The 72089-nt window shown below is 39.4% G+C and overlaps 1 protein-coding gene and 1 pseudogene across 2 annotated transcripts; both read right to left on the bottom strand.

Annotated features, from left to right (window-relative positions):
• Nucleotides 1–14633: 14633 nt before the first annotated feature.
• HYH (HY5-homolog) lies at nt 14634–58205 on the bottom strand. Of its 2 annotated transcripts, none has more exons than XM_077363118.1 (4): nt 57975–58205; nt 56582–56744; nt 15171–15327; nt 14634–15012 (listed from the first exon to the last, which is right to left on the bottom strand). In XM_077363118.1, exons 1-4 carry the CDS (start codon nt 58039–58041, stop codon nt 14914–14916), a joined length of 486 nt encoding a protein of 161 aa, XP_077219233.1. In that variant the 5' UTR covers nt 58042–58205; the 3' UTR covers nt 14634–14913. The 2 variants fall into 2 exon arrangements, with proteins under 2 accessions (XP_077219233.1, XP_077219234.1); XM_077363119.1 differs by having other exon boundaries at nt 57979–58134.
• Nucleotides 58206–69716: 11511 nt separating this feature from the next.
• The window catches only part of LOC143853251 (cytochrome P450 709B1-like), a 7316-nt pseudogene continuing 4943 nt past the window's right edge, over nt 69717–72089 (bottom strand).

The raw sequence follows: 72089 nt of genomic DNA, 5'->3' as shown, positions 1-72089 counted from the left end.
TGGCTCCACTTACAGCTGAAAACCAGAAACCCTTGGAGTCCAACCGGCCAAGTGATACTAGATCCTTCCGTAGCTTTGGGACATAAGCCACACCACCCAAGATACGGATTACTCCATCAAACATTTTGATCTTCACAGTTCCAACTCCCATGATGTCACAAGTAGACACGTCACCCAAGGACACTACACCCGCCCTTGTCTCCCGGAACGTATCAAAGTATTCTCTACTGGAGAATACATGAACAAAGCAACCTGAATTTAGAATCCACTCATGAGAAGTGTGATTACCTGAGGAGACTGTGAGAACGTCTCCAAACTTTTCGCTCTGTTCATCTGTTATTGCCACCACAGCATTAGTAGGACCGTTGTCCGCCTGGTCAGCTCGCTTTGGACAATCCCACTTGATGTGGCCATATTCCTTGCAATGGTAACATTGCACGCCCTTTTCGCCTACCCTGGGTCTTGACCTGCCTTTTTTCCTGATCCCTTATCAGACGACCTTCCTCTTTGATTCCCACCTTGAACAACCAACCCATGCTTTTCACTTATACCAAGAACGGGTTTCTTTCGCATCTCATTCGATAAGAGTGATGCCGTGACTTTCTCCAACTTTATTGTATCCTTACCGTACAATAAAGTCGTCACCAGGTTGTCATACGAATCAGGAAGCGAAGTAAGAAGCAAAAGGACCTTGTCTTCTTCCTTTAACTTTTCGTCAACCTTGTGGAGCTGATCCACACATCCGTTGAACACCGTAATGTGTTCCAGAAGATCCCCGCCTTCCTGCATCTTCAACCCGTACAATTGCCGTTTCATATAAAATCGGTTGACCAAGCTTTTTAACATGTAAAGTTTTTCCAACTTCTCCTATAATTTAGGCGCATCTTCTTCTTACATAATGTTAAACATAACGCTATCTGCCAGACATAGCCGAATCGTGCTGACCGCCTTCGACTCGATGTCTTTCCACTCGGCACCCATCATCTTCTCCGGCTTCCCATCCTTTTCCCTTCAACGCCTTAGCCAAGCCCTGTTGAACTAGGATGTCCTTCACCCTCATCTGCCATAGGGTGAAACTGCCCTTTCCGTCAAATCTGTCGATGTTGAACTGAGTAGAATTTGATTTTACCGCCATTTCAGATTATTCAGCACTTCACGGTGTAACGCTCCACCTCGAACGAGAATCTTTCTTGGACAATCTTTTTACTCCTTACGATCGCTCTAATCACTTCACCCGGCCTCGAAGATCGCTCCACCTGAGCTCTGATACCACTTGTTGAGAAAATCCGCCGGGCAATCTGATCCGATCATGCACAAATTAACGAAAAAGTAAAATAAACCAAGCCACAAGATGAACACCAAGATATTACGCGGTTCGGCCAAGCCTACTCCACGGGCGAGAAACACGATCTTCAACTATGAGAAAAAATAATATACAAGGATTACAATGGATTTAACCCAAAACCCAAAACGCGCAACCCTTTCCTTGCTTCCCAAACCAAGACCGTAAAAGAGAGTAATTCAAGAAAAACCCACAAGAGAAACCCCAAGAAGAAACCCAAAAGAGGAGCCTAAGAAAAATCCACTTTCTCTCTCCCTCTTGCTCTCTCTCTTTCCTCAAACCCAAACTTGCCGCTCACCACCCGAGATGCTTATTTCTTGTGCGTATGTATTTCCTTTTGGAAGGAAATCCAAATCAACAACTTTCTTTGATAGGTTTACCGCACCAAGCAAGTGGCGTGGGAAACAAGGCAACTTTCCACAACAGTTAATATAAAATAATATAAACTCTCTCTCTCTCATATATAGAAATGATAAATTCACCCCCTTGTTTCCTGGGATCGAGGGGGGCTGGCCGGGGGAAGGAAAAGGGGTGAATATACCACTTCTGTGTGTAGTGATCTATAAGTGATGATACGTGAGCCTATAAAATTACCTTTTAATTTATTGGATTAGAGTCATTTCCCTATATATATATATATATATATATATATATATATATATATATATTGACGACCTTGTGACTAATGCTAAAGGGGAGGGATATTGTGGTGCTAGCTTTCCGAGAGGACCCTTGAGTGTCCAGGTTCACTGCTTTTTTTTCCTCTTGAAAGATATTTCGGATGGCTTTGTCTGGGGTGTCCCTTCAATCACCTACGGGAAGTCTGGGGTGTCCCTTCAATCACCTACGGTTCCCTGTATGACATAGGAATGGTTATAATCAAATTAAGTCACACATTTAAATCTAATGCACGCGTAAGGTAGTTTATACAATTAATATGTCCCCTGGCTAGTTAAATATTTCTCTGGGGAAATGAAAAATGTAAAAGGGAAAATAAATTAAAAGAATACATAAGGACTTGGGGTAGGTATCATGTGTTTCATACTTTCATAGACCAAGTTAATTCATATGTACCCCTCAACCGACCCCTTTGTCTGATCATTTTCCCTATTAAAGCTTCAAAGGATAATGCCAAAAAGAAGCTTCATGGAAGGTATAAAGAATATTAAAAATGGCCTCACATTATCCAAATAAGAAGATAAAAGAAAGAAAGAAAATAGCCTCAATCCATGGAAACAGTAATAAGCTGGTGAAAATTGGAGAGAGAAATAACACTTTAAAGCTTGAATGATACAAAGGCATTGTCTATTTCTCTGAATCAGCCTCACTAGAAATTAGAAAGGCCTTTTTTCTGACCATGAGGAGTATTGGCTCAGATGAAAGAAGACCCATCTCAGCATTCTAAGGTAATGTCATCCTCCACATCAAAGTACATTTGCCAGCACCAAGAAGTGGGTGTAAGATGGGTCAGAGGGTGAAAAGGACTTCAATAATTCCTTGCATGTCAGGCCTAGGGACATCTTGACCATCCATTTGCCATTTTTAAGGCATGACCACTTAGCTTTTCACCCGAAACCTTTGAATATAGTCATAAAGCCTCACAAAAGAAAAAAGTACGGAATGGGGTGCAAGTTTTGAGAAATTAGGCTCTGTTCACTTGATTTGACATTTTCCGCGGTTCATTTGTTTTCTCGGAAAAGCGGAATTACACAGGTGGAACATATAAATAATGACATGGAAAACCAACTTTTTTGCACTTTCCCTCTAAATTTTCTCACCAAAAGGATGGGAAAATCACTTTCCTGAGAAAACCACTTTGCCTGCATACTTTCTTTTCCTTTCTCGGCCAAGTGAACAACATAATTTTCTCACAAAAGGAATTTTCTCACAGTTTCTTTTCCAGTTTTTCGCGTCAGATTCTTTTCCTTTTTTTTCTTTTCCTGCAGCTAGAAAACAAGTGAACAGAGCCTTAAGGATTTCGGGTACTTCTTAAAACAAGCATCAAACACGGGTGATTCTTCAAAAATGGGTGGTAAAAAGACCCCAATACCCTTCTGACATCAGCAGAAATGTCCTTCAGCTTCCTTTTTCATTACTGCCTATTAAATTGGCGCGTTTCACAACGCTTCTTTTGGTTCGTCTGAATGTGTTTTTGAACCGACATAATCTTAGGTTCGTTTCTATCTTGGCCGTCGGAAATAACCAAAGACAGATGGATGCTTTACACGTGTTAAATTTTTTTTTTTTGGGAAAGCTGGTACCTCTGTACATAGCTGGTTTGGTTTGGATTTAAAATTTTCCTTTGAACCCAGAGACCCTTGGGTTCGTTTAAATCTTGGCCGTCGCCAAAATGCATAGACAGTCGGATCCACGACACGTGGACATCAATATGAAACGGTGGCGTACCTCTGTACCGTCATCTCTCTGCATGAGATTCCGTCGGCGTACCCCTAAATTCCGCCGGCGTACGCGATACATTTGGAACACATGTTTGAACCCAGAAAATTCGGCGGGGTACTCTAGAATCCGACAGCTTTCTTAGCCAAAAGAGATTGAGAAATAATAAAATATTAATAACGTCACCGTTCTAAGCCAAAAGAGACGCGCCGTTCTCAACCAAAAGAGATGTGTAAAACAAGATCCTGGAGGATGTGGGTGGGCCATGTGGCACCCCTCCTCAAAAAACGTAAAATGCTATCTATAAGGTGATATATTTGGATTGTAGAAAAAATCTCACCATATCCCACGTTTTTTGCAAAATTGTTTCTATTACTCAATATCCCATGTATAATAGCAAAATTGTTTCCATTTATTGGAGAACAAATCTCCACTATGTCCCATGACTTTAGCAAAATTGTTTCTATCTCTCAATATCCTGAGTATATTAGCAAAATTTTAGCGAATTAGTTATATGTTGCCCCATGCATCGCACAGGTTGTCCACTAGTATTCAATAGCGTAGCCGTTTTAATCCAAAAGATAAGTGAGAAATAATAAAATATTACTTTAAAGATAATGATTGACATTGAGTTGTGAATTTGTCAGGAAGGGCAACAAACGAGGACTCTGTTGATGTCAGAAGGGTACTGGGGTCTTTTTCCCACCCGATTTTGAAGAATCACCCATGTTTGATGCTTGTTTTAAAAAGTATCGAAATTCGCAATTTCTCAAAACTTAGAACTCACATTCCGTACTTTTCTCCTCACAAAAATCTGCACTATGGGGGGGGGGGGAGACTTTCTCATGGGTTAGAGACACACTTACATGACGTAGATTGCTGTATTAATATTAATTTCAAAGAAAAACCCACCATCAATTCCTGTTCCAAATGCCAATTATCATCTTCAAGGGGGTATTTGGAAAAAAATATTCCCTTAACTAAAATTCATGGGACTAGTAGGTTTGCAGTTTCCCTTGAAAAGAAGGAAAATTTTCGACAATGAAAAGAAAAAAACTCATGGAACGTGAGTTTATCAGACAGTGAGAAATTCATTTTCCATTGAAAAAAATTCAAAAAATACTCTTCCCCACACCCGAACACCCCCGAATTCTCTAACCAAACATGTGATTTCTAATATGCATTGCCACTGAGTGCTTTGCCCAGAAATTAGCCTTTCACTTTCTTGTGAAGGGATAAGATTTATCTCACTAACACATGTGTTTTTCAATCTTTGCCGTTCATAATAAATTGAAAGGCTGATTTGTGGGCGATGCACTTAGTCGCCATGGAGGTAAAAAAGCCACCCTATTTGGATTGGAAGAACAACATTTCTGATGGGAAACCTTTTCTTAGGAATTTTTTTTTCTTTCAGTAATATGATTATGGTTAATTTAGTGTGATATCATGGTCTCTAAATAAAAATGGGAAGTGATATATCCGCCCCTTTTGATCACCAGGAACACCCCCTGTCAGTGTATCAATGACTAAAGAGGGGCTATTGTACTTATGTCAGAAAAATTCAATGCCCCTGATTGCCACAAACATTGACTGGGGGTGTTCCCGGTGATCAAAAGGGGCGGATATATCACTTCCGATAAAAATTGTATATTGGCGGCTCATGTTTTCTTAGGTAAGAAAAGTATGATGTTGCGACCAAAATCGGTGATCAGTTGAGGTGGCTTTAGATGAGGTGAGCACACGAACAAACGGTCAGAAGGCTTACCCGGAGTTTGCTATCCGGGAAGGCCCTCTGATGCTTAAGTCAGTGACTAACGGATTGTGCTGTAAATCTTAAAAATCGGTCCTTTACCTTTGAACCTTCATAAATTTATAGTTGGGGGCCTAGGTTGAATTAACGTTTTACATGAATGGAATTACCCTAATGCGTGCATGTGGCAGCTTGTGATTGGGCTGTAATCTTCCCTAGAGTTTTACATACAGGATGAAATTACTCTATTACCCTTGAACACGTGGCAGCCTGTAATTGGGCCACTGTTTTTGCCCTCATCATAGGAAATTTCAGAAATAATTTTCCTTTCAAAACTCTTCGGAAAAATTCCTGCAATCCAAACTGGGTTAGTCATCAAGATTCACAGTTGGGAATGATATCAGCACAACCATGTTTAGCAATTGCACAAAGCCAGCTTGTCTTTTACTTTTTTTTTTTTTTTTTTTTTTTTTTTTGGTAAGTAAGTTGGGGTTAGGCAGACCCCGACCAGCTAAAATTAATGAGAAAGAGAATTACAATCTAAGGGGGCTCAAAGGCCAACAGGCGGGGAACATGCTCCAAGGCAACAAAAAGAACAAGAAAGACAAGAAGAAACATAAGAGATACAGAGCTATGTCCTAGAGTAGGGGACTCCAGCAGAATCAGTTGCAATAATATCTTTGAGAGGGTGTGGGATGGACGACGGAGGGATGTCATCACCCTTGCAAGGGCAGTCCTCTTTTGAAAGGAAATCAGCAGCTGAGTTTGCTTCTCTCCAAACATGAGTGACTTTCCAGTCAATAAAGGTAGCCAGACCAAGGTAGATTTTGTCCAACAAGGTGAGGGCCTTCCATGGGCAGGGGGTTTGAGAGTTGATAATATTGACTGCATTGAGGGAGTCAGATTCAACCCAGATTCTGTTGAGGGCTTTTTCCTGAGCCAAAAAGATTCCATAGTCAATAGCTTTCAGTTCCAAGATTGTAATGTCGTCACCAGAAGCAGGAATAGAGAAGAGGGCAAGAACAGAGTTGGGGTCCCTAATTAGACCTCCCAAGGAGGCACCATTAACAAAAAGGGATGCATCAGTGTTAATTTTGGCAACACCGACAGGGGGCTTGATCCAGGAGCAGGTTCGAGTTAGATTAGGTTTCAGATGGATAGGAATATTGAAGTGGAGAGCAAAGTGGAGACTTCTGGGGGAATGATTATCATGGGGGTGGAGGAATCTAATTCTGGCTTGAATCTTGTCGATGATCAGATGCAAAATATCTCTTTTGTGGGTTGGGGTACCTCCGTGAAGTCTTGAATTTCTTTCCTGCCATATACAATATATGGCTGCCCCAAAAGAAATTTTCATGGCAATGGTATATTGGTTTGAGCCCTTGAATTGATTTCTCACCCATGCTTCTTCATCACAAAGAGTTTTGCCAATTTTCCTTCTGTGATTAAATTTCCAGAGCAGAAAGATCCAAATCCATTTGGAGAAGGCGCATTGAAAGAAAAGGTGGTTTACTGATTCAAGCCCAGAGTGACATAGAAGGCAAGCTTGATCAGTGATAATACCCATGGAACACAGACGGTCTCTTGTTGGGAGTCTATTGCTGATGGCTTGCCATGCTGTGAGAGCATGCCGGGGAATGTTTCCTGAAAACCAAATGGTTGAGCACCAGGGGACTATCTGCGCTTTGATTCTGACTTCATTCCAGGCTGATTTTGAGGTGAAAATACCATTTGAGCAAGGTTTCCAAATAGCTTTATCAGGATAGCCAGGGCGGATGATTGCAGAAGAAATGGTCTTTTTTAAGACGGCGAGGTGGGGGAGATCAAACATCTGATCCCAGATGCCATTAAGGAGAAGGCTACTTAGGTTGGTTTTCTTATTGATGTTGGTTTGAAGCGAGGTAGAAGAGGTTTGGTTGGATATAGTCCCTTCAGGGTGCCAAGGGTGGTCCCAGAAGTTGATGTTTTCCCCTGTTCCAACAGAATAGCAAATGTGATTTTTCATGATGTCCCTGGATTGGAGGATTCCCCTAAATCCCCATGAAGGATGACTGGGCATCTTCATTTGCCAAATGCTTCGTTTTTTTATGTATTTGAATTGGACCCAGTCATTCCATAGGGATTTCCTATTCGAAATCAGCCCCCAGAATTGCTTCATTTGGCCAATACGGTTGGTGTCTCTGATTCTTCTCAGACCAGCTCCCCCTTCTCTTTTGGGGGTGCAAATGACCTCCCAAGAGATGGCATGAAATTTTTTGTGCCGATCTTCTCCGCTCCAAAAGAAATTTCTCAGGATTTTTTCAATTTCATCTAACACCCCAGCTGGAATGTTGAAAGAAGAAGACCAATAAATCTGAAATGAGTTAAGGACAGATTTGATCAGCTCAAGTCTCCCAGCTCGGGATAGGTTTTTGTTGCACCACGTGGAGATCTTTTTCCTAACTTTAGAAACAAGGGGGATGCAATCAGTAGAGTTCATTCTGGAGGAGGTTAGGGGAAGACCAAGATATTTGATTGGGAGGGTGCCTTCAGGAACTTTTAGAATATCAAGGATGGTCTCTTTACCATGGGTGCAGGCTTTACTGAAGAAGATTTTACTTTTTCTTCGGTTGATGTCGAGTCCAGAGCACATTTTGAATCTATCAAGGCAACTAAGGATTGCTTTAGCTGTGGAAGGGTTTGCATCTGCAAAAATCATCACGTCATCTGCAAAAAGGAGGTGAGAAATTTTCGTTTTGCCCCTTGTAAATGGAGTTCCAAGGGAGCCAATAGACAGAGCTTCATTTAGGAAACATGACATCATTTCCATGACAATGGTGAATAGGAGAGGGGATAGAGGATCTCCCTGCCTCAAACCATTTGAGGATCTGAAGAAGCCTTTAGGGGATCCATTTAGGAGTATAGAAAAGGAGGGGGTGGAGATACATTGAGATACCCAGTTGCACCAAGTATCATTGAATCCCTGTTTGGACATGAAACTCAAAAGGCTTTGGAGGTTTACATTGTCAAAAGCTTTTTGGAGGTCGAGTTTAAGACAGATGGCTTGTTTGGAGTCTTTTGAATGGAAGTTATGCATGACATCATGGGTAAGGAGGATGTTATCTTGAATGAGCCTACCTTTGATGAATGCTGACTGGTTGGGGCTGATGATGTCGCTAATGACTCCACTAAGCCTGGAAGCTAGAATTTTGGTGATAATTTTGTATAAGAAATTGCAGAGGGAGATAGGCCGGAATTTGTCTGGGGAGGTTGCATCAGCTGATTTAGGGATCAAAGTGATGAATGTGGTGTTTAGCTCCGAGAGCATTTTACCACAATGGAAGAAATTGTGAATAGCTGCTGTCACTTCTTCCCCAATGAGATACCAAAAAGCCTTGAAAAAATCTGCGTTGAACCCATCAGGCCCAGGACTTTTGTTTCCATCCGCTTGGTGAACGACTCTTTCAATTTCTTCTTTGGAGATAGGATCGGTAAGGGAAGAAGCTTGAAGGGGGGAGATGACCCTTAAAGGGTCAGGGACCTGCAGAAGTGAGGGTCAGAAGAGTTAAGGGTGTTTTTGAAGTAGTTGACGAAAGATTCTTCTATCTCTGATTTAGAGGTAGAAATATCTCCATTGGGCTTTGTCATTCCATGGTTGTGGTTCATGTTCCTTCTTGAGTTGATGGGTGAGTGGAAGAAATTGGAGTTGGAGTCCCCCAGATTTAGCCAATCGATTCTTGCTTTTTGACGGACAATGGCTTCCTCTTTCCTTGCTACAATGAGGAGGTTTTCTCTGATGAGTCTTTTACTTTTTAATGGGTTTGTAAGAACTTTTTGGGAACTGCAATAACACTGCCAAATATTTTATTAAGATAGGTGAGTGCAATTATCAAAGCTTGGTTGTGCTGATATCACTTCCCGTACAAAGTTAGCAAAAAAGACAAATAAAATAAAATAATCCCAAAATGGGTCCCATGTGTCAAATCCAATCTTCCGTACTACTAGCAAAGCCAGGTGGATCAACCGTAAAGACGCTGTCAATTTCCAATCGGGCTGTCCTGAAGTGGGGCCCATCTAAAAACTTTTTCAGATGCCTAGACCACATTTTTCGCATCTGACACGTGTTCAAACGTAGTTCATTGAAAATACAAGGATCGATCCACACCGTTGGCATCTGAAAATGCGTGGATGTTAATAGAGAGTGTAAAGAATAATAGGTGGGACCCACTGTATCTTGTGGGTCCCATTCCGAGGATCCCTTGATCAATGCTGATGGGGAGGATCCTAAGGTGCCATTTGAATCTACAGGAAAAATAGATGCATGGGTTTTTATCCTAGGATAAAATTTATTCACTTTGGAGCAACCAAACATAGGAAATTTTATTTTCTATGAAAAAAATTCCATGCATTTCAAAGAGGCCCTTGACCTTTTTGGAAATGATATATTCATCTCTATTTTTTTTTTACATGGAAGCCGCCTCTAGTGTAAAAGAGTAGTCACACTCACACTAGACTGGGCGTCCCAAGTTTAAAAAGGGGTGAATATATCACTTCCCAAATTTTCTGATCAACCTTGTTTTTAGCCATCATAATGATGTTTAATTGTGAGCGGTGATAAATCGACTCCCAAATATCTTAAATCGACTCCTGTGTGTCTTTCTCGCTCCTCTGGATTAGAAAGAGAAAGAGAAAGAGGAGAGATAGACACATGAGGGGTCGATTTATCACTCCTCTTAATTGTAGAACAAAAGTAAAATGATGTCGTTTGCTAAGTAAAGATATTAAAATAAATTAAGAGTGAAAATCCGGTTTACTTTTACTTTTCCTTCTTCTTTTTCCTCCTAATTTGGGAGGAAATCATTCAAATAATTCCTTCCTTGCCTACTAGGACTGTTAGTGGAGCACTATATGGTGGCAACTAGTAGACCTTGGAATTTTCCCTGTTTTCCAGCAAAACTGAACAACTAGTAGACCTTGGAATTTTCCCTGTTTTCCAGCAAAACTGAACAACTAGTAGACCTTGGAATTTTATTCTCCATGAAAAATATTATATTCCATATTTTTCCTTTCCCTAGATCCAAGCAAAGTGCTTTTACTCACTGGATTTGCTTTTTTTTTTTTTTCATTTAGCAATTGTTTTGTCATTTCAAAGGAGAACCCTAATCTTGTGAAGCTAAGAAATCATCAAAATTAGAAGCATAAAGGAGGATGATGGGATTTGTGTTAATGAAATACATGAAGATAAGGATTTTGAAGATTGCAATCAAATGGGTCTTTGAAAGATGGGAGCACTATAATAAAACTGTCTTTGAACAAAAGCTGCATTACTTCATTACCATTCTCCCTAACCATCTTTTCCAGACCTCCACCACAACTAATTGTCATCCCTGAAGACAACTAATTGACATGAAAGATCAACTAATTAGCCAATAATGACATTTAACTTTATGGGTAAAAAGTCCTCATTAGGGCAGTTAATGACTTTCAAATGCCTTTTACCCCCAACAGGATTTCTGATGTGTTAGAAATTCACCTTCAACTGTTCTCACATATTTTTCTTTATTAAGAATTTATGTTGCCCATGATCTACCATGTACAAATTAATTTACCAGCTTTATAACGGTAATTTATCGATATATATTATTACTTAGAGAATTGCTAGCGCCTCTGTTGTCTCCATTCACGAGGTGGCTGATCTGACGTGCGACATACCAGCCGCGAAAAGCCTTTTGCGATGGACCTTAGCAAATCCCTATTACTTAATATGAGAAGTAATTTATAGATAACTTATTTATAAATAACTTACCATTCAAAAAAAAAAAAAAACATTAGAAGTAATTTATAGAAAACTTATCGGCCATTCCCACAAAAACATATTTCATTTTTTAAAAAAGCAAATATATTTATGCAATTTTATTAATATTTTAATAAGAATAGTTGTAAAATGATATTTTTCTACAAATTGGAAATATATCATTATAAAAGAGCTTTAAATCACAACATGTAGGTCATATGATAAATAATCCTACAATTAGACATTTTATCGTATTAGAGTCGTAATGCTATATATCGTATTAGAACCTGAATGTTGCCATCTTCGCTTCTCTGGTGGATTGATTGTGAAACAGTAGAAGTAATAACCATTTTAAATGGTGATTAAAGAGTATCATACATCAATACATATAACATATTTTGAACTTTGATGGCTTTAGATGATGTGAGTGATATTGTGGCTCTTGAGGTTTAGTCTTGATGGACTCTCCTCATGTAAGCATGTTAGCAAGGGATTTAGCTTTTGATTGATGTAAAGTGAAAGGAGAGGAGGTCAAAAAGTATAATGGCAATTGACTTTAATAAGAAGAAACAGAACACTAGAAGAAGTTTTTAAGCCCTTTAGCCCATCAATTATCAAGCCTTGTCTGTTTGAAATGCTGCTTTTGTCCCCCCCTCCTTACATAATTACATTCCCCCCTTTGGTTTATAGTGGGGAATGATAAGTCATCTTTCATCAACATTACATCATTGATTTCAATATGTGGGGAACTTGGGTCCTAAAAACCCATTTTACTTTAACATCTAAGAGATTCTATAAAGATATTTGGTCCTCAAGCACAAACTATTCTGACAAAGAAGGTGTCAAGTTCCCATTAGAACTTGCTAATAAATTTTCAAAAAAAAAGAAAGTAAAGTGGCCTAATTAAAAATTACAAGAAAAGAATCCACAGAATTAGATTATTTTATTGAAGAAAACTCCTTTCTGTTCCCTTTACTTCTTTATGTGGTAAGATAACCATACTCCCATTCCCCCCACTATCTCACCTCTCTAAACAATTTGAGATTACTCAAAATGACCTTGCTTTGTATGATTTGAGGCTGATGTCTCTCATTTGAATGGGTAATTTCTAATGACAAAAAAATAGAGATTGACACCCTTTATAAAGATGTTTCAAACTTGGGACATCTAAGTTTATATACAAAATAAAATATTATGTGATCTTAGGTATTAAATGGGAAAATTGCATCCCAAACTGCCCTGGTCGAATGCCGACACCCGACACCGAAAGACAACGCCACCAAAAGATCCGACGAAGGCATCACAATGATCTGTTTCAGATTGTACGCCCAGCAACCTTTCTCTTACTTTAAAAAAAAAAAATATCCGTACCTTATATTATAAAAATTATTACAGAAGGGGCAAAGATTGCGCCACAGCTAATAACACCCGCCTTAGCAAGAGAATCTGCAATATCATTTGCTTCTCTAATAGCATAAACCAAAAAAAAAAAAAAAAGTTTTATATACACGCCTGTGGTTTTCCTGATAATGTTGAGCTAAATGCCGTATAACCGCACTACATTGTTCAATGGCTGAAAATTACTTACAAGGGTTTGGCGGAAACAATAATGGAAGCTGAAACAGGTCAACGATAGGATGGAATGTATGATATTTAGACAAAATTTAATCAACATTCGTGAAAATATCTTATTTTAATTTTGTCACATTACACCATCGAAGACCAATGAAAGAAGAAATATGTGAGGTAATCAAACTCTAAAATGTCTCATGTGTGACATTTAGACAAATTAATCAGCATTCACAATGTTGTTGAGGAGATGTCTTGTATTATGGCAGTGATCGGTTACCCGGGCGAACTAATGTGCACGATGTGACAGTGCAAAGGGAGAGTATTTTGGGTGAAAGAGAGTTTTCTTAAGTGAGACAAAAGGTAGAAAAGAGTGTTTCATCCTAATATCTGGAAAACGTAGGCACACCTTGTGTTTCTTTTATCTCGTTAAACATCGAGGAGCAGATCCTAACTTTTAGGAGATTCAAGATCTCTAGGTTTTTTTTTTTTTCACTTATAAAATTTCCTAACACAATTGAAGTCCAATGAAAGAAGAAATATGTGAGGTAAGCGGAGGTAATCCAATCGCAAACAAAAGAAAGAAGGGTGCTCAAACACGCTTAGAATAGAATTCTACAAACATTTTTTAAGGAGACGAGATATGGGAACAATCACTGGTTAGGACAATAGGTATATAGGTGATGGAAACCATCATGAAACTCACTTCCTACTGAGTCGTCTAGTTTTATAAGAAGGTAAAATGATGGGATACGAGTATTTGAGTGGCTAGTAGATAGCTTTCATGATGAGAGAATTGGAGATTCATATGTAAATTTGGGAAGAAGATATATGCAATGGATTGACATCTTGCTTTTCATCTTCATTAATGCATTCCTCATATAAATTACAACTAACTTTGGTGGTCCGAGGAACAGTAAAAATGGGGCATCTGCAGAAAATTATTCTCGTGTACTATAAGGGGGGCGTGCTTGTGAAATCAAGACCGTTGATCTTGTAGAACATCCATCGTGAGTGGACCCCATGGTCTTGGTCCCATCCCGAACGGACATCTCATGCCATAGTCATAAAGGACTACAAAAAATCAATGGCTTAGATTTTCTTGGTGGATCCCTAAGTGAGGATCGATGGATCAAAGGCCTAGGATCAACAGCATTGGTTGCTGTTCGGATCAAGAGATCTGATCACGTAAATGAGGGGGGGGGGGGGGGGGGGGGAGGACGGCAATAAGTATCTTTCATGAATAGTATTTTCCCATGGAGAAATACAGATACCAAATCCCTCATCCTCTTGATTTCGGAACTACGCCTCCTCCATTGCAGTCAAAACTCTTACCAGAAAAGAAGCTAATCACCAGTATACATAAACAGATGACTCTCATTTTGATGACCAAACCCTCAGTTAGCGTGTAATATAATGCTAATCAGAATAATCAGCAAGAGATGTTGGGAGACAGGTGAAATTGTCATGTAGTGCAGAAAATATACAGCTAATTTAGAACTAATTAAAAAAAAGAAAAAGGAAAACTAATTCTGACTGGATACCCTGTTTTCCTGAATAACAAGCCATCCAATGGCCGTTTGACACAACCAAAATAGCACTACAACAGGGCTCCAAATCAACTAGGCCCAGAAATTTCAGTTAAAATTTTATTCAATGATTAGTGAGCACTTGAAAATAATACCAGGCTAGAGGAAATAATCAAGATGATTTGTGTGACTGGGTTGCCCCTCACAAGCGTTGCCGCAAGCAAAATACTCACTGGATAGTCTTGAATGCAATATGATCAATAACACCTAAAGAACAAGCTAAAAAATCTGGGTTCTCACAATCAACTATTAGGAATTCTATACATATTTATCATCATACAGACTGAATAAAGATGTGAACAGAACTGAACTAAGACCACATAACAAACAAATGAAACCTTAAAACATAGCCATGTTTGCAGCTGGAAAGGTAGACTTACTTTCAAATTGATCTAGACCACCACCATGTCAAGGTAGAGATGAGTAAGTACGAAATTGAAATATGGGAATCCATCTTTACTTACAATTAGTTACGGATAAGATTGCATAAATACTAGTTTGTACTTTTTTTTCTTACATGGGAGCTGTTGCCTGACTGATCATTTAGAGGCTCTGTACTATCGTCAACTTTAGGCCTTGTGTTCATAAGGACCTGTCCATCATGAGAAACTATTCCTTAGAAAAGCAAGGGTAGAAACTATAACCAGTTGAGGGTATGGGAAATCAGCAATAGAGATTCAATCACAGAGCAAATGGAAAATTAGCATTAGAGATTCAATCACTGGACAAACAATGTCCATAAAAGTTCACCTTTCTAAGCATGGTATTCTCATTGATAAGAGTTGAAATCTTCTCCTCTAATTTGGAATTCTTGTCTTGCAACTCTCTGGCTTTTGACTCCAAAACATTTACATAAACCTTCTTTCTCTCTCGGGCTTGTTGAGCAGAGACCCTATTTCTCAGCAACCTGTTAATAAATGTAACTTTTGATCAGGAAATCACACACATCAATCATGAATCATAAGAATGAGCATAAGGTGCACAAAATTGACCCACTGGTCACTTTTGTGCAGCTGAATTCAACATAGCCATTACAACAGCTTGCCATCAGAGCAACAGAACTCATCATTCATGGAGAAGGAAGAGAGCTTAGGCAGCTCCTCAGTGGACGTTTTATATGCCCAAAATTTACTTTCATTTGTAATTTGTCTCCCAGGAAGAGACCACGGATCAAATAAAGGGTCTACGGGCTCAAGCCAAAATGAATGGACACGGAAATCAATGAGCTGGTTTTTCTAAGAAACATGTAAAAAGAACTTTTTCCTAGGAGAGCATTTTCTTGAATTAAAATCACTTGTAGAGAAATGCCTTCATTCTGAAAATATGTCTCCCCTATTTTTTCATTAATAGAACACGTCCCAGATAAAATCCCCTTAAAATCTCTCTATAATCTGTTTTTATTTCAAGTCAAATATCTTAAAGACAAATACCTTTCAGAGTTTTTTCCTTTCAAGTCCGGGTGCTGATCTGTGCGAGAGATTGCTAGTAACCGCCCTACTTACATAAACCCCTTTTTTTTTTAATGGCTCACGTAAAGCCCCTTACACAACTTACTTTAAAGCTTTTTATATTAATTTGACTGCAGGCATGAGTGGTTAGGTATGCCTTTTCCTAGCAGTCTTTTCAAGGCAGGACAACCGACAAAAGAATAAATACAAAGGCATTGAAGAACAAAAGGTAAGGGTCAAGATGTCCCAGCACGAGAGATACAACATCAACAAAAAAGTTTCCGAAAAAAAAAAGACAGAGACAACAAAGCGCACAATCACATATAAAACTAGAATCTCCTCCGCTTCAATAGCATTCCTAAGTCCTAACTCCAACAAGGCCTGAAAATACCCGACACATCACTCCATAGTTGCTCTCTAATAATGCCTCCTGGACAGATTCTCCATACTTAGATCTGTTGTGCCAACACTAGGGGGGCAGCCCAACACTCATGTTTACCACAATATACCCCATGACAGGTACGGACAATGTGTGGGATTATGCCATCAAAAGCACATATGTCCATGATTATTGAACTGTTCCAGCTTGTATCCTTGGAATGTTCTTTGTTTTACTATTTTTTATTTTTCTATTGGCATGTCTTGATTCAACCCTGTTAAAAAGGAAATTAACATAGGTAGATTCATATTAATGTTTTGGTGTAACTCTTTAGTTATTTCTTATGTTTATTTTCATTTGTAGGAAGGGGTCCACCTTAGGATGGCCCTAGTGCCTTTATATGTAACTCTTGACTCTTCTCTTCCGCTTATATAAACGTAAATTGGATGTGGAGTTAGAAAAACAACATCCACGGTTTCTATCTCCTTCATATTTCTTCTTCTTTCCTTTTTTTGCTCTTTCTCGTTCTCCTTCTCCTTTCTTTCATACAAATTGAGGGTGTGGATGATCTATCATGAAGTTTAAGATTGTATCAGAGCCATTCTAGAGCTTGTCCAAGATCTAGAAGATGTAGGCTCACCATCCCAAAACCCTAAGCTTGCATCTTCAATCTTGTGACCATCTCCAAAGCCCTAGTTTTAACATATTCAACTCATAACCCTAGCCTTAGCCTAACCACATCTTTCTAAAAGGGCAGCCCAGTGAACGAGGCTCCGCCATTGCGGGGTCTGGGGAGGGCTAGATGTATGCAGCCTTACCCCTGCTTTGCAGAGAGGCTGTTTCCGTGACTCGAACCTGTGACCACCAAGTCACAATGGAGCAACCTTACCGTTGCGCCAAGGCTCGCCCGCAACCTTACTCGAACCTGTAACCACGTCTTTCTCAACTCAACTCAACTCAACAAAGCCTTTGTCCCAAACTAGTTGGGGTCAGCTAAATGAATCCTTTAGAAAAATTTCATGAAGGAATCTACCCGGCTCTAATCCTGACTCTAGTTGGGTTCTGATACGTGGATCATTTTCTTCCATTCTATCCTATCCAAGGTCATGTTCTCTGTTATGTTCCTAGCTATCAAGTCTTTCCTTGCTGTTTCTACCCAAGTTGTTTTCGGTCTGCCCCTACCTCTTTTTACTCCATCAATTTGGCACAAGTCGCCTCTTCTCACCGGAGCATCCAAAGGCCTACGTTGGATATGTCCAAACCATCTTAAGCAGAGCTCTCTCATCTTCTCCTCAATTGGTGCCACCCCCACCTTTTTACGAATGTCTTCATTTTTAATTCTATCTAACCTTGTGTGGCCACACATCCATCTACGCATTTGCATCTCCGCTACACTCATCTTATGCACATGTTGTTTCTTAGTGGCCTAACATTTTGAGCCGTACAGCATGGCTGGCCTCACAGTTGTCTTATAAAACTTTCCCTTCAACTTGGTAGGGATTTTACGGTCGGACAGATCTCCTGAGGCAAGCTTCCACTTTAACCAACTTAAAGTGCTTTTATTCTATGGTTAACACCTCTTCAGTCCCTCCCTCCTTGTGTAGAATTGAACCAAGATAGCTAAAGATATCCCTCTAATGTACCTCATGTCCAGTCATATTTACTACATTCCTCGTCCCGCCTCCTTACAATACTAAAGTTGCATTCCATATATTCTGTCTTAGACCTACTCAGTCTAAAACCTTTGGATTCCAAAGTAGTTCTCCATAACTCTAACTTAGCATTTACTCCTGCTTTGGTTCTGTTGATTAATACTATGTCATCTGCAAATAACATACACCACGGCACCTCATTCTGGATACCCTCCGTAAGCTCATCCATAACTAGCGTAAAAAGATAAGGGCTCAGAGCTGATCCTTGGTGCAGTCCTATTGTAATTGGAAACTCACTAGACGTGCCATCCGTGGTTCTGACACTAGTTATTGCTCCATCGTACATGTCCATAATCACATCAACATATTTAGTAGGCACTTTTTTACTTTCAAGGACCCATCACATAACACTCCTGGGAACCTTATCATATGCTTTCTCCAAATCAATGAAAACCATATGAAGGTCTTTTTTATTTTCTCTAAATCTCTCCATTAACTGCCTAACCAAGAAGATAGCTTCCATAGTCGATCGTTCGGAAATGAAGCCAAACTGATTCTCTGACACCTTAGTCTCTTTTCTTAGTCTTTGCTCAATTACCCTCTCCCAAAGCTTCATGTTGTGACTCATTAGCTTAATTCCACAGTAATTGGTGCAACTCTGAATATCCCCTTTATTCTTATAAATAGGTACTAATGTACTCTTCCTCCACTCATCAGGCATCTTCTTAGTCTTCAAAATATTGTTAAATAATCTAGTTAACCAAACCAAACCCACATCACCCAAGCATCTCCAAGGCTCAATAGGAATATCGTCAGGCCCCCTAGCCTCACCTAATTTCATATTTTTCATAGCTACTCTTAACTCTGATGTTTGGATTCTACGAACAAACCTCCGGTTTGTATCATCAAAAGCGTTATCAAGTTCTCACAAATTAGCTACAAGTTCTACATTAAACAACTTATCGAAGTAACTTCTCCACCTCTCTTTAACCTTGTTTTCTTTTACTAACAATCTTTGATTCTCGTCTTTGATGCATTTTATATGATTCAAGTCTATGCTCTTTCTTTCTCTCATCTTAGCAAGCTTGTAAACATCTTTTTCACCCTCTTTCGTCCCTAACCTGTGGTACAAATCCTCATATACCTTACCTCTAGCTTCTCTTACTGCCTTCTTAGCCTCTTTTCTAACCAATTTATACTTCTCAATGTTCTCCTCATTTTTACACTTGTGCAAACATTTATAACTCTCTTTTAGACCTAATCGCCTTTTGGAACTCCTCATTCCACCACCATGTGTCTTTAGACGATGGCCCACTTCCTCTAGATTCTTCAAGTACCTCCCTAGCCACTTTCCTGATATAACTAGACATCACATTTCACATAATATTAGGCCCCTCGTCAAGACCCCAAGGTCCTTTAAGCAGTCTATCCGCAACCACGTCTTTCTACCATCTAAATTACTAAAATCTAACACTAACTCTTTCTCTACCCTGATTCAAAGCCCTAGCCATATAACTAATCGAAATCCTAGACGTAATCCATGAAACTCTAATTTCCACCGTTCTTGTACCTCATCTTAATCTTAGCTTGAATCCTAATGGACCCAAACTACATCGAAACCCTAATCTCCTCATCTTAATCTTAGCTTGAATCCTAATGGACCCAAACTACATCCAAACCCTAATCTCCCTTCTATTTTGAAACCTAATTCATCGATTTGAACCATACTTGCATCTCCATTTTCTAATCATATTTGTGTGTGAAACCCTACTATCCTAGACATGTTTGAATTTCTCATTTAATTCTTTCAAGATCCTGAAGCTAGTATTTGAAACCCTGATCCTACTACTACTCCAAAACCTAATTCCCATCTTTGCTCAAATCACCAGAGTTTATTTTATTTATTGAGTCTTGTGTTCCTGAAAAACAGAACATTAATGTCGCTCCGCTTGAAGCATGGACCGATGTGCCTTCTTACGGAGACTTTCGTATCTACTTGTAGCAGCTGTACCCCAACATGTGAATGTTGTTTAACCTTCATGTGATTGGTCTCCTTATTTCTTTGGGTTGCTATTTATGTGCGTGGGATGCTGTGTTGCTATGTTCATTATGCTGCCTCTTTTGACGTTGATGTCATCTTGCAGCCCTAATTTGTGATTGTGATTACCTTTATATGGAGTAGCCAGTATGCTGCCTTAAGCAGTGATTGTGCCTGACTTATTTGTAAGAATTGGGTTGTTTGTGTTGTCCCGTGCAATTTGTGGAGTTGCACTGTGTGGACATCTTCAGACTATTCTATAGCCTTCATGTGGGTTATTGTGGGATACTTTGGAGCCCTTATGTGGGCTCTTGGGGTGCTTTTGCAAGGGCTGTTGTTCACCATTCGTGTGGATTGTGATACCCTCTTGTTTTGTAGCTTCTTCATGTGGACTGTCACGCAATCTTGGTGTGGACTGCTACCATGGACTATTTCTGCATGTGCAACATTGCTAAGAGTGGAATGTATTGTACTATGGTGATGTCCTAGTTTGGTGATGTGATTTAGACTTAGGATTAGTGTGGTTATAACTTATATGGACATATTTATTTTATTTTATTTGGAGCTTTATTATAGTGTTTGTCATATTTGATTGGTCCTAGATGCGGGGGATGTCCACATGCCCTAGGACTCACTAGTCACTACCATTACCCTTCTACCCATGGCCCACCACGTAGCCCCTCGCTCCCTCCCTCCCTCCCTCTCTCTCTCTCTCTCTCTCTCTCTCTCTCTCTCTCTCTCTCTCTCTCTCTCTCTCCCTCTCTCTCTCTCTCTCTCTCTCTCTCATGGCCCACCACTTAACTCCACAACCCAACTTTATAAAAGCCCCAAAAACCCTCCTACTTACCCTAATTATTAATCTTGTAAATTAAACAAACTCCCTCCTCACTCTTCTTGATTTTGGCGCCGCCCCTTCTTCCCTCCTCTCTGATGTAATCCGGGCTTTGATGGCTTGACATCTTAAGGGACATTTTATTTATAGTTTTCTTTAGTAGACACTTTCTATTTTGGTATTTTTGCTATTTTGGAGCCTAGAAGTGAGAGTTGTCCACACCACCTCGCACCCTACTTCAATGCATACTTCGACCATATTAGCCCTACGTGAGTAGTATTTAGTTGTGACTTACAGGTATTAAGTCATTTATCAATTTTTTTATGACTTCAAAACTCTTATATCCATTCTTTCTTGCATTGTACTTCGACCATCTCGGTCCTTCTTTTATATATTTGGCTACCATTTTCAAAAAAAAAAAGAAAGAAAAAACTCTTATATCCTATTAATTATTGATAAGGCATACTCAAGGCAAATCTCACAAATAAATGTTTTTTACAGCCATAATTGAAGCACTATTGGAGAAAAATGTGCATAAAAGCCCAAGGGTAGGGTTTCTTCCTCCTTCCTCCTATCTTTCTCCCTTCTCTTCTCTTCCCTTCATCCCTCATTTTTCTTTCTCTTTCTTATCTTTTCTTGCTTTTCGTATGTTTTTCTTTCTTATTCATTCCTCCACAGTTTAATCCTCTTCCAAAACTGTGTGACTGATTGCAACATCCGGCTGCGCAAGCCCTCTTTTCTCTTGCTCTCTCGTTACATCCTTTCTATTCTTCTCCCAGCAGTTCCCTCTTTATTGATCGCTTCCACCTCTCTTTGATGTCCCTGCAGACTTTTGGGACAATTGGAGAGTGGTTTAGGGACTATTCATCATAACAGTCCCCCTTTCCCCATCTTTCTCCTAGTTTCTTACACATTGTCAATCCCTGTTGTATTTTCCTTATGCCATTAGAGGCACCCTGCTGTTTATGGAGATATATTGTTGATTTCCTCTAAGATTTGCAACTCCTTGTGGCGGATTTTTCATCTCATACCAGTTGTTTCTTTTCGTTCGGTCTGCATATGAGTAGATTCTCACTGTATTTTTCACTCCGGACATCATCTATTGTTGATCGCTACTGCGTTGGACCTCTGACATACGAGATTCGAGGTCGATGTAATGACTTTTCTAGGTGAGATCCTTCCTACCACACTTTTAGCCATATTAGACCATATTTTTAAGTCACTCATGCCCTTAAGACTATGCAACCTTACCCTTGAGCCTATTTTCTCTAGTTTGGTGGTTACTTTGGGCCCTGGATTTCTCCTTTTCTTTACTTTTAGAATGTATCCACCATACATTTACTGATATGCATATTTATCTTTATTGCACTCTTGCTGTCGCTTGTTATGGAAAATTTTGTGCTTGTACAAACTTAAGATTATTGATGAAATTTCTTTAAAGAATAACTTCGAAGTAAAGCCTAAAGGTGAATTGATTAACTTTGAACACCTAATCTGAAATTGTGACCCATGCTTTTAAGCTTCTAAGTTCTCCAGAATTACCTGCGAACTTCCGGGCTTCCACCTCTCTCTCTCTCTCTCTCTCTCTCTCTCTCTCTCTCTCTCTCTCTCTCTCTCTCTCACACACACACACACACACACACACACACACACACACACCTCATCACGACTATGCAACAACCATGGTTTTAAATTTCGGCAGCAGCACAAACTGAAAAGAAATTCACATGAAGTCGTTTCTTTACAAGATTTCGCCGAAATTTTACTGAAATTTCACCTAACTTTTGACGAAATGTTGCCGAAATTTCGGTTTTCGGTTGAAATTTCATTTTTGGACATATTTACAAAATTTGAACTGAAATTTTAAAAACATATACTCAAATGTTATAATTTTCACCGAAATAGCTGAAATTTCAACAGAAATTTTAGACATTTAGGTCAAATTTTTTTTTTTAAATGAAATCATAATCCTATTTTTACATGATTTCGGCCGAAATTTCGGCCCGAAACAGAAACATTTAGGTTTCGGTGGTGACCGAAACTGACACTGAAATTTAAACCTTGGCAACAACCCATTTCTCTCCCTTTCCCTTTCACCTTCCCTAGGTCACGGCTATGAGCCCCCCTTCATTCCCTTCTTTCTCCCCGCTCTCTCTATCTCGCATAGTCTTGCCTGGTAGACCTCTCTCTCTCTCTCTCTCTCTCTCTCTCTCTCTCTCTCTCTCTCTCTCCTCCTAAATGTTACCTACGAAGGGATGACCACAGCCCGAGAACTCTAACTACAATTATTATTAAGTTATGCTTTACTTTGTCTTGGGAAGATAGGTTGCTACCCATATTGAACTAGAAACCATATCAACGCCCCAAAGTTCCCAAAACTTGCGAACTCTAGGTTTTCACAAAAGTGGTATCAAAGCTCAGATTTAAGATCTCTTGTAGTGTCCCTTCCATTTAATGCATCTTCATGTTCGGTAATTTGACCAATAGAGTCTCGCTTAGTTGTTTTCCTTAGATAGTCCACCAAACACCCTCTTAGTGTTCGATAAAATCTTCGTTAGCATCTAGGTTAGTTGATTCTTGTCTATTAGGGAATATTTTGATAGAAGTTTGTGTTCTTAGTGTTTTCCTAGGTCTTAGAGTAAACCTTAGATCTTTTAGGTGTCATTAGCTAGCATAAAGTCTTCTCATTCAAGATTAAGTGTCCTAGCATCTCTCATCTCCCCAGAGTGTAAGGTTGCCGTGCACGTTGGGTACAGTTTCTCAACCCAAGGCTAATAGGATCAATGCTCCACATCAAGGGCAAGGTCGAGGCCAACTCCAAGAGACTTGGCAACAAAGCACTCGGGCTACGTTGGGCCAGCACTCGGACATGTTAGCCAAGATTGGAGTCCTAAACTGCAATGGTGAACATATTAGGCTTGGGCCTCCCGAAAACAACATGACCCCTAGGAATATACGTTCATCCTATCGAAGCGAGGCGGGTAGTTGAGGAGTAGGCAAGACGACTCTTCTGAAGGTGGGTCATAACCAGATGAAGTATTTGAGCCCTATGAGCCGAGGCTTTTCTATGATGGACCCAAGCATCATTTTGAGGATAAAGTACAAGCCTTAGAGAGGTGCAGAGATAACAGAATACGAGTCGATTTGGGGGATTTAAGCGTCACCTCGAACCATATTGAAACATATGCAAATGATGAAATTTTAAAACGAAACTTTAGGAAATGCTAGAATAAACACAAATACATACTCAGAAACCATCACATAAGCAAAACGACTTCCATAATGGTTACTCATATCAAACACCAAGTGACATGTGTTGTGGCACATGTGTGGAACAATATAGTCAATAAAGAAGTACACTGTAATGAAGTATAAGAAATACAATGTAAGAGGGCAAGCCTTGGCACAACAGTAAGGTTGCTGCAGTGTGACCTGATGGTCACGGGTTCGAGTCGCGGAAACAGCCTCTCTGCAAAGCAGGGGTAAGGCTGCGTACATCTAGCCCTCCCTAGACCCCGCAATGGCGGGAGCCTCGTTTACTGGGCCGCCCTTTTTCTGTAATGAAGTATAAGAAAGTACAATGACAGATATCCTTCCAAGGACCCTAACTCTATGCCAATATGATGTAAATCAATGACAGCCAAGAGAAACATAGAAGAAATAGATAATCAAGATCAAGATAAAAGGTCAAGAAGAAGAACAAGATCAATATTAGGAAAGAAAAGAAGATCAAGATCCAAAAAAAATAAAGATTAAGAAAAGGGGAATGAAGATCAGGGAGAAGAAAGATAAGAACAAAAGGAGAACAGTTTATAAACCCAACCGAGAAGAGTGAAAAGGGAGAAAAGAGAGAACGAAATAGGGAAGTAACTAACAAATACATAGAGATATGAATTAGAAAATGGGAGAAAGAGACGAAGAAACGAGGGAAAAGGACGAACTATAAAAAAAAGAATAAGAGAAAAGAGAGAAGACAAAGGAAGTGAGAAAGATGAGTTTAGGGATAAAAAAGTGACATAATATAAAGCATTACACTTCAAAAGGCATTACATCCACACAAGAGAGAGAAAGAGAGAAACTTTAAATCTTTATTCTTACCAGTTACCATTGCATAGCATCCCAAAAAAGTGCCCTGAGACTACATATAAGAAAGCAAACTAAAAAGTTCGAAAGCCCTAAACAAAAACATAATACTATGGACTAAAACACTCATAACTTGAAGAACTTGAGTGATTTTGATAGTAAAAGATCGTGATACCCCTCTTATAACTTAAGTGTCTTTAAAAACACCTAAAAGACACTTAAAGATGACGATATGGGCCCTAGGATGGTCCCCATTATACTCCTCCGCTTGAAAAGATTTAACCCTGTCAAATATAAGGATTGGCATGATGGTGAGAGTTTGTCGGCTCTAATCGTCGCACAATCTGCAAGCGGTTGGTCCTTCTAATGGACTAAGTATTTCCAACACACAATGTTTTGAGCAATTGTAATGTCCGTGTGAAGTAATGTATAATCACAAGAACCACCTTTGATGTACTACTAGTACAATGGCAGCTTGGGCAGAAAAAACCATGATTCTTCTATTAGATTTGTAGACACTCTCTCATGCGCTCCCAATTAGGCAGTAAAAATCTGGGAGGGATCCAAATACTACGATCAATGACTTTGTTGGTGTTATCCGAAGCTCTTGCAGCTTATGTTGAATCTTTCCTCTTCCATGCGTGTTGCATGGCGGTTGTTGCCCTCTTGATCCTTATATAATATTGACAGGCTATCTTCCAATGGAACCAACTCTGAAGGATAATAACCACTTTATATATCCTTAAGTATTGTGAGAGAGCCACATACTATTGGAATTGACTCTAGATGATGAGTGCGGCTCTAGTCTGTCGCTTGATGTGGAGCACTTCTTGCGACCAGTGTTTAAACACTCGTTGACATGACAAGGAACTCGCCCGAGTCGACAAGGATTTCTCTTGGCTGCATTCCGCGTTTTGCCCTACGGCGTCAATAAGAACTCCTTTGACTCTCCTGAGTTATGACCGCATCAACCGCATTATTGGTCGTGTCCGCGCCAAGTAGAGAAGGATTTTTCTTGGCCGCGTTCCGCGTCACATTCGCGTTTCTAAACACTGCCTGCGACATCAATCCTCACACACTAGTCTGAATTTGTATTGTTGAAGTAACTTGTCTCTTGTACACTTGCTTGGCCTGATATATTCACCATGTTTTCTGGATCTTCAAACAAGCAAACAATTCCATAGAACGAGCTTTCGCTTTCGTGCTTTTCTCTTCTCGAATCATTCTAGTTCGTAGTATTTTACATTCCTAAAAAGTCTTCGGTGCGAACTTTCCCAAAATTAGATCCCTCATGTCACACCAATGAATGACTATTGGTTTTTCCATTGCTCGTTGTTTCTGCTTCTATGTTAGTTGCCACTAAGCATCCTGACCAAAGTTGTCCTAGTAATGTAAATCATTTCGATGCCGTCTGGATTATGCTGCCATCAATGTCACAAAAATCGTTCTTGGGAATTTCTTGGCAAGGGAAAATCTCGGGTTATATTAAAAAAAAAAATTCAGGTTTATATTGGGAAAAACAATAAAAATAAAATAATTTAAAAAATATAAAATAAAAATATCGTAAACATATTATCATGATATTTTATGATAAAAATGAAAATAACGCTACATTTTTAAAATCTCAGGATTATTTCTAGATTTTGTCGCTTTATCAAAATGTCGCGATAAAAACGTGATATTTTGAAAACATCGGAGATACTTGTGACAGGCTATCATAAATGACTCCAATATTTTTGTTTTGAATGGCGATAAATGACTCCAATGCTTCTACCAAATCAAGACATTGCTTTAAGTAACGCCATAAAATCTTGATGTGTCTCTAATCCTCATAATGTATTGATTATGATCCATGGCTTGGAGTCTTCCCATCATTTTTTTTTTGCATGGCTAAGATATCATTGATGAAGAAAGAAGATACAGGGCCGACCGAGATAGTCGGCAAAAAACAGAAAAAGAAAATACAAACAACAGCCTCTCAAGGAGGAAGAAAATCAAAATAACCTAGATCTTGCCTCGCTACTCCATCCCTAGCGAGTTTATCTGCTTCTCCATTCGCAGACCTTCTAAAATGGATAAAGGAAACCTTAGATCTACCAATATGATCCCTAATTTCATCGATCCAACGGGCTAATCTCCAAGGGAACACCTTGCTATGCATTAGCCATCTGATAGCCTTTGAAGAGTCACCCTCAATAATGACCTTATATAAATCATAAGACCCTGGGAATCTAAGGCCCTGCAACGCTGCTATGATCTCTGCCTCATTAGAATCGGCACAACCGGTCGAACTCGAGAAGGCCCAAATCGTCACCCCCTCCACATCTCTAAGGAGGTCACCAATCCCAGAGGGACTTGGGTTACCCAGGCTCGAACCATCAAAATTGAATTTAAGAAAACCAATAGGAGGACTCCAATGGGTCTTTCATTAGCGACACTCTCTCCGCTAGAGCATATCTCCCTCCAACCTTGCCAAAGATCATATGCCGAAATGAATCTGAACTTGGGTAGAGATCTAGCCCAAGAGATGGTTAAGGCAATAACCCAAATGTATATATGACGCGAATTTCTGCTCAAGCCCTTGAAGAGTCTAGCATTTCTTTCCTTCTAGAGAGTCCAAATCGTAGCCAACAACGATAAGTTCCAAAGGATCTTATGTTTTTTCCTCCAAGGAGAGAAAGACCAAGCACTAATAAAATCCGGCATCTTTTCAGAGAAAACCCAACTCAATCCAAACCTAAGCAGTATTTTGCTCCAAACTTCACGTGCGGTCTTGCAATGCAAGAAGAGATGCTTCACAATCTCACCAGCCTCTAAGCAAAGTGCACAATGATCCACTATCAACATGTTGCGACTTCTCAGGTGGTTAATCGTAAGAATCTTGTCCAACACTGTAGTCCAACCAAAAGCACATACCTTGGGAGGAGCCAGAATGGTCAATACTTTGGCCGCTAGCAGAGACCCCGAGCCAAGAGAAAGATGCATATAGAATGATTTTGACACTAAACTCTTCAGAAGTGCACCAAATCCAAACCCTCTTATCATACCAAAAAACAACTAACAAACTGCGCCTCCAAAATCTCCAACAACTCAAAAACCCGATATAATTCCCTGTCAAAGAACTGTCTTCTGAGATGAAGATTCCAAGCAACACCATTATCCCCACGTGCCATATAGTCCTTATCCGACCAAAATCTGACAATTTCCTTCAATAAACCCTAAAACGAATACCACCATTAAATCTGAAGCTTAGGTTTAGAATGTCTCTCCAAACTGTAACACCGTTACTGTTGAATTTATCATCGGATATCTAGTTCCCAGGCAAAGCCCCATATTTCTCCCCTACTAGTCTCACCCACAAACTTTGAGATTCCTCCCCATACCTCAAAAGCCATTTACCCAACAGATCATGGTTCACCTCTTTCAGTCTCCTGATACCCTAACCCCCTACCTTCATTGGTTTGCAAACCTCCTTCCATTTAACCAGAGACATCTTCCTCTTTTCATTTGAACCTCCCCATAGAAATCGTCTTTGAATAAATTCTATACGCTTAATGACATTCATTGGACATTTGAAAACCGATAAATAGAAGACCGGGATATTGGATAACACCGCCTTTATTTGCGTGATCCCCCACCCATGGTTATTTCGTTTCGGCCGAAATATTTCGGTTTCGGTGGAAAACGAAACAAAATTCACATTGAGTCAGAAAAGTACCAAACTTCGCCGAAACATTTCGGAAATTTCGGCCGAAACGTTTCGTTGCGGTGAAATTTCAGAAATTTCGGTGAAACGTTTCAGTGAAGTACAAAATTTCACTCGGAATTACGAAAATTTCGGTAAAACGTTTCAGAAATTTCGGTGAAATTTTTACCAGATTTTGTCCGAAATTTCGTACCGAAACGTTTCGGTTTCGCTGATGACCGAAACCGAGATTTAAAACCTTGCCCCCCCCCCTCCAAACCACCACCAAAGATATACCAATTTCCGCTTCCAAGTGCCAAGCCTTCTTTCCACCCTTTCCACGATCGGGGTCCCATAGATTCTTCTTTGGTCTGCCTTACCCCAGCGGAAGACCAAGATATGTAGATGGAGAGGATTCAATGCTACATCCCAACAGACTAATCAACTCCTCCAACTCTCCTTGATGCACATGACCACCTATAATCTTGGATTTTGCTAAGTTAGATCTTTGGCTTGTTATTACCTCATAACACCTAAAAATCGATTTAAGCTTTATCACTTTCGAAACATTAGGCAAACTAAATACTAAAGTGTCATCCGGGAGTTGAAGATGCGAAATCTGAGATTTGTTATCGCACATTCTGAAGCCTTCAATCATCCCCAATTCTCTACCTTTCTCTATTAATACGCTGAATGTTTCTGCCACTAACACAAAAAGGAAGGGAGAGAGGGGATCCCCTTGTCTCAAGTCTCTTGAAAAACAAAACTTGGGGTGACACATTCACTACGATCGAAAACCATGCAAAGGAGATACACGACCAAATCCATTCTCTCCATCTTTGACCAAACCCCATTCTTTGTGTTAAGTATACTAGAACGCCCCATTCTTATCATATGTTTTTTTCCAGGTCTAGCTTGCATAAGATCCCACTTTTGTTCTTCTTCGAATAGCAGTTCAAAATCTCATTGGCCACAGAATACAATCTGTGATTTGTCTTCCTCCAACAAAAGCCGATTGAGAAGAGGAAATCAACAGAAGTAAAACTTTCTTCAATCTCTCTGCAAGGACTTTAGCCAGAACTTTGTAAAGACATCCCACCATGCTGATGGGACGGAAGTCCTTCAGATTAGAAGCCCCTTTCACCTTAGGAATAATGGCCACAAAAGTAGCTCCTGTACCCTTATCTAGCTGCAACCTGTCATAAAACTCCGAGAAGAATCTCAAAATGTCGTCCCTAACATAATCCCAAATTCCAGAAAGAAGGCTAGGCAAAAACCATCAAGACATGGGGCCTTATCCCTTCCCAAGGCAAACAAGGCCATTTGAGCTTCCTCTTCTACAAAGGGTCTCTCCAGCCATTCCTTGTCTCTCTCATATAGAACCTTAAAGGGGATCCCGTCCGGCCTAGGGCGTAAGATACCCTCCGAAGAGTACAAACATTTATAGTAATCTACAATCTCCTTTACTACTTTTGCATTTTCCTCTATCTCCTCCTCATTAATCTCAATCTTGGATATCTGATTCCCTCTCCTTCTGGCACTCGCAATCCCATGGAAATAGGCTATGTTTTTGTCCCCATCCCCCAAATACCTCACTCTGGATTTTTGTGTCCATGCGATTTCTTATAGGAGCAAGAGACGGTTGTGCTCCTCTTTGACTCTTCCCAACTCTTCTAACCCTTCCAGGCTAGCCACATTTGACTCGGCCCTCAATGAAATATCCTGAATTCTCCTTAAGAAAGATCTCTGTTCTCGGCCAATCCTCTCTTTCTTTCTCTATCCCATTCTTTGACTTTATTTTTCAAGACACTCAACTTGTGCCCAATGACTGTTGACTGGACCTGTAATCGAAATATCGTTCCACCATTCTCCAAGTTTTTCTTCCATCTTAAGTTCCTCCAATCAAGTTAATTCAAAACAGAATGGAATCGGACCCCACGATTCTAATCTCAGGACTAAAATGATAGGACAATGATAAAAAACAGAATGGGATAAGGCAGACTGGCAAACATCAGGGTACTTCTCCGACCAACCGGGGCATATGAGAAATCGATCAATCCGACTTCTATTGAGGTTCCTGGCCCAAGTAAACTGAGCCCCATTTAAAGGTAAATCAATTAGTTCATTTCTTCCAATAAACAGAGAGAACGCCAGCATATTATGGTTTATCCTACAGCAACCCACCTCTCCTCCACACCCCCCCCCCCCCTCAACTCATTAAAGTCTTCGCCAATACACCAAGGATACATCCATCTTGCTCTTACCTCCTCTAATTCAGCCCATAACTGCGGTTTCTCTGATCAACTATAAGGGCCATATACCCCCGAGAATACGCAATGAGACATATCCACATTCCTCCTTCTCAACACTACATAAATGACAAACTGACCCACCATATCTTCTATCCCCTCCAGGGATGTAGAATCCCAAGTGATAAGAACTCCACCCGCTGCCCTACTGCATTAATTGTGACATAATCCCACGATGCATTAATCTCCATCTCCCTTAGCTCTGCTCTGTTTATTTTTTTTTTGAAATGATAATATATTAAAGAAGGCGGGCCGAGATGGACCACTAGAGATACAAAGATAATACAAAATAATCAAAAACAGCAAAGACAGAAATGTAGACAACAGGACACCACACTCTTCTCACGAAGGAAGGAAATCAAACCACTCCAATCCCTCTTTGAGAACACCAGATCTAGCGAGGGAATCCGCCTCCCCATTTGCTTCGCGCCTAACATGCTTACAAACCATAGATGATTATGCAATAAGATCATGAATTTCCTCAAAGAAACTTAAGAATCTCCACGGAGGATCCGCTCTCCCCGATAACCATCCGATTACATTTGAAGAGTCTCCTTCCACAATTGCCCTGTCATAAGAATCAACAGATAAACGCTTTATCCCCTTATATGCAGCCCTTACTTCCGCTTCAGACGAATCAGTTATTCCAATTGGACCTGCAAAAGCCCACAAAACTCCCCCTCGGGAATCCCTACAAAGCCCTCCAATCCCTGCTGGACCCGGATTCCCAAGAGAGGACCTATCAAAATTTAGAGAAATATAACCTTCAGGTGGGGCTTCCCAATTCTGACTTCTCTTCTCTCTTCTCAACCCTTCAGAGCACACAATGCTCCAACCCTCCCAAAGATCGAAAGCTGAGACGAACTTAAACATAAGGATGCTTTTTGCCCAAAAAATAACTAACGCTATGATTTTATTATATAACCAATACGCTGACTTTGCCAATCCTTCGAATACTCTCGAGTTTCTTTCTTTCCAAATGACCCACCACACTGCTATCAAACATAACCTCCATAACACTTTACCTTTTTGCTTCCAGGGCACAAACTCCCAACTCAAAAATAGTTCTGCTAAGGATTTGGGGAAGACCCAACAAATGCCAAACCTGACCAATATGAAATCCCAAATCGCCCTTGATACTTTGCAATGAATGAATATGTGATCGATTGATTCCCCATCCTCCAGACAAAGCGAGCAATGATCCACCAGGCACATACCCCTTTTTCTTAGAAAATCAATGGTCTGAATCCTCCCATTACACACTGCCCAGCTGAAAAAAGAGACCGATGGGGGGCCCATGAACTTCAAAACAGCAGCATAACTCGGGAATCCAAAAGCAGGCATTAGATGAAAATAAAAGGATTTGACGGAATAAAGGCCAGAAGAGTTCCAAATCCAGATCCGTTTGTCCACCCCGCTTCTTTTTGTATAGCATCCCTCAATAAGATGAAGCAACTGAGAGATATCCGGTAATTCTCGATCAAAAAAATTTCTTCTGAAACAGGGGGACCAAACCACCTTATTATGAATTCTCTCGAAGCACTCAAATACCTTCACTTTTTTTACCATGGCCACGGAAAACAAACCAGGAAAAAGCACAGCCAGAGGTTCGGCGGAACACTAGGAATCCAACCAAAATTTGATGCGATCTCCTATGTATACTTTAAACCGAATTCCCGCCTCAAATTTTTGCCTGAGACTCAAAATATTACGCCACAAGGTCCCTCATTTCTTACCATACTTATCATCCGAACACCAATTACCATGTAAGAAACCATACTTGCTCCCTATAACTTTTACCCAAAGCGAAGATTGTTCCACACCAAAACGCCATAACCATTTACCCAAAAGAGCACGATTGAACTCTTTCAACCGCCGGATCCCCAGCCCTCCATTTTTTATAGGAACACAAACCTTTTCCCACTTTACTAGAGGGATTCCACCTTTTAAATTTGACCCACCCCATAAAAATCTTCTTTGAATCTTTTCAATTATCGAAATTACACTCACCGGGCAGCTAAAGAGAGACAGACAATATACAGGAATGTTCGCCAAAACTGCCTTGACTAACACAAATCTACCACCCTTAGACACAAGCTTTCTTTTCCAGGTTTCCAACCTTCTTTCTATTCTTTCTACAATAGGAGTCCAGAGCTCTTTTCTCGGCTTTCCAACCCCCAAAGGGAGCCCAAGATACGATGAAGGTAAAGTCTCCAACCTGCATCCCATCACCTTTGCAAAATCTAGAGCTACTGATAAAGGAATATTCATCGCAAACAGACTGGATTTCTGAAAGTTTGATCGTTGCCCGGTAATCAACTCATAGCATCTAATCAAAGCCTTCAGATTTAAAATCTTCACTCTATCATGGGCACTGAACAAAATGGTATCATCAGCAAATTGTAAGAGCGACACTTCAACTCTGTCCCGCCCAATGATAAAGCCCTCCAACAGCCCCTTACTGCTTCCTTTTACCATCAACTGAGTGAGGGTCTCCGAAATAATTATAAAAAGAAAGGGAGAGAGAGGATCCCCTTGCCTTAACCCTCTGGAGGACTTAAAGAAACCTTTTGGCGACCCATTTACCAGGACAGAAAACCATGCCGAAGAAATGCACTGCCTCATCCAACCTCGCCATCGGTTTCCAAAACCCATTCTCCCTAGCAGATAATCCAGACACTCCCAATCCACTCTATCATAGGCTTTTTCCATGTCTAGCTTACATATCACTCCCCCGGAACCACTTCTTGAATATGATTCAATGACTTCATTCGCAATTAAAGAACAATCTAGGATTTGCCTCTTACTAACAAAAGCACTCTGACTATCTGAGATTATCAATGGGAGCACAACTTTAATCTTGTCAGCTAACACCTTGGCCAACACCTTGTACAGGCATCCAACCAGACTGATTGGACGAAAATCAGACACCCTGGATGCCCCTCTAACTTTGGGAATTAGGGTTATAAAGGTGGCCCCTGTGATCCTATCAAGACCCAAACCTTCATAGAACTCCTTGAAGAACCGAAGGATATCACATTTAACAGCCGGCCAACAAGATTGGAAGAAAGCTAGGCAGAAACCATCCGGACCAGGAGCTTTGTCTTTGGGAATTGAGAACAAAACTTTCGCAATTTCCTCTTCCGCAAAAGGTTGTTCCAAACTCGCACTGTCTTCCAGATTTAAACTATTGAACTCCACTCCCACAGGAATAGGACGAAGACTTCCTTCTGAAGCATATAACTTAGCATAAAATTCAACAATCGCCGAGGAAACCTCTTCCTTAGAATTCAGCATAATTCCATTCACAGAAATAGACTCGATTCTGTTCGATCTTCGTCTAGCACTAGCCATCGCGTGAAAGTATGCCTAATTCTTATCTCCCTCCTTCAACCATTGCACCCTTGATTTTTGTCTCCAAGAAATCTCTTCCCGTAACAGCAACCCTTTGTGTTCTTGCTTGAGTTTTCCCAACTCTTCCCCTTCGACCTCCGAGCTTAACCCGCATTCCTCCAAGGCTAACAGTTCTTTTAAACTGTTTTCCAACCACACCTTCCTACCCTGATTCAGATGATGCTGATCCTTAACCCAGGCTTTTAGTTTATGCTTTACAAATCTATTTTTTCCCGAGCTGATCCTTAACCCAGGCTTTTAGTTTATGCTTTACAAATCTAAGTTTTTTCCCAATTACTACATCTGCAGTACCCTCCACATTACACGACGACCACCAATTACCCAATCGCTCCTCCATATTTCGATATTTGAGCCACGCCAATTCGAACCTAAAAGGAGGAGGTCCCCAAGACTCTAGTCGCGGATCCAGAAGGAGGGGGCAATGATCGGAGACCAAATGCACCAGAGCTCTAGAATAACTCTCGGGGACCAAAACCATCCACTCGGCACTGACAAGGAATCTATCCAGCCTACTTCTGCAAGGGCCTCTAGACCAAGTAAAAGAAGCTCCCGACATAGATATATCAATAAGTTCAAATTTTGCAGTGAACTCCGCAAACGCTTTTATGTTTAAGTTAGATCTCTCACAGCCCATTCGTTCTCCCACTTCTTTAACCTCATTGAAGTCCCCCCCAATATACCAAGGAATGGACCAAAATTCCCTAACCTTCTCCAATTCTTCCCAAAACAAACTTTTTTCTGCTCTAAGGACCGGACCATAAACCCCTGAAAACAACCACAGCGAATTGTCCTCATTTTTTAAAACCACCGACAAAGAGAACCTACCCCTTCAGACATCCTGAAGTCTCCAGACATTTTCATTCCATGTTACTAAAATCCCACCCGAGGCTCCAGATGATCCCACAAAAGAAAAGTCCCAGTCCGCTGGCACTCCCAAACCTAGAACAACAGTTCGATTTACAACCTCCATTTTTGTTTCCTGTAAGCAAATAAGATCCGGTTTTAGCTTTCGAACCAACTCCTTCACGTGAATTCGCTTCTCCTGATGATTCAGGCCGTTTACATTCCATGAAAGAATTTTCATGATGCACCAGATTTTGTTGATCGCTTCCCCCTCCTACCACTAGGAGTTCTTCTCGCCTGATCCACAGACTCCTCGTCCAAAGCCACTTCGCGCGAATATTTTAAATCGATTTTTAACTTCTGTAGTTCTCTATCTTTCCTTCTTGTAGACGCTCCGGCCGCTTTGCCGGCCCCTTTGCGAAAAGACTCCTTGATCTCTGAATCTCTCAACTCAGCTGCTTGGATTTCAGAAATAAAGTCTTCCTCCGGCCCGGCATAAACCACACCCAGTTCCTTACTAACCCCCAGAATATGACCAACAGCTCTACTCTGTTTATAATTTCCATTTTTGTCTACCGAATACAAAGAATCTCTGGTTTCGTTTTCGTCAAGTAAGATTTCACCTGGACCTTTTTCTCCAAGGACCCTAACCCTAAATATTCCAAGAGAATATCTTCATTGAGAACCCATTGATTCATCCATCCCAGGAGATTGGAATCTGCTCAGATTACCCCTCCCCCTCCCTTTACATTTGCTAGCCGAGCTGCCCTCATAATTTATTGACGATTTCAGCCTTTCTATCTCTCTTGCCATTCTTCTATTTTTTTCCCGATCCCTTAGTGTCTGATTCCGGACCCGCCAACTCTCTTTCCTCCACATTTAAAAATAGCTTTCCCAAATTTGCTTCCAGACCAGAATATGATAAACCGAAATCCCTACTACTTACCATCAACTCCTTCACCATCAGTTCAATTCGTTCTTTTTGCGGCAATTCCCAAATCTTATCCACAGAAGTTTGACTATCAAAAATTTGAACCTCTCTCCCTTCTTCTTTCTCATACTCCCTCAACTTACTGTCAAAATTTGGATCTGAATGCACAGCTGGAGTAGCTAGTGTCTCCTCATAATTCATAATAGCACTGGCATCAGAATCCTGCATACAATCGAAAAGAGAAGATGAGCCAAAGTCTGAAAAAAACTCAGAAGACAAGGTACCTGATATATTGTGAGCCTCCTCAATTTCCTCCAACAAATAATGACACGAACTTGCAATCTCCTGGGTTTGGTCGTGACTCTGCCAATCTATCTAGTATTCCTTTATCTTCTCTATACACATCTCTATCATCAGCCTTAAAGAGGCGATGCCAGAATTTTTTCCTTCTGTAGAGCTCGGAGAAGTTACATCTGCAACATCTTTGGTGAAGATGTTAAGCCTCAAAGCCAAGACTTTTTTTGTATCCAAAATCCACAGGCTTTTTGCTGCTTGCTTGACGGTCCATAACCTTTCAACAAGGCCCACTGAAGAATCCCGAAGCCCACTGTCCATAGAGGTTATGAAAGGAAAAGTTACTGGTATGTGTAGAGAAAGACTAATTGAAGACCGGGAGTCCACCGTATTGTATAAAAGTATTTCGATAGCTGGTCCTAGGGGTGTTCGTTCGGTTAACCGAACCGAATAGACCAAACTTTGATAACCGAAATTACCGAAATAATTTCGGTTATCAAATTTCGATAACCGAAACCGAACCGAAATTTCTAAAAACCGAACCGATTAAAAATTCGGATATTCGGTTATAACCAAATAGTGGGAAAAAAAAGAGGGAAAAAGCAAAATCTCGGTTTGGATTGCAGGGCTAGGATCATTCTATCGAAATGATTTTTTGAGCAGAACCTAATTAAGTTGCGATCAATCAGATGGACGGTTTTGATCATCCTACGGAGTGCCCATATAGCACTTTTTTTTGAAAAAATAATGGTTTTTATCATAATTTTGATTATTCGGTTAACCGAATTTTTTTTTGAGATAACCGAAACCGAACCCGAATAACCGAATTTCCAAAAAATAATAGCCGAAACCGAACCGAAAAGGAAAAAACCGAACCGAACCGACCAAACCAATTCGGTTCGGTTATAAGCGAATAATGAACACCCCTAGCTGGTCCCGCTACTAGCCTTGCTTTTTGTTTAGTGGGTAAAGCACATTTGTCCTCCACGCTGACATGCTTGGTCCTAGACACCCCATTGGATGATTGATCTGAACCATCCATCTCCGATCTGACGATCCGTGTACGCAACCTTAATCTGTCACTATTTACGGCATTAAATATGGGATGATGGTCAAGCATGTATGCTTCACCCTCCACATCATTGTCTTTCTCCTCCATTCAGAAGGTCTGGCAGAAACGTCTGTGTTTCCGTATGGGAAGACTCAACAGTCGACATCTGTCCCAACGAAAGATAGTTGGTCGAGGCGCAAGTTAGAGACGAAAATTCAAAATTCTTTTGGATGCTAACTTACGCATCCTTCTTCCCTAGCCTTCCTCCGGATTCCGGGAAATATTGACCTTTCCACCAAGCTTCCCTACGCCCCGCATTACTTTATTCTTTCACTGGCCTCGTTGGGATTCTATCACTTCTCCTCTTGTTAACCTTCACGTTAAATGCAGTTATCCAGAATCCTACCTCATCGACAAATACTGGAAATCTTATCTTTTCAGGGTTACTAGAAAGTTCTAAAACCATAAACAACAACCTAATACTTTCGACTAAAATACCCATTGACTTAATTTTCATAATACAAACGTGTGACCTATTTAAAACACTCATAACTAAAAGAACTTAAGTGATTTTGATGAAAAAAGACGTTAATACCCCTCCGATAACTATGGCTTTTTATTTCCACCGAAACCAACACGAAATGACAGAAATGTTTTCGTTTACATCCCCACCGAAACGAAATCTCAATGGATTCGTTCAACTTCATTATTTCCGTCGAAATTTCAATCGAAATTTGACCGAAATGGTCGAAACTACAAAAAAATGAAAAGATGGTCTGATTTACAATGTACAAGGAAAACCTGAAAAAGTTTGGATTTTTTCCTTAAAATGTGTTTCTTTAATTTGTTTTTACTGAGGCCTTGTTTTTCATTCTAGAACTTTTCCGTTTTTTTTTTTTTTTGCTAAGGCCATATTTTTTAAACTTTGATTTGTTGCATTTATAGATAAATTGCCATTCAGATATAAATAATGCAAGTAGTGCCTATACCAATTGCAATTTTTAAACTTTGATTTGTTGCATTTATAGATAAATTGCCATTCAGATATAAATGATGCAAGTAGTGCCTATACCAATTGCAAAGGGAAAAAAAAATTTAGATTTTTTTTTTAAAATCATTGTTAACATGCTTTGTGGGCCTATCCTAGATGTGTGACCCCACTTTTCATTTCATCGTGAAGAGTCATAGGAATTTCAAATTCCAAAACCAAAGCATAATACAAATGATGAGTCTTTGACTAAGCATAGAAAGGGGAAATATATATATATATATATATATATATATATAGAGAGAGAGAGAGAGAGAGAGAGAAAAGGGTTTCTGCGCTCGAGCACAGAAACAGGGGGGTCCACATTTTTTGGTGGGATCCAAAGCATTCATTTGATGGGCCCTTTCATGGATAGGGTGTCCACCAAAAATCAGGTCCATTGGATCACCTTAGGGTGTCCATTTGTGGGCCCAAAAAATGGTCAGATAGTGAACAAACAGTATCTGTCCATTTTTGGACCCACAATGGACACCCTATGGTGATCCAATGGAGCTTATTTTTTGTAGGCACTCCATCCATGATGGGGCCTTCCAAATGAATGCTTAGGATCACCCCCCCAATGCCCCCCCTGTTTTTGTGCTCGAGAGCAGAAACCCTTTTCTCATATATATATATATATATATATATATATATATATATATATATATATATATATATATATATCGCAGAAGAGAAAGTCAGAGTTTTTTCCTATTTTCCAGTAAATTCTGTGAGATTTACACGTACCCATTAGATTTCAGTCTTTTTACCATCAACCCCTTAACTGCATCTATTTCTAACTATGCCCACATGCCAGGGTAAAATGGGGAATGTCTCTCCATCTCTCTCTTAAACGTGTCCTTCGACTTTCCAAAAGCCCTGACCCATTTTTTCCACGCGTCTCCATGTTCTCTTACCCTACAAGAGACATAGATCTCTCTCTCTCTCTCTCTGCTAGCCCTCTCCTGAATATATATATATATATATAGAGAGAGAGAGAGAGAGAGAGAGAGAAAAGTGTAGCTACACATACGTGTAGCTAACTTAGCTACACCGACGGCTTAAAATACAGTGGGCCCCACATTGTTTTGGTGATGCAAACCATTCATTTGATGGGCCCTCACATAGATAGGGTGTGCCCAAAAAATCAGCTCCATAGGATCATCCCAACCCTACGATTTGTGGAGGCAAAAATGGACGTGTAAAATCCTTCACAAATCTGTCCATTTTTGCCTCCACAGTTTGAAGGGTTGGGATCATCCGATGAAGCTGATTTTTTAAGCACACCCTATCAATGTGAGGGCCTATCAAATGAATGGTTTGGATCACCCAAACAATGTGGGCCCACTGTATTTTAAGCCGTCGGTGTAGCTAAGTTAGCTACACGTATGTGTAGCTTCACTTAACTCATATATATATATATATATATATATATATGTGTGTGTGTGTGTGTGTGTGTATTTTTGCAAGCCATTTTACCATATTTCATTTACGTAAATAATGATATTTGGTAGGCCGCATATACAACGTACCAGTACACATCGGCATGAGAACAATACCCTCGTAACTCTATGTGGTATTGTGATGGGACCCCCTGTACGTGAGATGAATGTGGGGTGTGTGTGTGGGTGCGTGGGTGTGGGGGGGGGGGGGCATGGACTTCTCTAGCCCAAATCACAAAATACCACCAAGGTTTTAAATTTCAGTTTCGGTTTCAGTTGGCAAGGAAATTGAAACATTTTGGTGGAAATCTTGTAAAATCACGGAAACGTATGGAAACATATGCAGATGATGAAAATTTTTAATCTTTTAAAAGAACACATGCAAATGATGAAATTTTAAGATGAAATTTTGGGAAATGCTAGAATAAGCACAAATAAATATTTAGAAATCATCACATAAGCAACAAAACCATTCATAATGGCTTAATCACATCGAACACCTAGTGACATGCACCGTCGTGCATGTCTAGAACAATAGGTCAATAAAGTACAATGTAAAGATGTATAAGAAAGTACAACCATCAGTCCCCCCCCTCTCTAAGGACCCCAACTATATGTCGATACAACATAGAGTTACGAGGTATTAATGGTCCCCTGCCGATCCGACATCCATTACATAAGATACGGTTACTTTGCTGTGCAGTTCAATGATGCTGCCTACCAAATATCATTGTCCGCATTAATGAAATGAAATGCAAATAATAACATTTCTATTTTTTTTGTCATTCCGACCATTTCAGTCGAATTTCGAGAATGTCAAAAAATTTGGTAATGTTGGTCAAATTTCGAAGATTTCGATCGAATTTCAGGAATTTTGGTCAAAATTTAGGGAAACAATGAAGTAAAAGGAAATCACGTAGATTTCGTTTCGGTGGGGATGGAAACATTTTGGTCATTTCAAGAAAATTTCGGGGAAATTTAAAACCATGACAAGGTTTAAATTTCATGTTCTGTTTCGGCCATCATGGAAATCGTGATATTTCGGTTTCCGTAGAAATTTCGGCCGAAATCTATTAAAATTAGTGAAAAATTTTCGGTATCTCTAAAATTTCAGTGGAAAATCTTGTAAATAATAGTGAGAACAAAATTTGGAGAAATTTCGGTGAAATCTTGTAAAAACCAAATCCAATGTGGATTTCATTTCAGTGCTGGCCGAACCTGACATTTTTGCCAAAACGTGTCGTTTCGGCGGACGAAATTTTAAACCATGCTCCTTTACGGGTTTGAAGTTGACGCACACAATACCGGTGAGACCGTACTTCTTTTTATCTAGCTTTTATCAACCATATTTGTTGTTACACACTCTTGATTAGCCCTCCATTCACCTGTACCCCATTACTAACAGCACCCTACGCTAGCTTGGTGTTGGGTCCTAGTTTTGTTTTACTATATTATTATTTCATATTATAGGCTTGTTGCCCCATTTATATATGCCTGATTTCTTTTGGTGTGACATAATTGTTGAAAGTTTGTTTGGGATGAATTAAACTCATTGACGAATTATCTTTAAAGTAAAGATTCGTGTGAAACCCTAGATGATATTTGACTTAATTTCTGCTTGTCTAATCGATTTGGATTGGTAACGTTGGTTTTAATTGAAAGTTAGACACTCTATGCTCCTAAGAGTTCTCCATAGAAGTTTTAAAATTCAAATTGTCAATTTCAAGAGAGAGAGAGAGAGAAGTTTCCCAAAGAATCCGCAAACCTTAGGTTTGCATCAACTCAACAGGGGCCAACTGTGAAGCTGGGGTTGATCATCAAAATATTGTTCAAACTGGCAATTCATGAGAAAATGGTAAAGCTTTAGAGGACTTGGGTTGACCAAAGAAAAGTAGTGGACGTTAAAAACTCACTTTCTACAACTATAAGTATATAACTAGACTTAACACATCCATTAATCTCCACACCTGCCACCTACAAGCCCTTCCTTACTAAAAATTTTCACGAATTGCAAGCGAACTCACTTTCACTTGCAATTCATGAATAAACAAGAAGCTTTGAAGGATTTTGGGTTGACCAAAGAAAACTAAGGGGTGTTACAAGTCACTTTCTAAAAGGACAACTTTAATAGACCTAACACATCCATTAATCTCCACACCTGCCACCTACAATCTCTTACTAGTATACCCTTTCTAACCTACCAAACAAACTCTTGAATACACCTATCTCTTCATATTTCAACTTTCATATAAACCTAAACTACTATGCCACCCTGTAACCTTGTTGTAAGCCCAAGGGTTCCCATGGGTTAATCATTCATCTTACCTTCTTGTTTTGATGCTAGCAAACTAAATTAATTAGCTTTTATGGATTAATGTATTGCCTTGAGGTGTTGTGTCATATACAGGAATTTCATGTCATAGCCGTCATTACACAACTCAAACTCAACACATAGCTTGTGGATCAAGAAAGTAAGGAATAAAGAGCTTGCACCTACATTGGAGTCATCACCATTTGGAGATGATCAAGTCAAGGAGCTCAACATGAAGATCCCAGAAGTTCCCCAGCAGGTGTCAAGAAGGAGCTTGGAGTTGAACATGCCGTAGTGACACCTCATGTACCTCAACATGCATTGAAGATTGGAGGACAAGTCACAAGAGCCAAGACAAAGTTCAAGATGTTCATTCAAGCTGAAAAAGTCCAAGGAAGTGCAAAGAGCAAAGACATTCCAAGAAGACCCAAGGTTCTTACTTTTAGAATGTATTTGGAATCCTCTTGATTTTATGTTTAAATGCACTTTCGAAAATGTTTTCAAATGGTTTACACACTAAACTTTTTACATCTTTGGAAACCATACACACCCAAAAATGTGTTTGAAAACCTAAGACTTAAGCCCAAAAGACCAAAGCCCAAAGCCCCTGGATTTTAAAAGTTAAAAATGGAATTTTACTCAGGGCCGGTCGACCGGGTTATGCAGGGCGACCACGGGATGCTACCTGGAAGTCCAGAGCATCTCGAAATTTATCGGGCCGGTCGACCGGGGTAAGCTGGGCAACCGCGGATATGTTTTCTGAAAATCCAGAAAACATCTAGGTTGGGCTTGGAGGTCTACCGCCATAGGTCCGGTCGACGACGATAGTGTTTTGAGCCGAATATTTATTTCAAACAGGTAGCCCTCGCCGGGCGACCGTGCCGGTATGAATTTTGAAATTCAAATTAAGGGCCCGATAAGGGCGGGCGACCGCTGTGTCTCGGTCGACCGCCGCGACATGGAAATAGATCCGTTGGGGCTTGCACAAGTTGACTTTCTCAACCCTGTATTTTACAATTTTACCCCCAAACGATCATATTTTCTTGTGGGCTCTATATATACACTATCCAAACATTTCTAAACAACCTTCTGGCAAGATTAAATCCTATCTTCTTGAACCTAAACTTTTATATGAAAGGTTAAAACCTCTTAGAACTTGTATTTGTACATTCTATAAAGAGGTACTCCATAGGCTTTACATTTTATCTTCCTTGAGGTGTTTGTGAGCTTTCAAAGTTGTAATCAGCCTATCTAAGAGGCAAAGAGAGTTTTTATTTTTATTTCTTCATTTGTTTGTGAGGGTCTCCGATTCGGACCGTTAAGAAAGGTGAATTATTATAAGAGGGAGGCGCCATCGCAAGGCTTTGTGTGAAAAGGGTGTGATCCCTTTAAAGGAGAAGTTGGTGTAAGGCTTTGAGATTCGCCCGCTGAATAATCTTATTGGTTTAGTGGAGATCCCAAGGAGGAAAACTTGGAAGAGTGAAGTAGGTCAAGTTGTGACCGAACCACTATAAAACTTGTGCCTGGTGGATGCTTTATTATCTCCTTCTCTTTGCACTTTGGTAGTTGGTAATCTCCACCCTCTACTTGTGTTTATGTTTCATTGAACAATGGTTAGAGTATATAAGCATAAAGTCATATCTAATCCCTATCCTACATTATATTTATTGATTGATAAAGGGTTAGACTTGTTAAGGCTTAATGGGTAAATTGATTTTAATAATCCACTTAATTAAGCCCCAAATTTTTAATTAGCCAATTCACCCCCCCCCCTCTTGGATTGTCACCTTGTATTTCATTTGGTATCATAGCAAAGGCTCTCAATGAGATTTTTAAATTCGAAATCTACAAGAGATAAAGATCCGTAACAATCCAAATGGATTTTGAGCTAGAACAATCCTCCATAATTCCTCCATTTTTTGATGGATCAAATTATAGAGCTTGGAAAGTAAAGATGCTTGCCTATCTCAAATCCATAGACATTGACATCCTTGAAATGCACTAAAAATGAAGCAAAATTATTTTCATTAAACTCAAAAACTATTATTGTAATATGTTGTGGACTATGTCCTAATGCTTTTGAGAAAATATCATCATGTACAAATGCAAAAGATATTTGGACTAATCTTGAAAATTTTAATGAGAAAAATTGTACTCTCTCTTTAAATAATAAAAATATTGTTATTGAACAAAAAGAGACTACAAAAATCTTTTGTAAAGAAAAATTCTTTCAAACATTCAATTTCCAACTTGGAAGAACAAAATGAAAATTTGAAATCGGAAGTTAATGAATGTTTGACAAAAAATGAAAAATTAAGTCATTTGAGCAAAATCTTGATAAATAAGAATGATGACTTAATTAAAAAGTGCAGTATCCTTGGAAAAGAAAAATAAAGCCTTGAAACCACAAACAAAGATTTAAATGAAAAATATAAAAATGTTTGTGTAAATGAAGAACAATTAAATGCTAATTCATCTCATCAAAAGGAATATTTTGAAAATCAATTGAATGAGATAAAATTTGTAAATGAAGAACTTTCATTAAAGAACCAAAGATTACAAGAAGAAAAAGACAAACATATATGTTCAAATATGTATTCTTGTGGTTCTAGTTGCTCTTCATCTATTCATGCTTATTCATGTACATATTGTGGTAGATTAGGGCATCACAGATCTAGGTGAAAGCTTAGATTTGTAAAATCAAACAAGTTTGTGTAGATAAGAAAAGATACACTTCCACACACAAACTTGGTTGGAACCAAAGTGATTTGGGTTCCAAAATTTCCTATCAAAGTTATTTATTAAAAATGCAAATATAATGGGGTTGTGCTTTAATGATATATCATTTTATAATTAAGCATAGATACATAACATTAGTCATGTTTTTAATAGAATGTATCTTTGCTTATTAAGCTTCATGATCACATATAGTCTATAAAGAAAACAAGAAATTACCTCTTTAGACTATATGTTGCGCTTTATTGAAAATCTTTTAATAAAATCCATCTAAGTGCAAAAACACTAACATGTGCACTTAGCATCCATAAATTAGATGAGCTAACATGTCAAATATTGCTAGAACATAGATCAAACAAGTGTTACATTTTGTATCTAGCAAAATTCATCAAACACACATCCACAAAGAACTTCATTGTAAACATATGTCCAATCATCATTTTGAGCTTAAATGTTAGAAAAATAGAAATGAATTTTTAGATGTCTTCACATAGCCTAGGGATCAAGTTTACATGTCCATTATAATCTCATAAAGGCGAGAAAAATAGGAGAAAATCGATTTTTCCACAAAATCCCTTGAAAAATATCAAGAAATTGAAATTTGGGGTGTGGCGGTCGACTGAGCCTCGGAGGGCGACCGCGGAAGGCAACCTGAACAAAAATAAAATCAAAACAAGTTAAACGCGGCGGACGACCGCGTGAACCCAGTCGACCGCGATTGGCCGCAAAATGAAAAATAGAAAGGGAAATGTGGGTCGCGGCGGGCGACCGCAATAGCCCGGTCGACCGCGGCGGTCGCAAACTGCGTTTTAAAGGGCGACTGCGAGTCATTTCTAACTTCCGCCACTCATTTCTTCTCCTAGGGTTTTCTTCCCTCTTTGCTCCCAAGCCATTTTCGGTGGAAGATAATCAAGATTAAGGCATTCAAGTGAGTTTTGATCCATCATTCCTCTATTTCTCATTTTCTCATCTTCTTTGTTTTCATTCATATAATCTTCCATTTCTTCTCTTTTTCTCTCGCCATTTTCTCCCACAAATCATTCATTTTCTACTTGTTCCCATCATTTTCATCCATGCTCATCATCTTTCTCAAAACCTCCTTGATTCTCACTTTAATTCTTCACTTTTCTCTCAAAACCCTAGAAACTAAAATGTCAAGGAAAACCTTAGCTCAAAAAGGGAAGCGAGCAAGAACGGAACCGGAAGAAGAGGTGTTCCCCACTACACAGTTCTTCAACAAACAAGCCAAGGAGCGTTACAAGGCCTTCATAGAACGAATTTTCATCTCAGGGCGAAAAGTTATTTTTCAAGATTTTAACAAATTTGATCTTCTATCACTTTTTGAATTCCAAGGTTGGTCCTTCTTCCTAGTCTATAGCGCCCCAGTCTATCTTGAGATAGTTGGGTATTTTTATGCCAATTTGGATATTTCCTATAAAGGAGTAGTAATGAATACCCATCTTCAAGGAGACAAATTTGGGTTAAATTTGAAGAACTTTTGTGCTTGGCTTGATATACCTAATGCAGAGAAAAGGATTTTCTTTGGGGGGAAAGATGAAATAGAAAATCACTTTCCAAGAGGAGGTATATGGGACATTAGCTGTTGCTCCTCCAAAGGATAAGTTAAACATCAAGGTTAGTGCGGCTAGGGTAATTCATAAAATTGTGGCATACAATATCACCCTTGGAGCAGAAAATTTTGATGCAGTGAAGCCCTTTGAAGCCTTCATAACCCATTGCATTATGAAAAAGATCCAATTACATTTAGGCTTCATCATGTTGGATTATATAGATGAGGCAGTCAAGAGAGGACAGGGTGGCCTACCTTATGGGATGCAAATTACTAGGCTCCATAAGATCAATCTGGAAAAAGCCTTCTCAACAAATCCTGATCCTCCACTCAACCACTCCACCATTACCCTTATGAGAATTTCTATACCAGGAGTAGGTGGTCCTAGTGGGGTTACACAAGATGACATAGAAGAGGTTGTGGATGAGGCTGAGCGAGTGGTACTAATGCAGGAGCAGAGTAGAGTACATAAGCAGGCACAGGCTCAGCAGCGTCAGCCCCCTATCACTGGTTTGATTCCCTCCCTACTGCCTTTACAACTGCAGAGAGTCAGAGAGCCTCTGATCATGAGAGACTTATGGAGATTATGGCAATGCAGCATAGGGAAATGATGCAAGCTTATCAGAGGAGTCAGGCCACGAGATACTAATCCTCCAGGACTTCACCTCGTGAGGAGCACCAACCTCCACCTCAAGACTGATCGATGGCCAGCACCTTCTTTGCAGCAGACACAATCGATCACATTTTACTGCTAATTATCTTATTTTGGTTTAGCTTTTTCTTGCCCTAGTATGGGCTCTTGGACTATATTGTTATTCTCTCATGGATGATGGTTATGCCCGATGTGGGCTTTTATTTTGGTATGTACATGCCCAGTATGGGCTTCTATGACTATTGTGCATGATGCGTTAGATGGGCTTGTGGATATTGTTGTTTAGATGCCCAGTGTGGATTTTATGGTCGATAATGGATGTTCTGTCCCCAATAAGGGGCTTTTTATGTTTTATTTTGGTTCATGTCTCAGAGATTGTATGACTGTATCTATTGTGGCGGTGTCATGTCTTTCACACCCACTCATGTATCTCTGATGATGTTTTTGACATGATGAGAAGAGGTGTGTCTCTTCCATCTATTGGCTCATGTATATGGAGGTTTATATATATATATATATATATATATATATATATATATATATATATATATATATATATATATATATATATACACACACACACACACACATGATCTTTTGGTTGCCATGGATGTGTATTCCCTTCTTGTTCATTATTTTGATATCAATGTGGTTATTAGACTGTACTTGCCTCAACTTTATAATCCTATGTCTAATAATCATCCATTCTAATTCAAATTGTACTTCTCAAATGAATGGAGCAAAAATTAGAATGATTAAGGTAATTTAAATCATGGACCTATGTGCCTTGAACTATTACAGTTAGACTAGATGCACATAGTCAGGGGGAGCTTTCACTTGCAAATATATACCTATCTAGGCCCAAACAACTTAAACTCAAAAGTTATTTTATAGTTCTAAGCATGTTCATGATGATGAAGAGACTTGTATGCCCTATGTCAAGAAAACCCCTACATAATGCAACTTGTGAACTTGAAAGGTTAAGGTATAGATCTGAGCATATTCTTGCTCAGGTAGATACTTATCTACTTCAAAAAGTTGCAAATGAAGCCCAAGTATTCAGATCATTCTGCCATGTCATGCCCTTAGATTTCACCTAGGGCCAATGTCAAATTCATAGGGGGAGAGCCAAATGGTTACATCTTCATACTTCTATAGATCATTGTGATGTGCTCACAAGGTCTATTGCCCCTATTCTTATGCTTAACTTGCGAATCATTCGATCAAAAAATAAATAAAAGGGCTTATCATGGATTTCACTTTTATTTTCTCTTTGATAAGCATTCATAGAGCTTGAATGGTATATCATATACAATGCACATAGCTTAGACAAGCTATTATTCATCTTGACACCTCACTTGAACTTTCACTTGTTGATACCTACCTTTTTGTTGTTGCCAAAAGGGGGAGAAGTTTGGGAATTGATTAGGTAGTCCATTTGTATATGCACCATATCCTTTGTAGTCATTAATTATATTTGTGCATATAGTAAGGGAGAGCTATGCTCTATTGTGTATATCATATCATGCATACTCATCTATTGGTTAACATCTCCTTCCTCCCTAATCAATTTGTTTGCCATCTTCAAAAAGGGGGAGAATGTAAGCCCAAGGGTTCCCATGGGTTAATCATTCATCTTACCTTCTTGTTTTGATGCTAGCAAACTAAATTGATTAGCTTTTATGGACTAATGTGTTGCCTTGAGGTGTTGTGTCATATACAGGAATTTCATGTCATAGCCGTCATTACACAACTCAAACTCAACACATAGCTTGTGGATCAAGAAAGTAAGGAACAAAGAGCTTGCACCTACATTGGAGTCATCACCATTTGGAGATGATCAAGTCAAGGAGCTCAACATGAAGATCCCAGAAGTTCCCCAGCAGGTGTCAAGGAGCTTGGAGTTGAACATGCCGTAGTGACACCTCATGTACCTCAACATGCATTGAAGATTGGAGGACAAGTCACAAGAGCCAAGACAAAGTTCAAGCTGTTCATTCAAGCTGAAAAAGTCCAAGGAAGTGCAAAGAGCAAAGACATTCCAAGAAGACCCAAGGTTCTTACTTTTAGAATATATTTGGAGTCCTCTTGATTTTATGTTTAAATGCACTTTCGAAAAGGTTTTCAAATGGTTTACACACTAAACTTTTTACATCTTTGGAAACCATACACAAACCAAAAATGTGTTTGAAAACCTAAGACTTAAGCCCAAAAGACCAAAGCCCCTGGATTTTAAAAGTTAAAAATGGAATTTTACTCAGGGCCAGTCGACCGGGCTATGCCGGATGACAGCAGGATGCTACCTGGAAGTCCAGGGCATCTCGAAATTTATTGAGCCGGTCAACCAGGGTAAGCCGGGCGACGGCGGATGTTTTCTGGAAATCTAGAAAACATCCAGGTTGGGGTTGGAGGTCGACCGCCATAGTGAGCCAAAAATTTATTTCAACCAGGTAGCCCTCGTCGGGCGACCGCCCTAGGGCTGGTTGACCGCTCCGGTATGAATTTTGAAATTCAAATTAAGAGCCCAATAAGGGCGGGCGACCGTTGTGCCTCGGTCGACCGCCGCGACATAGAAATAGATCCGTTGGGGCTTGCGCAAGTTGACTTTCTCAACGCTGTATTTTACAATTTTACCCCCAAACGGTCATATTTCCTAGTGGGCTATATATACACTATCCAAACATTTCTAAACAACCTTTTGGCCAGATTAAATGCTATCTTCTTGAATCTAAACTTTTATATAAAAGGTTAAAACCTCTTAGAACTGTATTTGTACATTCTATCAAGAGGTACTCCATAGGCTTTACATTTTATCTTCCTTAGAGTGTTTGTGAGCTTTCAAAGTTGTAATCAGCCTATCTAAGAGGCAAAGAGAGTTTTCATTTTTATTTCTTCATTTGTTTGTGAGGGTCTCCGATTCGGTCCGCTAAGAAAGGTGAATCATTGTAAGAGGGAGGCGCCCTCGCAAAGCTTTGTGTGAAAAGGGTGTGATCCCTTTAAAGGAGAAGTTGGTGTACGGCTTTGAGATTCGCCCGTTGAATAATCTTATTGGTTTAGTGGAGATCCCAAGGAGGAAAACTTGGAAGAGTGAAGTAGGTCAAGTTGTGACCGAACCACTATAAAACTTGTGCCTTGTGGATGCTTTATTATCTCCTTCTCTTTGCACTCTGGTGGTTGGTAATCTCCACCCTCTACTTGTGTTTATGTTTCATTGAACAAGAGTTAGAGTATATAAGCATAAAGTCATATCTAACCCCTATCCTACATTATATTTATTGATTGATAAAGGGTTAGACTTGTTAAGGCTTAATGGGTAAATTGATTTTAATAATCCACTTAATTAAGCCCCAAATTTTTAATTAGCCAATTCACCCCCCCTCTTGGATTGTCACCTTGTATTTCACTTGTCATTCAGAACACACAAATATTGTGCATTCTTAGACAAAAGCAACCCATGGGCTCTAATTCCAAACACAATATAGCAACCCCACAACATAGATCCTTCCATAACCTAAACCTACTGCTCACACCAATCGTATACCCAACCCCCTTGTTAAAGGAAAACTTTTGATGCCGTTAATTGTGGTTCGTCCAGAACTGATGTGATCTGGCCATGACTACATATTATTTTTAGAAACTCTAAATTGGTTTTATTGTGACAAAACAACCCTAGAATAGAAACCTGGTCATAAAAATGTACTACGCTAGTAAATCATGCACAACTTCCTCAAATCAAGCCCATATTGCATGATCTTGGGCTCGTTAGATAGGAAACCATTGATCTCCAAAAGGTTATCCGAGAATCATTCGTGGACCTTCGGGTTTGCACCAACCCCCCGAGCTCTAGCCTTGGTTCCCACCCATTGCCAAAAACATCATACTTCTCCTAGTGAAGTCCATGGCCATACCACGTGCACAAATTACCATAACCATCTTCCCTACAACAACCCCACCACCCACCCAAACCCCCTTTATGAGGATTCCTAAGCTACCAACCTTCTTTGACACATCCCTTCAAACACATAAAATGACACTTATGTTTGTCTAAGCACCCCCCATAAGAACTGATGGTATACAACCATCATCCTAGCCGTTAGATTTAGTTTTTTTTATTGGACTATTGGGCATATTTGATTTCTCATTTATATTATTTGATTTATATTTGATTTCTCTTTTAAGTAGTACTTATTTTGATTTATTAGCATTTTATTTAGCCAGGATGTAGGGGATATTCACCTCGGCCTATGGCCCACCTTACTGCTTTCCCATGGCCTAGTTATCCTTTATAAAACTAATCTTTATTATTTTTTAGCCCTGACCCACTTATTTCTTATTTCTATTGGCCAAACCTCTAAAATCCACTTAAAGCCATTTTAATGCATTTTATTTTAACCTATGGATCAAGTATAGGGGCCACTGCTTCAATGTATACCCATAAACCAACCAAAACCCTACTCTAGAAAAATGTGAAAGACAAACCCCCTACCCTTGGTCGACCTTCCCTCCACTCTTTCTCCTTCTCCACAAATTCACCTCACCATCTTTCTCCCTTCTTACAATCTTCCCTTCCACTTCCTCTCTTTCTTCTGTCTCATTCTTTACAGTCACATATTTGTTTTCACCTCTCTATTTCTCTTTCCTTTTGTTTTCATCCCCTTCTTGGTTGGGCTAATAAATTGTTCCCCCTCGTTTGGGTTCACAGACGTTGTCCCCTCCCCTAGGTTCATAAACGGCTCCCCTCTCTACCTCATATCTTTCCTCTTTTCTTGATTTTGATCTCTTTCTTTATATTGATCTCTCTTATTCTTGATTCCCTATTCTTTTATCTGCCTTGAGATCAACTACTTACCTCTATACTCTAACTATCCCTCTTCCCCCATTTAGAGGCCACCTACAGTATGACGACGCCCGAGGCTCCATATGCCATCCCAGGTAAGCATCCATAATTTCTTCTTGTTAGCCTACCTATATCTTCCCTGACTTTTCCCATCAACCTTAACCCTAATCTTTCCCGTCTTATTTCCACCGTTTCATATCTTGAACCTATCAACCCCATTAGCCTTATATCCTTCTAGACTCCTTTTGGGTTGTAGTTAGTAGATCTAATTTGTTTGATTGATTGTTATTGAGATCGGATTTCCTTGCTTAGTTAGTTGATTTCCTTTTGATTAGAACCTGTTGTTGGAACTTTTACTTGGATGAGTTAAATCCTATCGATGAATTAATTTTAAAGCCTTGAATCTTTATTACTTCTATAAAAAAAAAGCCTTGAATTTTTATAAAAATTCTAAATGCTTTGATTATTATGTGTTGTTTACTTTGATTTTGGAATGTAAGTTACTATTAATTTGAATTAGAAACAATTTCTTATACGCCTAAGTTTCCACAAATGATCCGCGAACCCTAGGTTTACATACATTTGCTATCAATCAGATTCACATCAATTTGGCATCAGATCCTAGCTTGCACCAAGAACTCTTTCTAAAGTTGATCAAGATGGTCAGCCACACTATCTGGGCATTGGAACAAGGACATACACAAACCAACAAACAAAAATCAACTTAGTTAGCCCACTTCTATCACAAAAAAGTGATGAATTCCCTTCTAAAGGGGGTAATTTTTTGAACCGTTCATCGTGTCCCAAACAGCTCTAAAGGGCTTATCATTCACAAAGGAAGACTCAAGTACCATTGATGTGGGCAAGGGAAGAGAAATATCATAGAGAGGAGAAAAGAGAAGAACAAGGGGAAGAGATTAGAAGAAAGAAGAGAGACGACAAGAAATTAGAGGGGAGAGATAACAGAAGAAAAATAAGAGAAGAAGACAAAGGGAAGAAGAAGAGGGATAAGGGGAAAATATTTGTTCTCAATTTATTCATTCATCATCCAAATCTCTAAATCCTAATATATGAGGCCTATATATAGGGAATTAAAATAACATGGAAATAAAATAACACTGAAAATAAAATCCCTAAAATACTAAAACATGGAAATAAAAATGCTAGAAACAAAATGACATGAAAATAAAAATCCTAAAAAGTACTAGTGGGCAAATACGCCACTTATTAGGCCTACAATACGCATCATTCTCCCCTTGTTGAAAAGAACTCACTTCGAGTTCTAGTCCGCCTGGATCAAATATGTAAATGACCCACTCTCGCAGTAGGAGTAGAAGGTCGTCGAAGTCACATCTAATATAGGCCATCAGAAGTGGTACATCAGGGTAAGTGCGACGGACTGAAAAAGTGGCAATCCGACTGAGGTCAATCATAGACTGTAAATGGTCACTCGTGGTAACTCATATAAGATCTCGGCCGTGCTAAATGTAAAATATTGTAGGCCAAATAAGTGGCGTATTTGCCCACTAATACTTTTTAGGATTTTTATTTTCATGTCATTTATTTTCTAGGATTTTTATTTCCATGTTTGAGTTTTTAGGAATTTTATTTTCCATGTTATTTTATTTCCATGTTATTTTAATTCCCTATATATAGGCCTCATGTATTAGGATTTAGAGATTTGGATAATGAATGAATGAATTGAGAACAGAGATTCTCCCCTTATCCCTCTTCTTCTTCCCTTTGTCTTCTTCTCTTATTTTTCTTCTGTTATTTCTCCCCTCTAATTTCTTGTCGTTCCTCTTCTTTCTTCAAATCTCTTCCCCTTGTTCTTCTCTTTTCTCCTCTCTATGATATTTCTCTTCCCTTGCCCACATCAAAGTGGTATCAGAGCCTAGAGCTCGTAGTCTTATTCATGTCCATGGTCACACGCTATGTCGGTGTTCCTTGCATCCATATAGGGAATTAAAATAACATGAAAAATAAAATCTCTAAAAACTAAAACATGAAAATAAAAATCCTAGAAACTACATGACATGAAAATAAAAATCCTAAAAAGTACTAGTGGGCAAATACGCAACTTATTGGGCCTATACACATCAACCATTTATGGAGAGATGCCCAAACTCAAGTACCATTCATGGAGAGATGCCCATGTACACTCCCAAAAAGAAAATCTCTTTGAACTAAAGCCTCCAAAAATTTAACCCCATGGCAATCGACCTCTAGCGAAAGACTTGCATCAATGCAGCAAATTAAGGCCTTGAGGCTTGAGGTGTGATTCTTTTTTCTTTTTGAAGCCCTACAGATAATAGTGCGCAATTAGAAAATAGCATGTTAAAATCTGCAACTCAAGAACATCCACCCTTTATACTTCAATGAGGCCCAACAACAACCGTTTGCCACTAATTTACTCAGAAGCTCGAGTAGGATGCCATCTTGTCTCAAACATATAGAGCCCTAGAAGAACCTTTCAAAGAGCTACTCATCAAATAGCTAACTATGCTAACAAAAAATGCTATAAAAATCTTCTCCACCCCGGGCTTGAGCATATGAAAACCATCGCAAAACCAAACAATACCCAATCAACATAATAGTAAGCCAAATCAACATCGTTGTAAGCTTTCTGCACACCCAACTCATAGATTAATTTGTTAAGGCCTCTTCCAAATTCATCGTTCTCATTGCATATAGATCCATGTTTGATACAAGTTCATCGTAACACCCCTAAATCTCGTAAGAACATAATTGAGTACATGGCTATGCAACGTATACAATATAGGCACATCCGCACATGATTTGTTCATATTTCCAAGAAAAACTATGTGCACGTGTTTGTACCAGCTTCCACCAACCACACGATCCTAAGCAATGTTTAAAAAATTATACTCGGACAAGACTTCGCCAAGGCAAAATCAAGTCAACACAGCCGAGTCAATGATTGACGCTGCCAAGTTTTCATTAACTTGGGAAAGTCAATAGAAGATTTTGATTGATTTGGGACACCAAAACCAAGACAACTTGGTCAAATCGATGACTGATTTGGAAGTTTTTGAATAAACGGTTCCAAGAACATGCATCTCACATGTTATAAGAACATCCAATATGGCATTTTTTGTTGGATTTGTCACAATGGAGGCTATTGGGTAATGTAAGGAGTAGTATGAGGCGTAATGGGCTTTTCTTTTAGGTCAAGGGGAATGCTCCTAGGCAATTCATACTATGTAATCTGGTGGGACTACTGGTCCCCATTGTAAATTTTACTAGTATGAATATATTTCTCAATTTTCAAAAGAAAAAAAAGAACATCCAAAGTGTGAAAACTGCATACAAATTCTATATGCTTCTTCAATCATGTAAAGTCAAGGGGTTACCAAGTTCAATCTAGCACCCATATCAACATTCTAATTTCTAAGTTCCATGGATGGGCAATAAATTCCATCAGCCCGTCTCATGGTCCCAAAGCCATCACCTGATGTTACCATGGACTTGTTGCTAACAAAGTCAACATTCACACAACAAATAACTTTGAAGTACATCGAGAATGCGTCCAAAAACTCCTCCGTGTAATTTTAACCAGAATAGTTTAGAGCCTAAAGATCAAGGTTTGCCAGAGCGGGAATCGAAAGCGGGAATCGAAGGCTCCCAGGGAAGAATCCTGCTCAAGGTTGCCAGAGCGGGAATCGAAACGGGAATCGAAGGCTCTCAGGGAAGAATCCTGCTTCCTTGCTAAAGATTGCCTTAAAAGTGGGAATGTCGACAATCTGGACAACGAAAAGTTATGGATGGATGGCGATAAATCAAAAAAAAAAAAGGACGGAGGAGGCTATTCCCCAGTCACTTGTAGAGACCAACAATGGAGGCAGTTCTTGCCCATACCAATGGGAAAAAACTGTCATTTGATCACATTTGTTGATTGGCAAATAAGACTCTAATGAGTTAGCTCACAGTAGTGTGCAATGAGAGGCTAATATAATGCATTGTCACTTCCAGTTTGTTAGGACACTATAAGTTCTTTTATAGTTGTTCTCGGCAGCTTCGAGCATCTCAGTTGAGGTCTTTTTGTTTGCTAGTAGCCTTTTACTCTTTTAATAAATTCTAATCATCTCATTGCCATTCAAAAAAAATGATAAAGAATATCATAATGAACACCAATTGAAATTGATTCAACTAGAGCCAAAAAAAAAACTAGGAATAAAAAAAAATCACTACAAATCTGACCTTCCATATTCTCTTAGAACTCTTACTTCTAATAATAAATCAATAAGAGATTAAATATCGAATATCCTTATCTGCTAAAACGACTCAATAATAGAAACTCTGGAACTCTCCAACTTACTAGAGTGCGTATTGTAGTATAAATCCCAAAATAGAAACCAACAATTCAAAAAACTTAAAAAACTCTCCACAGAACTTCCACTTCCTCCAAAATATAATTTCCTCCATTTCCGCCACCTTAAAATTTTATTTCTGTCCACAATTTTCATCTTGCTTGGATAGAAAGGTTCCTATTAGAAACTACTTAAATACTGCCTTGTCTTCAAAAATCATTTGAAACCAACAAGAGAAAGAGAAAGAATGAGAGGAAGAAAAATAGACAAAGAGGTGGGTAAAGATAGAGAAATACCTCTTCAGCCTTTTGTATTCCCTATCAACTGGATTACGTCCTCTCCGACGTTTCCCAGCAATGCTGCTGCTGCTATTACTCTGCTGAATCTCCGTGGCCTTTGCCGAATCGCTCGGAAGAGCTTCCATATCCGGAACCATGAACAGATCTTCATCACTCTCCTCTAAAAATAATAATAAGAACAATAGTAATTACAAAAGAATATCAATTCACCAGTTTTAGTCGCGAAAGCAAAGAAAGGAACCTAAATTGCAGCACAAAAACCCTACCCTAACCTTAGGATCAGAGAGAGAGAGGGGGGGGGGGGTCGGAAAAGGTGCAAAAATCACTAATAGTAATTACAAAAAAAAATATCAACGCTCCAGTTTCTGTCACGAAAGCAAAGAAAGAAACCTAAATTGCAGCACAGAAACCATAAACCTAAGATCTAGTATAGAGAAGTGGGAAAAGGTTCAAAAATCACTGATAGTAATTACAAAAGAAAATCAATTCTCCAGTTTCTGTCACAAAAACAACTGAAGAAACATAAAATGCAGCACAGAAACCCTACCCTAACCCTAGGATCTGCGAGAGAGAAGTCGGAAAAGGTATGAATAGTAATTACAAAAGAAAATCAATTCTCCAGTTTCTGCCACGAAAGCAAAGAAATAAACCTAAATTGAAACACAGAAACCCTACCCTAACCCTGGGATCTGAGAGAAAGATAATTACAAAACAAAAGAAGCAAACCTAAATTGCAGCACAAAACCCTGCCCTGACCAAAGAAAAGAAAGAAACCTAAATTCCAGCACAGAACCCTACCCTAACCCTAGGTTCTGCAAGAGAGAAATCGGAAAAGGTGCAAAAATCAGAAACAGTAATTACAAAAGAAAATCAATTCTCTAGTTTGTCACAAAAGCAACCGAAGAAACATAAAATGCAGCACAGAAACCCTACCCTAACCCTAGGATCTGCGAGAGAGAAGTAGGAAAAGGTATGAATAGTAGAAAATAAAATCAATTCTCCAGTTTCTGCCACGAAAGCAAAGAAATAAACCTAAATCGAAACACAGAAACCCTACCCTAACCCTAGGATCTGAGAGAAAGAAGTCGGAAAAGGTGCAAAAATCAGTAATAGTAATTACAAAAGACAAGAAGCAAACCTAAATTGCAGCACAAAACCCTACCCTAACCAAAGAAAAGAAAGAAACCTAAATTCCAGCACAGAACCCTACCCTAACCCTAGGTTCTGCAAGAGAGAAATCGGAAAAGGTGCAAAAATCACAAACAGTAATTACAAAAGAAAAATCAATTATCTAGTTTCTGTCACGAAAGCAAAGAAAGAAACACAAAAACCTTATCCTAACCCTAAGATCTACAAGAGAGAAATAAAAAAAGGTGCAAAAATCACCAACCTACTTTGCTCTTTTCTCTCTTCGCCAGTAACAAGTTCCTCGGCGTATTCACGTCGGGAAGTGACATCCCGGCCGGAACTGACGCCCGCCGGTGGATCTCGGGCGAGAAGGTTCTAGAAGAAGAGGATGAGAATGGGATATTAGGGTTTCTGATGCCCTAAATGAGGAAAATGGAAGAGACATGAGAGACGTGGCGATCTCCATTTGTTTCCTTGTTTGGGAGGGGAAATGGCGGGTGAGAGAAGACCACGTTGATGTAAAGCGAACCGCCACTTTCTCTGAAAGCTGGAAATATATTAAATTATAAAAGAAAATAGGATATTTTATTGTAGAAAATTTGGAATTTCTGGATTTTGGGGATTTGTGATCGGCTCCGTTAAAAGTTCCCCGGTGAGCAGATCGATGGTCGGGAGTCTCGCCAAAAGAAAACGTGTTTTGGATTTTTTATTAGTCTGACTGAGATACCCTTTCGAAAATAACATATTCCTTACATTTTAGTGTGAATGGATTGTCCGGGCAAGAAAGAAACTAATCTTTACAAGATCAACGATCTCGATCTGACATAACATATTTGAGTAAACAGTTCCTAGGTGGCGGTGGCGGTAGCTTATATGACTTATATGAGATGGCGCTCACAAAACATAGGCCACCGCACACTTTGTTTGGATGATCCAAAGCATTCATTTGATATACCCATCCATTTTAACCTCCACAAATGGAACGGTTAGGATGATCCTATGAAATTGATTTTTTGAGCACACACTATCTATGTAACAGCTTATCAAATGAATGCTTTCGATCATCCAAACAAAGGGGGGCCCCTATGTTTTATGAGCGCCACCTCATATAAGCCACCGCTAGGCCACCTCAGGAACCCTTTTTTTCATTAAGGGTGTTGCTAATGAGGGCCTGAGGGCACCCGTTAAGGTGCTTTTGGAACTTAATTTTGCAATCATTTTACGCATATTTTCAAACTTTTACTCTTGTTTTAATAAAGAGGTCTGAAAACATGTGTAAATTTAAGTTTCCAAAGCACCTTAACAGGTGCCCTTAGGACACTCGTTAGCAAAACCCATCCCTTGTAAACACTTTCATTTGAAATATGAAGGGCATTTTTGTTCACTAGCAGCCTCCAATTAGATGTAGGAGTCTAGGAGAATGGGACACTTTGATCTTAGTTAGATTTGACACGATTTTGGACTTTAGGACTAATGAATCGTGAGGATCCATAAATTGTGCTCAAATCATATTAAATTAAGCATGGACCCTTTGGTCCCTTGGACTATATAGGTCCACTTGACAACCCTAGGTGTCCAATTGTTTTCATATAAAATAGCAATAAGAGATCAAGTTGTTCCAAATACTGAAGGCCAATTAGTCCATCCAAGAGTTAAGCAAAAAAATAAACCTTGTTATAAACTTCAACCTCTTTTGAGTGCCATTACATACTTGACAAAACAAAGAAAATGATAAAATGCTAAACAGTCATGATGTGTTCCTTTCTCATTGGAGTATACTTTCCTAAGAAAGTATGTGAGCCTCATCTAGAGGCCTTTTGGATACGCGGATTTTAGAATCCAGGTTTTAGTTTGAAAACGGTGTAAAAGAGCGTTTCTTGGATTTTAAGAAACAAAATCCAGGTTTTAGAAATCTCTCCCGCATCCTTAGATTTCTAAAACCTCGAATCATGTGACGACCACCTGCTCACTTGCTGTCGGAAAGAAGGGCGAGAAATAAAAAAATAACGGCTGGTCTCTTTCTTCTCTCGTCTCCCGTCTCCCATCTACAATTTTGAGGTGCCAAGATTTTAAAATCTGCGTATCCAAACAGCCCCTTAGGGTTACATCAAGAAAAGCTTAACTATTAATTTTTGCAGTAATTTAAAGGCTTTACATTGGGGATTAGAGCAATATTATGTGGGTCAGCCAAATGATGTCCTAGAAATTCAAAGGTCTTGATTCTTGTGGGATCCCAAAACTACTTGTTGCCATTAATCCCGTCTTTGATTTTCTGCCTAGTCGTACTCTTTATATATTTTTTTTGTTCTTATGAGACAGCTAGAATTCCTACGTGTAAAATAATGGCCCCACCCCTTCAAAACATGAGGTGTAAAATAGTGGCCCCCAAGTATGCATGGACTTGGATGGAGATCGTGAAACCCACTCCATCAAAGCATGAGGTAAATGATGGCCCCACCGGATGCATGGGTTTGGGTGCAGTTGGTGAGAACTGCCCTATCAAAACACGGTGTAAAATGATGGGCCCCATCCTATGCTTGAATTTGGGTGGAGATGGTGGGCCCCACCTTATGCATGGGTTTGGGTAGACCTGGCAAACGGGTGGGCCGGGCCGGGCCAACCCGCGGGTGATGCGGGTGCGGGTCACACGGGTCGGATCAGGAAATGACCCGCATTTTTGCAGGTCAAAATTTAGGTGACCCGCGCGGCCCGCGGGTGGGCCGGGTCAACCCGCAAATTCAAACAGTTTATTTTGGGAAATGTTATCACTGGATTTTGATGAGGGCGGTATGGCCGGCACCGTGGGATGATCCAAACCGTCCATTAGATGGCCCATAGCCTAAATAGGTTGTGCCCCAAAAATCATTTCAATAGGTTGATCCTAACCCTCCGATCTATAGAGGGTTATGATCAAGTTATCAACCCTCTTACATTCAGATCAGAGGGTTGGGATCAACCTATGGTGCCAGCCACAACCTATTTATATTCTATGGTGCCAGCCATAACCTATTCAGGCATCAAACCCTTAAAAAATAGATTAGCATGACAAAATCACCATCCTTTGCATTAGAAAAAAAAGCCATCTAACTAGATTAGCATGACAAAATCACGACCCTTAGAAAAGCCAAATGACCCGCGGGTTGACCCGACCCGACCTGTTTTTTTGCGGGTTGGGTCACCCGCGGGTCACTTTTGACGGTCACTAAAACTCAGAGACCCGTGCCCGCAAATTTGCGGGTGGGTCGGGTCGACCCGCGGGCACAGGTCGCGTTTGCTGGGTCTATGTTTGGGGCCCTGCCATTATCAAACATGAGGTGTAAAATGGTGTGCCCCACCTATGTTAAGCACGGGGTGTAAAAAATCTACGGTAGAAACAAATCAGTTAAAATTTCTCAATGGAAAAGGTTTTTCAATAAAAAAATCTTGGAAAGAAAACAAATGATAATAGAAAGAAGAAGAATGATGGATGAAAGGGAGCCCTTTCATAAAGAGCCGGAAAAAGGGCCCTTGATTGGTTCCACGTCATTAAGTGTATATTATAGATTGATAAATAGTTGGATTAAAATATATGCATCCCTTATTTTCATGGAAAAATCTTTTAGAATGATCGAGCAGCATTTTCATAAGAGGAGAACGATCATGGATGGCCTGGACCCACTGCCATGTGTATGATAATAGTGTCTACTAATATTGTTGGCCACCTCATAAGGATGTGTTTAAGCTGTTGATTTTTGCACATCTAAACCTTGCGATTGAAATCTCTATTTGGCGCTTAACATGGACCCACTGCGAGTCCACCTCACTTCACAATCCTTTTATTTTACACGTTTATGATTGGCTGTTAGAGGCTTTTTATATCCACAACAAATCAAATTAGTGCTAAACAAAGAGAAAATCACCATTATCAAAAGGAGTGTCAATATAAAATCCAAGACAATGGATTTTGAAGAGTAGAAGAGGAATGCCTCTCTTGTTACAAACCATGGGACATGCACAAATACAGAAAAAGATACACCATGCCAAGCGTGTAAAATATTCAAAGGAACACTCCATTTCTCAATGCTAATCATCCAAATCCACTTATTTTACTAAAAAAAACCCTAATCATAATGGATATAATTAATTTATTCTTGTCCTAGATATCCAGAGAACCTTATTTTAAACATCCAATTGCCCTTATTTAAGCATTTCTTGTCTAAATAAAGACTCCCCACTAATAAAACCGTGATCACGTAAAACTATCGGGGATAATTACATAATAATTTGTAATTTATTTTCTTTTAATGCTCCGAAAAATCACTTAACTCAGGCTCTCATTCTGCTAAATAATCTTTTTTTTCGGGTTATAATATTATTAAGCATACCGATTCTAAGAATTTATTCCATCCTATATGAGCAATAAGAGTAATGTAATGAGTATTTTAGGACCTCTTTGGGTGCCTCTAAGACCCTGTTGGTTTTGGATTTTGAGAACCGATTTTGAGTCTAAAACTGATTATTGGTCTAAAATTTAAACATAAATTTGAGTCTAATAACTGGTTTTGGCCTAAAGGTTCGTTGCATATAATTTTATATGCAAGTGGACGTAAAGTTAAATATGACTATTTGCGGATAATTGTTGTAATAGTTGTAAATAAGAATAAATTAGAAAAATATTATCGAATAAGAAGCAATTTAGGTGGCATCCAAATAATACAATTTACAGTAATAAAGGCCAAAATGTCTGCTGGATCTCTACTCTCTATCGGGATTTGCTAGCGTCCATCGCAGAAGGCATTTCGCGGATGGTCTGTTGCGTGTGACAGTAGCCACATGGTGAATGAAGCAAAATCTGCTGAAAAGTGAGCCTGTGTGGCTGCTGTCACATGCAACAGACCATCCACAAAATGCCTTTATGCAATGGACGCTAGCAAATCCCCTCTATATTATACTCTTGAGATTTTCTAGGGACCATCACATAAGGCATTTCATGGAACTGCTGTTGCATGAGAGAGCAGCCACACATCCTCAGTTTTTGTCTTATTCATTGAATTTCTCCTATGTGTCTGCTCTCCCATGCAACAGCCAGTCCTCGAAATACCTCGTGTAATGGTCCCAAGCAAATCCCTAATGCTCTGTTTGGATGTTGGTAGATGTTGGGGGGATTTAGAGAAGAAGTCAAAGGGAAATCAAAAGGAAATCAGTCAACGGGGAGATTGTGAGCAAATCTCCCCGACGTTGTTTGGTTGGGCGTAGGAGATGTGCATGAGTTTTTTTACCGTATTTTTTAAGATATTTTTGGGGAATGTTATCAGCACTACTGTTTTTTGATGAGGGCACTCCTCACTTTATAAAAAGTACGGTATGGCCCGCACCATAGGATTATCCAAACCGTCCATTAGATGGGCCATAGCCTAAATAGGTTATGCCCCAAAATTATTTCCATTGGTTGATTCTAACCCTCCGATCTATAGAGGGTTAGGATCAACCCTCTAACATTCAGATTGGAGGGTTAGGATCATCCTATGGAAATGATTTTTGGAGCATAACCTATTTAGGCTATGGCCCATCTAATGGACGGTTTGGATCATCCTATGGTGTGGGCCATACCGTACTTTTAATAAAATGAGAGTGCCCTCATAAGAAAACAGTAGTGTTGATAACATTTCTTTTTTTTAATAGGAATTTGCTAGCAAACTTTTCCTATGCCACTTCTCGGCATGTGGCCATCCTTGTGCAAAGATGCCCATGTGGGCAAATGTTGCTAGCAAAAGCAAAAAAAGTAATCATTACAAAAAAAAAAGTAAAATAGCAGAAGTTATAAAGTTTTAAATAAAAAATTACCTAGAAATGGTTATAAAGTTTGAAAATTACGAAAAAAATACTAACAAAATGTAATAAGATATGACAATTATGGAAAAAACTACAAGCAAAAGTAGAAAGTTATGACAATTACGGTGAAAAAGAATTTCCCTGATAAATTCTCCTATTTTTCCTTCGATTTGGAGAAATTCGTCCGGTGAATTTTGAGGGTTCCACGTCACCCGATAAGTGCCCGACATAACCGGCGGTCAAAATTCCAATTTCTGCTAAATCCCTACCAAACACCTCTCGAGTAATTAGGAGAATTACATTCCCTGCTATTTTACTCAAAAAAACGTAACCAAACAGAAGCATAAACTTTTAGCCGCACTCCAGTCTCGCCTCTTGTTTCTTTCCTAGTCGTGGGGCACATATGATAATTAATCTTGATAGACCAGTAACATCAATGGCCACTAATCGCAATCAAATAGTGATGGAAAAGAAGGGAAAATCATTGAAAATCATAGACATCCATCACATAACAAGTCATTTCTTAGATCCAAGAAATTCAATCTTTATATAATTACCTATTATTCAATATGAGAATGACTAGGTAGAAAGTACCACGAATCAATGGTGACGGGCATGTATGTGCAATGGGGAGATCTTGTAGAATGTAACAAGCGAGACTTATATATAACTTGTTCTCACACTGAATGGGCATCCATTCCGGCCTGTGGTTAAGATAAATGATTACTAAACTCAAAGGTGGGCCCACCTGATCGAATGGTCCAAATGGGCTACTACAAATGCCATACTATAATAGGCCATGTAAGTCGTATTCATTTTCTTTTTATAAAGGGCGATGATATTTTTACCCCCTGCAGTACGCATCCCCCCCTCGATAACGTGAACAGTGGGTACCTTCAACGCTTTTTGACATCAAATCTTGTAGAACTCACTCATCAATAGTGAAGTTGTATTGAGGCCCTTATTTGGTTGCTTGCACCCATCTCTAGCTCTCTCATTGTTTAGATCATTGGGAATTCGAGCTCTCATCAATGTCTTTTTCCTGACAGTGGCACCCATAATTGATCCCAGTCTTCCGTTTTGGTAGTAGTTCTCTTCTTTTAAAGTCTTAGTCAATCATTCTAATACAATGAGGCCAACTTATTAACAAAAATTGAGCTACTCTTCTAGTTGATTTGGATGGTAGGACTTATGTTGGATCTCCAATGGCCTACAAATCATGCCAATTGGCCAATTGGCCAATTTTAGCTATCCAATTAATTGTAGTTTGGGCTTCGCTGGATGAGATCATTGCCTCTGCATGGTAGGATGATCCTAACCTTAGTTCCCGAAAACTTCCTACTTGGCTGTTCATGGCTAGCTTTCCCGAAAACTCATTTCAGAAGTTAAGTTCTTCTCGAGCCCTCAATGCAGGAGAAGTGCGCTGTGCATATGCTTCCTACGTGCGCATAATTCAACAAGTAGGAGACAGCTACCCATAATGCCATCCCCACGTTGAACAACCCCATTAGGATTATTTTCATGGGGATAGCAAGCAAGGGCTTATTTTACCCATCGATATATTCGTCATCCTCTCTTCACGTTGAGACACGACCCCAATGGGTAGGTGTTGATGCTGAAATCCAGACTCGAGCTTGGAGGGGTGGCTGGTGGTGCTGAGCTCGTTTAATGACGACGTGCGCCCAGAAAGAAGCTTGTTAGGTAGACTCGGAGTTTTGCCTCTTGGGAACCCACAGCCGCTCAAGTCAGAGCACGGCAAGAATCCGAGCAAAAGCCTACAGGAGCTAAAGTGCAGAACTTAATAGCTCTACCTCACGAACTTGTACAATCGATGCCACAGAGATAGCCAACTCTATTATCGAAGAAATGTGTGTCTCCGAACACTTCAGCACCACATGCCACTACCTTATTGAATGTAGGATTTTCACCCAAGATTAGTAATGAGCATAACAACCCTACTGTTCCGACGGAGGGAAGAACCTATGATTAGCTTTTTAGAAAATTTCCAAACGAAACAATTACAACGAATCTTTCAATTTCTTATTTTACTATGTTTAACTTTATGTATTCCTCTATCCATAGAGTACATTGAATGCACGCATACTATACAAGCGTAGTAATTCCCACGAGTTTATTCAAGATAAAATTATCTTAGGAAGGTAACCTATCGCAAGAATCCGAGGACTTCCTATTTTTTACACATGAGAAAAGATAACTACAACCAATCCTATTCATTTTTTACTTAGAGCGCGTGTTTGGCAACCATGAAAAAAAATAAAAAATCAGAGAAAATTTATTTATCTAGTGTAAGAGGGGTGTAGAGGCGGGAGACAAAGTGAGAGTTGAGGGGTTCACGAGTGAAGGCAGTATAAGACTGGCTAAAAAAAAGGTTGACAAGTCAAACACGTAAGGCTAGCTTCTTGAGTCAAAGTCTTGTGACTCGATCATAAGACATATATCAGTTGCCAAGGTTGACCGATTTTTAGTATATTTTGTTCATAGGACTTCTTGATATTTACACCACAACCTTTATTTTGGTACGTCCACTCCCTTTCTTTACTCTTTTGCCATCGTCCTAGTGTGAGACATTGTATAAGAAGTGCATGAGAAGCCTTACTATGGACCCACCAACATGGTATTAACACGATCCAGACCCTTCATTTACTTACTAAAGGTGACTTGATCAGAGATTTAGAGCTAATAGATGTTTCCTATCATCTAATCAACTGGTTGCAAATGAACAGTATTCGAGTTATATGATAGTTTTAGAAATGATTGAATGGAATATTCTAAAGAAAGGGTGTAGCAAACAAATTGAGGAGGTGCAGATATCATTTTCCCCATTGTTAAGGTTGTCCGTACATCTCTCCCCGCCTATATTAGATATATTTGAAAATAAAACCCTTCCCCTTCTTCAAACCCTCCCATTTTTCTTTCCTCTTCACCTCTTCTTTGTTTCTTCTTCTTCTCTGTGCCGATTAAAGAAGCTGAAGCTCTGTTTTCGTTGAAGATCTTCGTTCAAGTTTCGAATAAGATCCTTGATTTTGCTCTTCCACGGAGAAATCTCTGAGATTTCACTCGGAAATCACCTCAACTTCTGACCGACCTTTCGAAGATCTGATTTTTCTTTCAGGATCTTAGATTTCTTTCATTTTCTCTGTAAAAAATAGCACTTTCGAAGCCCATTCCATGATTTTGGCGATGATAGAGCAGCATCATTTGAATTTTCTCAAATCCTCGGACAATCTGTTTTCGCTCTCCCTGTTCTGAAGATCTCCATTATTTCTCGTAAATTTACTTAATTCTCCTGCTCTGAAAGAAAGAATCCGATCTCTATTCCAGGTTCTCCTCTGATCTCTGCATTTGCGCATTTTTTTTTTTTGCCTCTGATCTGAGATCTCTGCATTTTTCGCATTTTTTTTTGCCTCTGATCTCCGATCTCTATTCCAGATATCTGCTTTCAAAGACCTGCTAATAAAAATCCTTCTAATTCATCATATCCGTACTCGTTTTCAGTGTGTTTAGGTTTTTCCGAGCGGGAGATCCGCATCTTTCACCTTCCTGCTTGAAAAATCAAGTGTCTACGTGTAAAGGACGAGAACTGATGAGCTTCTCCGAGACGGAGACTGTCTCGGACGGAGATTTGTGGAGCGAGGAGCAGTGTACAACGCCTAAGACGAAAGAGAGTCGAATACCAGAGATGCTGACGTGTCCTCCCGCTCCGAGGAGGAACTCCTCCTCCTCCTCCTCTCAACGGTTCCCGTCACTCGTTGGTAAGCAGTATTTTGATGTTCCTCATAACCTCGAAGATATTTTCTCTATATACAAGTCTTCTTCTACGAGGAAATAAAATAAAAAAAAAGGGGTGGAAATATCAGGTCTTTATCCTCTGCAATTGAATTTTATCGCTAACATTGTTCGCTTTTAGAGCGATTTCAGTCATTGAACAAAGCTGTTTTCTGGCAGTATTATGGTATTTGGGTACTATAGGCATATTCTAAATCATATAACAGGAAGAAGGTTGGGGAATTTTCGGTTTTTTTGGCTTATTTGTCAAAAGCAAGTATTTGGGGGTTAGGTTGTATCTTGTATGTGAGAGAGTTGAAAGAATTTGAATGTTGTGGAGATGAATCTAATGCGATTTTTGAGGGGAACTAGATTCTAGAGATTTCTTTCACAGAGTTTTAAGTAAATTGAGGAATTTTGGAGATAAACATGGAATGATGTGGTGATGAATTTGAGGGGAACTCTTTCTCTCAAACCACGCCATTTCGGAGCAACGTGGCATTCCTTTTCTTTTTATATGTGGGGCCATGGTATTTGTAGGCATTGACACTTGGGCTATTACTTTGTACTCCAATTATTAGAGTGATTCTTCAATCCATGTTTCGTACACTATTGTGTGATGTGTTTTGCTTGTAATTGTGCCAACAAAGTAGGACTTTCAATTTTTGCATGTGAGAACAACCACCTCAGGGGTTGACTTTGGCAGATTTTGTCTTGGAGGTGGTTGTGTTAAAATAACATTTTCTAATTCCATCCCTACTGATCTTTGTTATTCAAATGAAAGAAAAATTTGAGGCCTAACTATAATGGGTTAGAAGCATGGTTTTAAATTTCGATTGAAATCCGAAATTTCGGATTTCGGTGGAGACCGACACCGAAATCACATAAACCCGAAATGATATTTTATTTCGTCCGAAATTTCATTTTTTTAGGCCATTTTTTCCGTCTCCGGCAGTTTGCTCCATTTTTCCCGGCCTGTTTTTTAGAAACGAAGAGAGAGTTGTAATTTCTCACGTAACGTAAGTCCACCTTACGTTACCCATCTCCACGCGCAACCTAAGTCTTGAGGTGTCACCATCAAAATAAAAGAGAGTTGTAATTTCTCATAAAGAACCTATCTCCACGTAACCAAGTCTTGAGGTGTCACTATCAAAATAAAAGAGAGAGCTGTAATTCTCATAAAGAGAGGAGTGTTGTACACGTAGCTGTTGAGGTGTGACAGATGTCACAATAAAGTTATAAAAGAAGAAAGTGGGTTGTAATATGAAAACTTTGTAATATTTTACCAAAATTTTGACCGAAATTACTGAAATTTCAGCTGAAATTACTGAAATTTTGGCCGAAATTTTGTATAGAATAAAATAGTGTTTTCTTTGTTCCGCCGGATTTCGGCCGAAATTTTGAAATTTCGGTGGAGTCCGAAACCGGTACCGAAACCGAAATTTAAAACCTCGGTTAGAAGTACCTTTCCCCATGGCCGCACCTTTGAAACGTGTAATCCGACGATGCTCGCGAACTTTCCAGAGCACAAATATGACTCGAAACGCTTCCTGTTCTTCTCTTCCTTCTTTTCACCACCAGGCTTATGGGAAACCTTTTCCTTAGAACGTGAGAACTCTTGAGAAAGAGTTGGAACTTGTGGTGGTAAGAAGAGGGACCAAGAGCCACGAAACTCTCGTAAAGCTTCTAAATTAATCAAAATTCGTTTGGCTCTCTTGGCACAAGATTAGCAAGTGCTTTTAGTATTAGCTTGCCTTCCAAGATGTTTCCAAACATACTAGATTAGTTAATCAAGCAAAGGGTTGCTTAAATGCAATGCCACAATTAGTTTTAGATAGTCTAAAACATGGACATCCAACATGTTGTTCTCATATACAAAGCCAGCAACGTTTTTTTTTTTTTTTTTTTCACTTTAGAAATATTTTTGCTTTCCGAACTTTTTAGAACAATTACATTCCTACAATCATAGGCCCTTAAAATAGGGGCCTTAGGGGTGTTAGTTGCGCAGGATTTTAAAATCCCTTGGAGACTTCCCCAATTGCGGGTAACTCTCGGTAAGTCCAACAAATTGCGGGCCACTCTGGAAACGGCGGGGACTCTCGAACAAATAGGGCGCGAAGGAACTATAAATAGCATATATCTGAATAGCCACAACATATTTCTTCACACAAAGTAAAAGGGTTTTCTGTAAACTGATCCGCTTGGAGTTTGCATCCATAAAACAAGAAAAATTATTTTGAATGGAACTGTAAAATGGGTTCATTATAGAGTGGACTACATTTCAGTTCCATTAAACAGGATGGCCCATGAGCCAATAGAATAAACTCAAGACTGACATGATCAAATCAAACCGGTAAGCAATACATATACTAGGAATGCAACATAAGATTGTAGAGTCTTTCCTATTTCATACATGCAAAGGTCTTAGAAAAATAGGAAGGCCAAACTCCGGCTGAAGAGTGATGTTATCCACCGGCGAGTGCTTATACTGTGGGGAATGGGTGAAGGAGAACTTCTGAAGGATCATTGCGAGAACCATCTTTGCTTCTAACATCACAAAATTCTGCCCAATGCATACTCTTGGACCTATAGAGAATGGAATTAGAGCATTCGGATAATTCACTGCCTGTAAGACTCCATCTGAGAATCTCGATGGCTTGAATTCATTTGCATCTTCACCCCAATATTTTCTTATTCCTGTGAATTACGTGCAATGGATTTGATATTGTGGTGTCCTTTGGGATCATCAAATTTCCCAACATCATATCTCGTGACGCCTTTCTCTGAACATCCATATCACTGGCCCACATTTGCAAGTGACTACCTGAAAACAAATCCCAAGGATACAATTCCAATGCCATGATTAGGGGCGGCAATGGGGCGGGGCGGGGCGGGGCCGGATGTTGCTTTCCCCCTCCCCGTCCTCCGCTTCAAGGAAAATACCCCATCCTCGCCCCTTCCTTGCTTCGGGGATGGCAGGGAATCCCTATCCCGCCCCATGGGGAATATCTAATCCCCATCCCACTCCGTATACTAAAAGGCAAAGGCCAAAGGGCGAATTTGAAACTTTTAAAATATAAGTTTTTTTGATAATACAAATTATGTACCGATAATGGCATGATACAAGGTAGTAAATCGGAGCGGGCCGAGGCGGGCCAGAGCCATCCCCACTCCAGGGAATTTTTTAAATCCTTGTCCCCATCCCCTCCCAAATCGGGGAATCCCTGCCCCGTGCTGGATTGGGCGAGGGTGGATCCCCATTTTTTACAGGTGAAAGTGCCAGCCCTAGCCATGATCAAGGGTTGCACCCCGAGTTCATCCAAACAGCATGCTTGTACTTTGAGAAAAAAAAAGAGAAGAATTAAAGAGTGTATTTTTGAAAAATGAGATCCTAAGCCTTCCTTTATAGAACCTAAAAAGACATAAGGCACCTTTTCAAATGAAATTACCTTTTATTTAACAATAAGCCTTCTGAATAATCAAAATACCTTTTCACATGACACGAGTCTTTTGAATGGAAAACAATTGTTATACCCATGAAAAAGCTTTAAAATGAGAAATATAATGAAATATGAAAACCCAACATATGTGGTAATGGGAAAGTTATTCAACAATCATGGAAAAAATGTTTAGAAAGTGATATTAAGACCGAAGAAAATGGGTAGCTATGCGATCATGAGCTTAAGATCTTAATAAACTATGAGCCCATAAAAAATGGGCACCTATCTGATATTTTTCTCAACTTCTTAATGAAATTTATATGTTTTTACAGCCATGAAACAAGGCATAAGAAGGGGAACAAGCATCTAACCTTAAGCTTGTCTATGTTGAAAGAAGGATTGAGAGCCCTCCTATGCTTTACCCATTCCAGTCCCTCGGTCAAAAACAATCCCTTCCCGAGCAAGGCCAATAATGAAGGCCTTACCTTGGGTTTGATAAAGAAACTAAACTTGTTTGACAAGACTTCTCTGGCTAGATCGGGTTCAGTTATGCAGATCCTTGGTTCTGTCCCCCCAAAATATAAAAACTTCCCTCCTGAGGGGCAAATTACACTAGAATCAATCACTAGAAGAGCATCGGGAAACTGCAAGAATAATATTATTTGTTAAACTCAGCATACAAAATCCCCTGAAAATCAGCACAAATGTATGAGCATCATGTCTCTTAACCATGGATTCAAGCGTTCAGTATGCATTTTTCTCATAATGGAAATAGAATCATTTTAGTTTGGGTTGGAAATTTTAGTAGAAATTATGTAAATTACAGAAACAGACGTAAACATATGCAAAAAATGAAAATTTAAGATGAAATTTCAGGATATGCTATAGTAAGTGAAGTTGCACACTAAGAAACCATTACATAAGCAAGGAAATAGTACATAATGGTTTAATAATATCAAACGCCTAGTGAAATGCTTTTTGTCTCCATGTTTGGAAGAAAATAGTGTATTATCAAAATAGGGTAGTGCGCGCTGAGTAAATAGACAATTATAATCTATAAAAGAGTATTAATAGATATTTTGTTTTGGGAAGTGATATATCCGCTCCTTTTCATTACTTGGGACAACCAACTACAGTGTATGTTGACAATCAAATCCGTTGAATCCAGGGGTGCGCGGAGGCAGGAATTTACACTTGGGGTACTAATTTACATTTTGCTTGCATTGGTCATTGGGGAGCCACTTACTATTACCGGCGTTCTTGAACGCCAGTAAATGTATTTCTTCCTTTTAGTGGCGTTCGTGAACACCGGTAAAACACTTTTTGTCAAGTAAGCTGGG

This window comes from Tasmannia lanceolata, unplaced genomic scaffold (assembly GCF_043159265.1).
Source record: "Tasmannia lanceolata isolate RefF3 unplaced genomic scaffold, GAP_Taslan_0.1 ptg000019l, whole genome shotgun sequence".
Taxonomy (NCBI): Eukaryota; Viridiplantae; Streptophyta; class Magnoliopsida; order Canellales; family Winteraceae; genus Tasmannia; species Tasmannia lanceolata.
This window is presented reverse-complemented; position numbering and strand designations above follow the sequence as displayed.

Excerpts from the sequence above, each read along its gene's own strand:
- HYH (XM_077363118.1), bottom strand. The coding sequence starts at position 58,041 with ATGTCACTTCCCGACGTGAATACGCCGAGGAACTTGTTACTGGCGAAG. Across the intron at positions 56,745-57,974 it reads GAGAGAAAAGAGCAAAGTAG|AGGAGAGTGATGAAGATCTG; the intron begins GTTGGTGATTTT and ends TATTATTTTTAG. Across the intron at positions 15,013-15,170 it reads AGAATACCATGCTTAGAAAG|GTCCTTATGAACACAAGGCC; the intron begins GTGAACTTTTAT and ends CATGATGGACAG.